Source organism: Rousettus aegyptiacus, unplaced genomic scaffold, assembly GCF_014176215.1.
Source record: "Rousettus aegyptiacus isolate mRouAeg1 unplaced genomic scaffold, mRouAeg1.p scaffold_m13_p_12, whole genome shotgun sequence".
In the NCBI taxonomy this organism is placed as follows: domain Eukaryota; kingdom Metazoa; phylum Chordata; class Mammalia; order Chiroptera; family Pteropodidae; genus Rousettus; species Rousettus aegyptiacus.
Window position 1 is genome coordinate 43,382,301 of NW_023416287.1, and position 68,673 is coordinate 43,450,973.

At 42.9% G+C, this 68,673-nt stretch overlaps 2 protein-coding genes across 4 annotated transcripts in view; one reads left to right on the plus strand and one right to left on the minus strand.

Annotated features, from left to right (window-relative positions):
• The window catches only part of SEC61A1 (SEC61 translocon subunit alpha 1), a 15,468-nt gene extending 1,194 nt beyond the window's left edge, over positions 1-14,274 (plus strand). The window contains exons 3-12 of the mRNA XM_016132254.2: positions 2,012-2,077; positions 2,171-2,249; positions 3,177-3,308; positions 5,056-5,165; positions 5,448-5,601; positions 9,059-9,219; positions 10,453-10,650; positions 10,925-11,116; positions 11,477-11,553; positions 12,212-14,274. Of these exons, the coding sequence (XP_015987740.1) occupies positions 2,012-2,077; positions 2,171-2,249; positions 3,177-3,308; positions 5,056-5,165; positions 5,448-5,601; positions 9,059-9,219; positions 10,453-10,650; positions 10,925-11,116; positions 11,477-11,553; positions 12,212-12,398 (1,356 nt within the window). The 3' untranslated portion in view covers positions 12,399-14,274. The remainder of the gene's footprint in view (positions 1-2,011; positions 2,078-2,170; positions 2,250-3,176; positions 3,309-5,055; positions 5,166-5,447; positions 5,602-9,058; positions 9,220-10,452; positions 10,651-10,924; positions 11,117-11,476; positions 11,554-12,211) is intronic.
• An 8,750-nt stretch (positions 14,275-23,024) lies between these two features.
• Positions 23,025-60,692, minus strand: RUVBL1 (RuvB like AAA ATPase 1). 3 transcript variants are annotated; one of them, XM_016132250.2, is made up of 11 exons: positions 60,454-60,692; positions 57,229-57,315; positions 50,525-50,657; positions 42,797-42,948; positions 40,595-40,684; positions 39,708-39,857; positions 37,914-37,977; positions 36,278-36,476; positions 28,930-29,032; positions 24,506-24,597; positions 23,025-23,469 (listed from the first exon to the last, which is right to left on the minus strand). In XM_016132250.2, exons 1-11 carry the CDS (start codon positions 60,592-60,594, stop codon positions 23,310-23,312), a joined length of 1,371 nt encoding a protein of 456 aa, XP_015987736.1. In that variant the 5' UTR covers positions 60,595-60,692; the 3' UTR covers positions 23,025-23,309. The 3 variants fall into 3 exon arrangements, with proteins under 3 accessions (XP_015987736.1, XP_036085683.1, XP_015987737.1); XM_036229790.1 differs by having other exon boundaries at positions 23,272-23,469; positions 60,580-60,648; XM_016132251.2 differs by lacking the exon at positions 60,454-60,692 and adding an exon at positions 58,575-60,407 and having other exon boundaries at positions 23,272-23,469.
• Positions 60,693-68,673: the final 7,981 nt, after the last annotated feature.

The following is a 68,673-nucleotide window of genomic DNA, read 5'->3' on the forward strand; positions in this document are numbered from 1 at the left end:
GCATTCACATATGTGTATATGTGTACTTGACATCAACACAGACACTTAGGTTCTTGGAGTCTCTCTTTTTTTTTTTTTTTTACTTCAAATGGATTTGTATACATTCCCTACATATGTACCACCTTCTATGGGCTAATACGCAAAGTTCTTCCCACTCCCTACCCCCACCTCCAGCATAGTAGAAAGGTTCTGGAGGCAGGCAAACCTGGGACCCACTCTTCACAGGAGTTCTTAATAACTGTGTGATTTTGGCCTACCTAATGTGTGATGGAGCAGTGAAAATATGTGCAGTGGCTTCAACAGGGAGTAACTGGAAGATGTGATGTCCGATGATGGTTTTGAAAGAAGAATAGAAGTTTTCTTGAAGTAAGAGAAAGGAGTCCCAGGCATAAGGAATATATAATGTGCAAAAGCAAAGAAGACAAGCAGGTTGGAGAGTGTTTGATATAGTTCATTATTAATAATGAACATAAAGGGTAAGTGGGGACCAATAGGAGCCACACAGATTAAACAGTTGCTTTGAAAGTAGGGTTGAGGATTAGAGTGGTTTAGAGGCTTTTGCAGTAGAAGGTGAACTATGAAAGTGGGCTAGGAGATGAGGATAGATTTAGGAGCTGTGTAAGGGGAAGAGCAGACAAGGCTGGATAAACAGCTTTTGATGTTTTCACTGTTGAATTTGACTGCATCCAGGAGAGACTTAGTTATTAACAAAGTAAGAATCCTGTAAAAATTGTCCATTCTTTTTTCCTCTAAAGAATCACTTCAATACAAGTTTGTTGTGTTACTTCTTAGCCTGAAGTGGCGTCACCTTCCCATGGGCCTCCTAATTCCTTGGTGTGGTGCGATGACAGGTGGGGAGGGGAAGCATTCTCAAGAGAAAGAAGTTCTGTGAATTCACTCAACTTCACGTGGAGCATCTACACGTGGAATTCACACTGTCTTTGGTCGTGTTACTGTGGCCTAAAGTGGTAGACAGGGGACTACTACTTCTATTCCGACCAAAAAGCCAGGACTCTGGCTCAGTTCTTCCTTAGACATCTGTTCCCCTGAAATAAAAAGGTATTTTAAGAACACAGTTTTGTTCACTTAATACTGTCACTTAAAAGGCATTTCCACATCAAAATCTCCAGTCCACACAATAATTACTGTTTTTTAAGCCCCTTCAAGCCTTTGTTGCAGTGTAGGCAGCAAACTAAAGATACTCAGTTTTAGAGGCAGAAGACCCGGAAGAATTTCTACTCTACTGCTTAGTACCAGAGGGGCCTTGGACAGGGCTTCTAAACTTTCCCAATGATTCTTATTAGTCATCTGTAAAATGATTCTAAATTGTAACCTATCCTGCTTAGATTCCTGAGGAAATGCAGAAAGTCTTAAATAACGTTATACAGATGTTACTAGTAGTTAGTGAATAGGTTAAACTTGTAACTCTCCCTGCCCACCCCCCAGTATTGTTTTTACGTTATTTTACCCTTAATTCATAGAAAATACATTATGTATTAAACAATCACAAGTTCCAAATTAGTTGACTCCAGAATAACAAGATTTGTCAGTTACAAAACCCTTTCAAAGGAATGGTAATGGCTCATACATTGTAAGGGCTTGTCTGGGTTAGGAATCCCTTTCTATTGCAACATTCTTTGCTCTTAGGTGTAATCTTAAACTTACTGCTAATGGTTGAAGAGTACACATTTTGAACTCAAACTCACTTCAGCTGTGGCATTTGGGACAAATTACTTAGCCTTTCTAAGACTCAGTTTTCTCACTGTAAAATAAAGATGATAATGCTATGTAGTGCAAGGATCAAATGAGAGATGAATATGAAGGTCTTTGCAAATGTGCTTTGTAATAGAAGCATGCCATGCATGTACTGTGTTTTGGTACTGTTTGGTGCATGGTTTGGAGTGTTCAAGGCTACTTTTCTGGTGAACAGAGAAAGGGGTCTGATCTGAGTCTATTTCTGTTAATTTGTTTATGAAAGTAAGTTGCCTTAATTCATTCTCCTTTTCTATAGATTCAGTTTAAGGAGAAAGTGCTGTGGACTGCTATCACCCTCTTTATTTTCTTGGTATGCTGCCAGGTAAGCCCAGCTTTTCTATTCTAGTATTGATGTTGGGTTCAGAGAAGGCTGGAGATAAGTGCACTGACTCCTTTTTTCTCTGCTTGTTTCCAGATCCCCTTGTTTGGTATTATGTCTTCAGATTCTGCCGATCCTTTCTATTGGATAAGAGTGATTCTAGCCTCTAACAGAGGTAGAACTCTGGCTCTCTGCACCTCTTTCTGTACAATGTGGGCTTGACTGACCTCCTTTAAATTACAGGCTTTGGCTTTACATGGAGTTCAGAGTGTTTGGGAAGAGTGTTAGTGTGCTGTGCTGAATAGCCCTAGTAAACGCCATATTCAGCACCAAGGCATATCATACTCAGAATTGCATATGAATGCAGTACAAAACCTGTAATAACAAAATAAGTCTATGTTATAGAGAATAAAAAAACTAGAATGCTTTTTAAATGACTGAAATGATATTTCTACCTATCTTTTTTGTGTTTTGATAATCTTTAGAATATGTAATTTGTTTCTCAGCTGTATCTTTTTCATATCTATCAGTTCCATATACTATGTCAAAAAATGTGTAACTGTTTTGTATACTCTAAGCAGTTGCCTGGGGAGGGGGGTGGATTTTGAATATTTATGTAAGTACTGCTTTTGATTAATTCATTTTTAAAAATATAGTTCAAATTAAGTTCCAAATCAGTTGGAAGTACAGCTCATTTTATCATAAAGGAAGTAGAAGTTTATTCACAAATACATACAATCGTACAGACTTCTTTTTCAGACTTGCAATTTTTTAATGTTATCTTTTTTTATCAACTGATGGAGTGACAAATTCTTATCTTTGTGAAACCAGAATGAAACTGTTTATGGTGAATTTAAATGCAGCAGTCTGTTTAAATGCAGTGTGACTTCCGAAACAGAATAAGATGTTGCCTAGCAGACTGAAAAGAATGAATTATACTCTAATTATTGATATTTTGGGGTTATTCTCTAAATTAAATGCTGTTAGGACACTGAAGCACACTGGATTTATATAAGGGGTCAAATTTGGCTCGTTCGTTTTCTTATTAATGTGTTGTTATTCCAAGCTAATACAGACTGTGTTCTGCCTCCCCTGTCCTCAGGCACATTAATGGAACTCGGTATCTCTCCCATTGTCACCTCCGGCCTAATCATGCAGCTCTTGGCTGGCGCCAAAATAATTGAAGTTGGTGATACCCCAAAAGACCGAGCCCTTTTCAATGGAGCCCAAAAGTGTAAGTGAGATTTTGCATGATGTTCAAATGTCTATAATTGAGAATTTGAATTTGCCGTGAAGTTCGGGGGATCAAAATAGTTTTTTCTTTGTTACATGTAATCTCTTTGGACCACCAGCCCTGCTAGTGCTCCATGGCCTGTGTTAACAGGAAAGCACTAGGAGAGCCATGGTGCAAGGCACTTGGATGGGCTGAACAGGGCAGGGGAAAGGATGTTAAGTGTCCTGGAGGCTGTATGATCAAGTGGAAGGAGCAGGGCTTGAAGGTTTCCCCTCCACCAGCCACATATCCTTACCACTTAGGAAGAGATGATGGTGTACCTCAGAGCTGTCATAAGAATTCAGTGGAATAATGTTTGTAAAACATCTCTTCGTGCCTGGCACATTTTAGATATTTGACAAGTGTTTTTCCTCTGGGAGTTTAAAAGGATTCAGCTTAGGGGAAACGTGATCATCTCAGCCCAGCTCTACTATTTACTAGTTCTGTGACTTTGGACAAAGTTAGATGACAGCTCTTATATCTTAGATCCTTCATCTATAAAAATGGGGATAATAATATTTGCCTCATAGCAAGTAGTGTCACTGGTAACAATGACCAGTCATCAAAATGACCCATGTTCAGCCTCTGACTCAACTGAAATATATTAATTAGAAAATATTTTACAATTTTTTATTTACAATTTACAATTTTCTATCCAGCCATATTTTCTTTAACACTGGCTCCTGTCAGAAATCTTATTAAGTAGGTTAAATAATTGAGTGGAAAAAGCTAATTCAATTTAAACTTGTCAGTTTCAGACTCAAATCAGGATTTCAAAATATTTACATGAATTACTTTTCAAAATCACAAATCAGCTGTTTTTTCTTTGGTCTTGACAATTTTTAAAATTTCTTCTGCCTTAAGAATTCATTGTTTTTGACTAGTTTTTTAAAAGTCAGTTAGGGACTACATTTGATGGGCACTTTAAAGTGAAATTTTATTTGACTAACCAGGTTTGACAAGCTAACCAGAAAAGCTGAACTTGAAGCCCAAACCCCTACTTAGAGATTCATCTAGTATTGTGGAACCAGTAAAAATGCGTCAATTCTGTTGTGCCTAACAATGAGGGTACAAGAAACCAAAGACAGTCTAAAAAATGGAAAGCTTCTCTTAGGCCAAAAGAGCTTTGTGGCAGAAGAAATGGGACAAGTGACTAAACTTGTGGCATTGTGAAGTTTTCACGTAAAGAAAACACATTACATGCCAATTGGAAAAGGATCACTTTATGCCAGTTAATCATCTGTGTTCTGGACTCAGACCTGGATGATGGTCCAAGCACGTAGTTCAACTCAGGAGCTCTCTAGAGCCCAAGCAGCCTGACCCAAATTTAAGTGCTATGGATTGGTGACATCCCCAAATTGTGTACCTCAGGGTACTGTCTTTAGTAGGTTTTGCTTCCTGATTTGCCTTCCACCAGAACCAGATTTGTCATGTTCCAGTGCTTTTCCTCCTCCTGTCATTATAAGGAAAGTGAATTTAGAAGAAGAAGAAATTAAGGCATTCCCCTGCTTCTGTTAACAGGCATTTAAGTTTTTGTGTACTTTGATGATGTAACTGTTGGGTGTTTCTTGGACCAAGCTCCTTGGAGGCAGTGTCAGTATTCTTCATCTTTGTTCTTCCTGGTTCCTGGCACAGCGTAGGTGTTAATACTGTTTCTTCTATGACTGTCTAATGTCCTACTTTGAGAAAGTTTTCTTTTGATTTCTAGTATTTGGAATGATCATTACTATTGGCCAGTCTATTGTGTATGTGATGACGGGAATGTATGGGGACCCTTCTGAAATGGGTGCTGGAATCTGCCTGTTAATCACCATTCAGGTAATTGTTATGCTAACATCCCCCCTCCCTTATACTTCCCAAATAACAAACCTGAACATGCAAAAAGGAAACTGAGAAGGAGCCAAAGAGCTTGTGTTGGCCCTTCTGAGCTTACCACAGGAAGGCTGTGCTGTCCACTTCCTAGTCAGCCTTCAGCATTTATACCAGAGAAGCCCCTTACTGAGGGAGGATAGAGCTATGCAAGAATGTAGTATGTTTGAGTTTCTCCACTTTTTTAAAGTAGTAGTATCTTGATGTCAGTTATTTTTTAAATTTTCACAGCTCTTTGTTGCTGGCTTAATTGTCCTACTTTTGGATGAACTTCTGCAAAAAGGGTATGGCCTGGGCTCTGGTATCTCCCTCTTCATTGCCACTAATATCTGTGAGACCATTGTATGGAAGGCATTCAGCCCCACCACTGTCAACACTGGCCGAGGTATGTCATATGTAACTGGCTGAGGTATGTCATATGTAAAGGAAAAGATACAATATCCCTGTTCCAAGAAAGAATCACCTCCATTTTAGGTACATTACTTCTGATTTTTCTGTGTATATCTGCAAAAATTTTTTAAACCCAGGCAGGCTTCTGCTTATATTGAGACATAACTTGGAATTTTCCACATCAGAGTATTTCATGGATATTTGCCAATGCCAGAATACAGAATCCTGCTTCATTTTTCCTAGCACAGCATGGACTTCATGGCAAGGATGAAGCAGCTAACCAGTCTTCTGATGGACATTTAATTTGTTTCCAGTTTTGGTTCTTATTACAACAGAGAAACAGTGAACAGCCTCATAAGTTCATATTTTATGTATTTTGGCAGTTGCTTTCGGTGAATATGTTTCTAAAAATAAAATAACTGAACCAACGCAGTTGGTCGTGCAAGAGGCAACTTTATGAAAGAGGCCTAAACTTGTAGTTCACCTCTTGGCTGCTTCTATTAGTACATAAGTGGCTTTGAGCAATCCATCTACCTCTGGGCCTTGGTTGCCAGGATGAAATGAGAAATTACATGAAATGGCATGATGTCAGGCCCATAGTAGCTGCCCATTAGTATTCTATACCCACAATGAGTGCCAACGACATCTTGTTACTGCGGATGTTTTTAATAATTTCTAAACAAAAGGAAATATGACTTATTAGGAAAGGTAATCAGCATTCATCACTAAATATGTTATTTACTTGTAAGAGTCCTGTGAAAAATAAATATTCATATAGAATTGAATGCTGGAAACTAGATCCCTGGGCACATGAAGGTTCCATGTGCTCACATGGAACCTTGATTCCACATGGAGGAATCATAAGATTTGATTCCTCCCTGGGTACTCCTTGGAATTTTAGGGAATCCAAGGCAAATAAGGACACATGGCAGCAGAAAGTAGGGCTTTTCAGGCATGGGTATGAAAGGCAGGAGGATGAAGGATAGAAGTTCAGGGTATGGCAAAACCATACTGTAACTGGCCTGGGTGACATCCTGATTATGAGGAAGTGATACCAGAGTAGAGCAAAGCAGCCACCTTTCATTCAGGGGCAGGCCAGTGAGGCGATAGGAAGCCAAGTCTAGAGGGGAAGGATTCACCCCGGGCTGGAATAGAAGATTGTGAATGCAACTTGGTAGCTATTCAGTCTTCCACCTTTTTTAACAAGCCAGCCTGTCACAAGGAAAGCATTGAGGGAGGGCATTAGGAGAAAAGAATGTAAGAGACAAGCAAAAGGGGGTACTTTGAAGGGTGATGAAATTTGACAGCAAAGGTAGGTTTGTTTCTGGCTTTAAAGTAAAAGTGTCTTAATGTCAACTGGCAGTGTTTGAGAACTGGCTTGAGAGAAGATGCTGCCAGGAAGGGTGATTCCACAGCCACATGCATATGGGCTAGTGAGTGAGGCTGCAAGACCACCATGCTTGCTGGGGAGTGAAGGGAAAAGGAGAAGAGTAGGGTCACAAGGCCCTGGAGAAGGGCAGAAGTCACAAAAGTCACAAGGCTGAGGCAGAATGACAGCTGCGTCTAGAACTCTGCTGCGGCTTGGCTTGGCGACATGGAAATGTGCTGTTGACTGAGACCCCTCAGGTCTGGGAGATTAAGCATTGCTGCTTCCCTGGGCAAGTGGGAACAGCGCAAAACAGGATTAGCAGGGACAGCTTATAGCTACAAAATAGCCTTCCCCCCTTAAGTAACATTAACACTTAAAAACCTCATTTGTTCCCAGAGATTAGGCAGGTAGTGAATTTTAAAGATTAATTATGTTAAAAATTAGAAGAACTAAAGCCTAACCCTGGCCCTGGCTTTCATTTAGTAAATATCAAGTGCCTGTTAAGAGTCAGCCATTGTTGAAGGCATTAGAAATATAAAGTAAGTAAACTGTGTTATGTGTATATTAGGTGTTACTGCAGGTATGAAGGCGAATAACAGGGCAGAGAAAGAAGATGGGAATGCCAGGAGTGTTGCCACGGGATTAGTGTAGGTAATTGAAGTCCTGAAAAGGGGAAGGAGCCCTATGAGAATTTAGGGGAACCAGGAGGTACAGAGAGCCCTGAGGTTGGAAGGTACCTGGTGTGTGTGTGTGGATGCAACAGAATGAACAAAAGGGAGAGTGGTCAACACTGAGATCACAGATAATGTGGTGTTGAGAGTAGGCAGAGTGTGAACAAGTTCCTTCTTCCCTGGTCACCCAGATGTCATCCTCTATGAAATAGCTCTAAGGTCCCTGAATTCTGCACATTGGTTTGACAACCAGTGTTGTTACCTGACCAAAAAGAGGAAAGAATGGGAACTGAGGAAGCACTGGTAGGACAGAGCACTTCCACAGAAGCCCCATCCCAGAGACTTGAAAAGAAATCAGTGATGCTGATATCCGAATGGTCCAGAAAGAGTCAGAGGGAGAAGAAACAGGTGGTTCCACCATCAAGTGTTAGAAACTTGAGCAAAGTACCATCCCAGGGCAGTACATAGTGCACTTCATGGTACTGATATAATAAGGACCCCATACCTGCCTGCAGACCACAGCTCTAAATGCAGTGCTGGCTTCCTCCATGAGGTCAGACTTTCTTTGTGGGATAGTCACACTGTCCTGGAACAGCAATGATTGCACAGTAGTATAGTGCTCCTATTTCTTACTTTAGCTGGGAATTTGGTGGGGGTGGGGGAGGGGCAGAGTGTAGAGGTGGGGTTTTAACTTCAGTAAATTTCTGGAAACTTAACAAGACTTCTACGCCTTACTAATGCTCCCATGCTCCCTAGCTTCCTCTCACTTGTCCCTCTGCTGCCTAATCCTCAAGTACCTGTTCTTAATCTTAAGTCCTTCAGACCCCCTGTAAACTGCTCTGCTTCCTGGTTGTACTTTTCTGGCTCTCTTTAGCACCCTCTCATGGTGGGGTGTATACTCTGACTAGATTGGGATGTGTGGTGAATATTCACGTTATCCATTCTGCTTGATCATCATTGTAAGAAGCAGAGAAGTCAAGCCCCGCCTTGTCAGAGGCAGCCTGAACTTCAGAGCTAGGGTGCTCTGCTGCCTGGGGTTTACCTGGGAAGTGGCCTGGGCAGCTCTTGGCTCGCTCTCCAGTGGCAGACCCCTCTAGCTGGAGTACAGCAGATCTTGCTTTTATAATTTTATAATTGATCATCATTCCACACATCTGGTAGCTATTGACTCACATGCCAGCGAAATGAGATAATTAAATCAAAAAGGTCGAACGAATAGCCCATTTCTGCAGGTTGAAATTTCTACGGAAGAAATAGAAATGAGGGACAAGAAAATGCCACTGTACTTTTATGGTTATAGGAAGAGTAGGCACTGTGAATTTTAAATTCAAAAAATTTAATTCTATTTTCCTCTCTCTTTTGGCCTCTAAAACTGTTTGTTTTTTTACCACATGTGTTTCCTTTACCAACAGGTATGGAATTTGAAGGTGCCATTATTGCACTGTTTCATCTGCTGGCCACACGCACTGACAAAGTCCGAGCCCTTCGAGAGGCCTTCTACCGCCAGAACCTCCCCAACCTCATGAATCTGATTGCCACCATCTTTGTTTTTGCAGTGGTCATTTATTTCCAGGTGCGTCCAGCCCCACCACCGGGAGCCCTGATGGGTCTGCATTTAAGTTTCAGAATGCCTTGGTGTGTGTGCCCCCACTCACACTCCAGGAGTGGTATATGTCATCGTATCGTATTGAAGTGGTGGGATGGCATTTGAAAGGAGCAAGTTTCTGTGTGAACTGGACAAGCGTGTTCCATTGAATCATGGGGACTTGCCTGAAATAAACAAAACTGAGGTAGATGTAACATTTCTGAAAGTATGCTCCTTCGGGTTGGGCCTATCATCAGATAAAGAAGATAGTTTTTTAAGTTCTTAGTTCAAGAGAAATGAAAAGTTGTTACCCAAAGTTTATAGAGTACTTTTAGGTAGTATCATCATCTTGGAAAAAGCCCTTCCTCTTGAGCTCTTACCTTTCAAATTATTAGTCTGTGTCACTTCTGAATAAGAGACCTGAGCCCCAAGTTGCTTTTCCATAGCCGGATTAATCTTTGTGTTTTTTCTTCGGCCACTTTGTATTCTGATATTTATTAAAATGGAACAGCAGTGGAGAAAACAGTTTAGTGCTTGTGAAAAGGTATTTTTACCAGCCAAATGCTTTTTCTGAGGACCAGACAGGTCTCTTCCTTCAGCTAAGACTTAGATGGCTGAGTAATAATAAGCTAACTTTTTAGGGGCTTGCAGGTATTTGTGGTTAGATCATTAAAAAATTATTTTAAATTCTTTATATTCTGAGTTCTGTTCTAGGTACTGGGAGTTTGTAGAAGTAGTATAAAAGAAAACCTTCCTATTTTCCAAGAGTTTCAGAGGGAGAGGCTTTATTCATAAAAAGCTTAGCTTTTCTGTTTGTGATTTAAAACATTGTTCAAGGCTGCTCTGGGGTGTGAGGTAGAAGCCATGATGGCTTTGCCTTGGGGTGACTAAAAGCACAGGAGAGGTCACCACCAAAGAGAACCACTATTAGGACTTAACTCATGTATGTGTCCTTCAGGATCTTCTGTATATTCCACATTGATACAAATATAATGTGGTGGACTTTTTTTTTTTTTTTTTTTTTTTTTGACAAAAACAGGACTGTTGCACTGTGCTGGGTTTTGGTGCATTTTTAAGCCCGTCTTTCTGGGAACCCTCTGTTCATGTCCTCCTGAGTGCAGTGGTGGGTCATAAAGGAGCATGAGAGTCCCCTGCTGGGCTGTGTCCATGCAGAGGCTGGAATGAGGCAGTGAGCATACTCTGCTCTGTTTGGCTTCTCAGGGCTTCCGAGTGGACCTGCCCATCAAGTCGGCCCGTTACCGAGGCCAGTATAACACCTACCCTATCAAGCTCTTCTACACCTCCAACATCCCCATCATCCTGCAGTCTGCCCTGGTGTCCAACCTGTATGTCATCTCTCAGATGTTGTCAGCCCGCTTCAGTGGCAACCTGCTGGTCAGTCTGCTGGGCACCTGGTCTGTAAGTATGGCTGCTTAAATCAGTTTTAATGTTGCGACTAGTTGCAGTGGTGTGCACCCATGTGTCTTGTTCGTGACCAAACATTTTACCCAAAGATATTTTCTAATTGTGCCTTTTACAAATTCAGCATGTTAAATTTTCTTTTCATCAAGAACACTGCACTGTGTACACTTGAACAAAATTGTATTACTTTTCATCTACTCAGAACTACTTTTGTCCTGATGCTAAGGTGTAATGAAACAGCACTCACAAGCTCTCTGTGTATTCGTCCCAGGATACGTCTTCCGGTGGTCCAGCACGTGCTTATCCAGTTGGTGGCCTTTGCTATTACCTGTCTCCCCCAGAATCATTTGGCTCCGTGTTAGAAGACCCTGTCCATGCTGTCGTGTATATAGTGTTTATGCTGGGCTCATGCGCATTCTTCTCCAAAACGTGGATTGAGGTCTCAGGCTCCTCTGCCAAAGATGTAAGTATAAGTTATAATTTAATTAAACCAGGAAATAGTAGCTGTCACGTGTCACCAGTATAAGGGATCTCGACTGTCACTTCTTCCTAAGAAAGTGGTCACACACAACTGCTTCTTCATTAGGGGCTTTTCTGTTGATGGAGCCCAACCATAAATTTGCTCACCTGGGGAGCTGGAGCCAAACTAAAATGAGACTTTCCATATGACTTCTTTGCAGCAGTTTTAAAATTATCTATACAAATATTGGTAGAGCAGTAAAGAAGGAAACCTGTGAGTATTCAGTGCCACTATGAAATGTCTACTTGGTTTTCAGTATCAAGCTTAAAAGTGAACATTGTCTTCTCTTTGGGCATCACATAGGTTGCAAAGCAGTTGAAGGAGCAGCAGATGGTAATGAGGGGCCACCGAGAGACATCCATGGTCCATGAGCTCAATCGGTGAGTGCTGGTCCCAGGTCCCAGAGGTTTCCTTACATTTGTGGTTTTCTTACACATCAAGCATCTTGATAGGGCTTAGAGATTTCCAGTTCATTAAATCTTATTCTTAGTTACAAGATAGAAAAGGTTCCTATATACACAAGAAAATGAGCATTACAAATTTCAGATTGTTTTCCAATCCCTAGAAGGGCAGTAGGCAGTTTTGTTCATTCTCTTAATAAGAATTCTTTGAAGCCTCTATGTTTACAGTACACTATTCAGGAGAAATATAATGCAAGCCACATATGAAATTTTAAATTTTCTTATAGTCACATTAAAAAAGTAAAAATTGATAATGTAAGAAAAATCTTGAGATATTTTATAATCTTGTCTCCAAAATCTCCTGTGCCATCTTTAATATCTCAACTTGGACTGATCACATTTTACTAGCCATGTGTGGCTTGTGCAGCCACTTGCTGGATAGGAGCCCTAGTCTAGACCATTAAGGTGTGTAAGTAAGTGAAGTTTCAAGAAGATAGTGGAGTGACCTCTAAAAGAGTTAGTTTCCTAAATCAGAGGTAAGCATGTCAGACTGCCTTGCCCTGCAGTTAGGGGCGGGCCAGGCTAGCTAGAACAAGCTACGTGGTGGCATGTTGCTGACCCATCTCCCCATCCCCAGGTACATCCCCACTGCTGCTGCCTTCGGGGGACTATGCATCGGGGCCCTCTCCGTTCTGGCTGACTTCCTGGGTGCCATTGGGTCTGGAACCGGGATCCTGCTTGCAGTCACAATTATCTACCAGTACTTTGAAATCTTTGTAAAGGAGCAGAGTGAGGTTGGCAGCATGGGGGCCCTTCTGTTCTGAGCCATGTCTCTCTTGGACCAGGAAGAGGAGGCGTGCTCTGGAATTGCTGAGGAAGGGGAAACAACAAATCCATCATGGGGTGCTGCTGCGGCATATGGACCTTTGTTTAATTTTTTTTTTTTTTTTTAATTTCATATTCTTTCATTCCACTTTGTCAAGTGCTAGAAATTTCCAATTTGAAATTTTGCTTTTTTATTCTGGAATTGGCAAAAGAACTGTAGAAGTGAGGTTTTGTCCAGCTGATGGCCAGAGCTTGGGAGGATAAATGACTTCTCATGTGTCCATGTAACTTTTGTTTTAACCTTTGCACCTTCTCAGTGCCATAGGCAGCTGCAGTGGTCCCAGCTGTTCACCTACAAGGGAACGTCTTGTTGGTTAGAAGCACAAACGTTGTTGAAAGGACTTTGTTTCAATGTGCCAACAGGACGTGAGGTTAGGAAGCAAGACTGTGTGTTTTCTGATGGATGTGGGTGACTTACTAGCACCCACATGGTCAGGGGTAGGAACATCTGCTTAAAACTTGTTCTCTGGAAGACAGTTTAAAACTACTTTTAAAAGTAGTTTTTTAGGACAGAGCTGCTTTCAAAAGAGAGGGATGAATTTCCTAGCAAACATTTTTGGGCCATCCCTTCCTTCTCCTGCATGTGAGGTTGGGATTTGTCAGTTTTACAAAGTTGCACCTGGCCGAGCTAGATTAATGTTGTGCAGAGGACCCCTGAAATGATGACTGTCCAGTTCTTCCAGTTGTCATTGGACTTGGCCCCCCATGGTCTTCTTACTCCCCACTCAGCCCTACCAAGGGGAGGCACTGTGGCAGGCACTCAGACGTGGAAAGACAGCAACTTACTTGGTGTTCACAGGTCACCGTCACCCTTTAGATGGAACACTTTGCACTTGTGTTTTTATAACTTTCATTGTGCTTAGGACCAAATGCAAGTAAGGTAAATGACTAGATGCATCGATCTCCCAGCTTTACCAGAAGAGAAGGGCAGAGGCCCAAGATCTGTGATGCTGTCAGGGTCAGAGAGCTTGTGTTATTGGTAAGTTGCTCCAATGTTTGCTATAGAAAGACTCATAATTATGTGTAAAGTAAGTTCTATTCACAGTTACAGGTGATCTAGATCTTAGGAATTGGAACCTTTTCTAAGGCCTCTAGGAAGGTCCCTCTCAGGGGACAGGCACCCAGCATTGCTTGGCAGCAGGAACAATAGGCACTGCAAGCCTAAGGGCTTCTTGCTGGAGAACACCCCAGTTCTAAGAAGGGTGCACTAGGGGTAAGTGCAGCCATGTGGAGAGACATCCCACCAGCAGCAGGCACACAGTTGCCTCTGAAACACAGAGCCATGGTCAAAATTCAGTAGAGGTGGCAAGCTTGACACCTGAGTCAGGAGGACTTCTAGGAGTCTTCACTAGCAGTGCTAACAGAAAACAAACTGACCAAGAGACAAGAAGCAACTTGCTTAAAACCACCAGCAAGTCAGCCACAGAACCAAGAGGGGCTGGTGGGTCTTCAGCCCCCAGTCCAGGGTGTACCACCATACCACACGTGGCCTTGTCAGACCCAGTCCTGAGCAGAGACCTAATGCCTCCCCCCAACCTGGTCTGCTTGGCTGCACCAGTAGGAACGCTGCAGCCTCTGGCAGGCAGGGTAACAGTCCCCAGGCTCAGGGGCTGTGCATTTGGAGAGTGCTGGGCCCTGCCTGCAACCTGTAACCAACAGTGGGGCCCCACAAGGCTCTGGCTCCTGCTCTGTGGTTAATGACCATGGTGGGGAGGGGCTAACCCCAGCTTCCAGGGACTGTCACTGTGGACGCCAAAATGGCATAACTGAGATAAGGTGAAAAAGTGACGAATAAAGCCAACTTTTTACAAACCATTTGGTCATGCTCTTTTGATTTTAAATTTCCTTTCGTTCCCAAGAAGCCCAGTGAGAGAGGATTCCTGAGGCTGGTCAGGTCCTGATTTTTCACAGGGTGCCTGAGGTCTCCCCTAGGTAGAAGTTCCTCAGGCATTTTGCCTGGAAAACTTCAATGGTGGTAGTGCAACCACATGCTCGGGTTTTTGGTAATTTGAAACACAGGTGAGTGAGCAGAAGGCCCAGTGCTAGGCTGGTGTGCAGGCTGCTTGAACCCCTCCCAGGATTATGGGAGTAGACTTAACCGCCTGTCCTGCAAGGTAGTGTATTCCTCGCAGGAGTCCACACCTCCTGGCCCTTCCATTCCAGGTCAAGGGGTTGCTGTTGCCCTTGACTATAACAACAGACATTAGTACACATCCAGTCACTGATCATGAGGCTGGCCTTAGCCAAACCTATAAGTAAGCCAGAAAGGTCTCCACCCTGGACCACAGGATCATGTGGATGGCAGTGGTAGGTATGGTGGCTGCTCCCTAGAATGTGCCATGCAAAAGTCTTCCAACACTTTCCACTTGGAAACAATTGACAGACTATATTTCCAGGGTAAAGTAAGAAGAAAAACCTCACACTCAGATTTCAAAGCTGATATGCCCGTCCTAGGCAAGACCTCATCCCAAGCCCTCCACTACTACTGCTGCCTAGTGTTTCCTCAGTGACCCACAAAGGAGGCACTGAGGCTGGAAATGAGCTAATGACCCACCTGTCATTGTGGGTCACCGAGGTGGTGGTGGGCAGGGCAGGATATCCATCTGAAACCACTTGGACAGGTGTTGGGGCCTGGCCCTACAGGAGCCACACATCAGCAATGTGCTCTGAGGCTGCACCAGGACTATGCAGCTAGTCTGCCCTATGCGTCCTCCACACTGGCCAGCCACAGGAGTGGGCGCAGTCAGATGCAGGGCAGGAGCCAGCAAGCAAGCACTGCTGAGACAGGCAGGGTGCTCTGTTTGGACCTCCAGAAACTCAGAGAACCTCCTGCCCCCAGGGAAACACTACACCTTCTCTTGTTCTCTGTGCCTGTGGCCAAGCCAACAGAGCCCACATTCAAGCAGCTATGTGTGTTGTTTGGATACCAGCCTCTGCCTTGGCTCACTATGATGCCAGGCAGCCTTCTGTACCTCACTTCTCACTATAATGGGGGTAATGCTCTTTTTCCATGGGACAGGCACTGTGATAGCCACTTCCTACACATGATCTCATCCACCATCCCCACTCCCCAGCTGCTAAAGGCCTGGGGAAGAAACCATTTGTCCTGGTTTTATAGGTACAGAAATAGAGTGTTGCCAGAGGTCACAGGACCACTTAGTGGCAGAGCTGGACCACAAAGCTCAAGGACCTCTTTCTACTCCAAGGTCTTGTTTGGCTGCTGGGCCTGCCTACAAATACCTTTGCTAGGCGCCTAGTTGAGGAAGGAATGAGGGGCTCAGGGAAACATGACCCACTACCAGGAGCCTCCCCATGCTACCCATAGCTGGGTCTCTGCAGGGAACCTGCCCTGGCTTGGGGGCAGCCCCCCCTCAGCTGACACCCCTACTCCAGTCTCACCACCTTCCTCTACCTGCTAATACCCATGCCCCATGCCCCATGACCCTCCACAAGTCTGCTCCTGCTGAATGAACTTCCTGGGTGTGATTCACTGGGAAAAAGTCCTTAGGAAGCTCAAGTGCAATAGGAAAGATGCGTGACCCTCCCATCTATACCCTGAAGGTCAGCCCATGAAAGAACATGGCTTCCTGATATGAGAGCCAAGGGGTAGGTATGTGATACCATCTGAGAGGGGCAGCAAAAGCTCCAGTGTGAAGGACTTCAACACCCACCACCACTGTCTGGTTCTGGAGAGTCCCAGGGTACCCCTTAGTGGCAGTACCCACTTCCCTCCCCTGCCCCAAATCCTGAGACTCCCCATCATCACCCTGCTCCAGAGCCTTTTGCCAGCACAACTCCACAATCGCCCATTACTTTACATTCAACACATATTACTGAGTCCCTGGGGATAAATGGGTCAGAAGCTGCTTCTACCCTTAGAAGCAGTTGCAATAGGGGTTCTGGAGCATCTGCCAAGCCTCTGGACCTTTCCTGTTTCCTTCTGTCTACCTGACAAACTTCTTTCATCCTGCAAAGCCCAGCTCAGTAAGGCTAGATACATCTAAATGCCCATCAGAAAGAGACTGGCTAAATGACAGCTCCTCCCTCCTGTGGAAAGGAACTAGTAAGACATTCTTTATATGCTGAGTTAGAAGAATCTCCAAGGTGTGCTGTTGAGGAAAAAAATTAAAAGCCAAGAAGTAGAACAGTGTATGCTACTATTTGTGTTTTAAAATGGGGGAGATAAAAAATAGACTGCATCAGAAGATCTAACAATCTAACATATACCTACCCAAGCGAAATAAAAATATATGTCTAAACAATGACTTGTACAGGAATGGTCTCACAACCTATTGATAATAGCTGAGAAGTGGAACTAGACCAAATGGCCATTGGCATGTGAATGGATGAGTAAATGGTAGGCACCCATACAGTATATAGCCTTATACCTAGCAAACAAGAACAAACTTATGAAATACACCAGCATGCATGAGTCTCAAGAGCCTGAATCTTACTATCTGAGGTGGAGTGAATGAAACCGATCACAACAGAGTACATATACATCATATGATTCCATTTTTATGAAGTTCAGAGCAAACAAAGCTAACCTATGGTGAGAAAAACCAGAACAGTGTTGCCTCTAGTGTGTTAAGAGATTTAAGAGGCACAAGGGAACTTTCTGGGGTAACAGTAACATCCTTGATAAGGTTTGGGTTTCACTTGTCAAAACTCGTGGAATTGTCTGCTTATGATTAGTGCAATTCACTGTGTAAAAGTTTAACCTTTAAAAAATATATTAAACTCTAGATACCTGTATGTATCCTAAAGTATTTAGGGGCAGATGTAGTATACTGATGTCTGCAACTAAGTTTGAAATTAACAAAAGAAGATAGGATCAAAATGAACTGATAGAGGGAATAAAAAGTGTCTAGGCGATAGATATGCAGATGGTCACCATATAATTCCTGCAACTTCTTTTGTTTGAAAATTTTCATATATGTTGGGAATGTATGTGTGCTGGATTGTATATGCACAGGATATACCTGGAGAGGTACATTGGCAGTATAAGGCAATTTGCTTCTGGAGAAGGGAATAGGATGGCTGAGGGCAGGGAGAGAGAGATTCTTCATTATACTTTTGAAACATGATTAATTTTATCCATTAAAATTTTTTAAATTAAAAGCTCAGCTCAGGAAGCTTTCCCTGATTGCTTTTTTCCCACAGGTGCACTGGGACACACGCTCCCTCCATGCCCACCCAGGCCTCTGCCTCCATTGCAGGGAAGAGAGCTGGGACTGTGTGGTGTGGTCTCCTCTCAGATCTCACTCCAGGAGTCACTCGAGGCTTGGCCACACCACGGAACAGGAAGGCGGGACGTAGGGCAGAGTCAAGGCAGGGCAGGCGCTATGTGCGTCTGTCCGTAAGGGGGCGCTGTGACCTCGCGATCACCAGAGTCGCGCAGCTTCAGGGCAGTGGGGAGTGGCTGCCAAGACCTCCGCGGCTGGAGGAGAGGAATTGGCCCGGGTCCTGCTTTGGATCGCCCGGGACCCAGCCGCCCACCCGATTGGCCCCAGTAGGGTCTCTCACCCTTCCTCTCGCCTCGTCTGCGACACCTCGACCACTCCGGCCACACGCACTCCCTGCCAGCCCTTCCCGCCTGCTGGACCTCCTGCCCCGGCCTGCAGCGGCAGGCCTCTGCACTCCCGTCACCTCCTCTGGGAAGCCCTCCTGGGCCCTCCCTTACTTAGCACCTAGTACATGGCTTCTCCCCGTCTGTCGGTGATGGAGCCGACGGCTGGCTCTTTTCCAGAAGAGAGGCCTGGTTGGTGGGGCAGTGGTCATCTCAGTGGGCATTAGTGGGCTTTGGCGCAGGCTAGGTCGCACCGGCGCCTCTCAGTCGCTTGCTGTGGTGCAAGCTGGGCAGGTGGGTGAGCGAGAGTGCCCGGGCGACGGCGACTGCGAGCTGAAGGCGGGCGTCGCCTAGGGGCGCTGTGAGGTGCACCCTTCAGGGCCTGTCCTTTGGGCCATGGGGACCTAGGAATTGGTTTTGAGCAGGGAACTGGGTCAAATCGGTTTTCAAAGATGGCCGGGACAGTGGGGAGGAGCCTGGTGGTGGAGCCTGGGCCAAGCAGGGCTCGGGGTGGGGAGGTCTCATTAGCTGTCCCCCCACCCACACAGCCGACTTGTGTGCCCTCAGCTGGAGTCACGCAGGCCCATGATAACTGTGCACGTGGGCCCGCGCACGCCCTGGTAACACATCTGTGCACACCGACCATACACATACCCCCAGCCCTTGCGCTTCTGTACCACACACAAGTGTCCTGGGTACTGTAGGGCCCCGTGCACACCTGCTGCAAGCGTGTGCCCCCAGACCTGCAACCACTGCCCACTCGGTGTCCACTGTGACCCACGCGTAGGTCCGCCCCCCTTGGCCAGCACAAACCCTGCAGCCCGACGCCGCCCCACTTCCCTTCCGTGCGCGGTCCGCGCGCTGGCGCCCTCCCCGCGACTGCCCGCAGCCCCATTAATCACGCAGCGCTGACGGTGCTGATCTGCGCGCAGGCAGCGGGACAGTGATGGTGACGGCAGGTGACGGAGCGGGCAATCGGCGGGCGCCCATCGGCCCATCTTATCGCTTGGGCCCAGCTGCGGCCCTACTCGTGCCGCCCATTGATCGCGCGGGGCCGAGGCTGGGGGGTCAGTGCAGGCCGTGCCGGCCTGACAGCCGCATCCATTGGCGCCCAGACACACGCCGATGGCGGCACAGACTGCGTGGACTGGCCATTAATCACTGAGCCTGCCGCTGTGTGACGGGGAGGGGCGACAGGGCCAGCCGGCCGTCAGCCAGTTGACGCGGTTGGCCTACCCTTCATCACTCCTGGCTACTGCTACTCAGCTCTGTGCCCCAAGCATCACAGTCACCCTGCCGGGGCCTATTATCCCTGGTCCCCACAGGCCTGCTGTGCCAGAAGTAAATGGAAGGGAAGAGTGGCTCCATACTGTAGGAAAGGACAATAACCATCTGTAAGGAGGGTAGTAAGGATGGGGAATTGGACAGAGAACTGAGGTGGACACTGTCCCACCTCTCAGTGGGCATGTTTTCTGGAGGCAAAAGCTACTACTTGGCTGGGCCTCACTGGGGATGAGGTCCGAGGGGCCCAATAAGGGGCAATCTCCTCTCCTTGAAAGTTGGGCCTATATACTGTAAATAAAGACCTAGGCCTTTGCAGGTTCTCTCCTCTCTGCTCCAGAGTGTGTGTGTTGTGTGGCCCTGAGCCTCTGCTCCTTCCTTGGCCTACTGAGGAAGCATCCAGCCAAGCAAGATCTCTCTAGGCCTTTTCTAGGCATTTCCAAGGGCCGACTGTCAGGGAAAGAGCCAGCCTCTGGCTCTTGTTATGTACACTGACTTTCTCTTCTCCCAAGAGGGACAGGGATTGGGAACTCTTCACTGAATTTTAGTATCGTGAGTGCCCAATGCAGCCGCCTATCACCTCACCATGTCCTCACATTGATCCATAGAATATGATCCACAGCATGGATGAGAAAACTAAAGCGCAGGACCCAAATGGACTAGCCTCATCAGGACCATGGGCCAAATGCAATCAAAACCACATCCCTGTCTGCCATCCTTCCATCCTGCTGCCTCTGTTCTCGGCCCCTCAAGAGCAGGAGCTGCTCAGGCCAGTCCTGGCTAGCCTGGGGAAGGAAGGAGGAATGCTGGGTGACCACTGAATGTCTGCTGCTTTCCTGGCAGAAAGAAGCCTGCTGGGCCCTGGGGTCTAAAACCTGGAGGCCAACAGGTAGTTTGACTCTCACCATTGGGCAGCTCTGTTTTATTAGAAAAATGGTTGAGAAAGGCTTGCTAAGCAAGAAGTCACTTTCTAGCATGACACCACCTTCTGTTTAATTCTAAAAAAATCCCAAAATATCCTATGAACCAATGGGGAGGGGGCAACCTAAGGGGTGTGGTGGTGAGAAGGTATTTGAGCTGAGAAAATAAAGGGGGACAAGGTGGCTTCTTGGCAAGGGTCAGGGATGCTGTCTTTCAAGTGCCCTTCCCACTCTCACCGGGGACCACTGACATAGCAACAGGGAGCTGAGATATATATACAAACTCTCTCCTGCCCACCCAATTGGTTTGCTGGGAGGCACCTAAGAGAGCCTGGACCCAGAGCTTGGAATATCAACCACTTCCTATGACCAACCCCCACCCTGCTTCACTTTTAATATTACAACAATTTTTCATGCCAAAGCTGAAATAGTGCAAAAAATGGGGTTGCTGTAATTGTTGGTAGATTGTGTGTCAGCCTGATAAGATGTAACAAATATTTTCCTCCCCAGGAATGTCTGTTTCCCTCTTGGTAACAGATGGAGAAACTTCTCATAGTTAGGGAGGGATTGGTCATAAAAACTTCGCCTGGAAGATTAATAATCACAGGCCTTGGTGGAAAAAAAATGGGAGGAAAATTAAAATAGCCCAACCTTCCCACTAATCCAAAACCATCTCCCTCACTTTGGAGGCCAGACGAGTGAGACCACAGCCCTAAGTACCAAAGAGCAGGATTCCTAAGGAGCAGGAATGGGGTTTGTGATCACACACTACCCCCTCACCAGGACAGCTCTGGACAATAGGGTTTCCTGAGCAGCTGGGACTCTATCCCAACCTGTGCTTGAGAGGTTTGCTGTCACCGCTGTTTCTCTACTGCTCCTCCAACACTGTGAAAGGTTTGGGGGCTGGAGGAAGAGGTCCATATGGGCAAAGCCTGATTCTTGTCCTCTGGGGTATGACCTTAGGCAAGTCACCTTCCTCACACTTGCCACTGCTTGCCTTACATGTGTGGGATGAAGGTCAGATCTTGAAAAGTCCTCTAACAACTCAGCACCTGAGGAAAGTGGTATAGCCTTAGGATATAGGAGCACAGACTCCAACCACTCTGATTCCAAATCCTCCTGATTTTGTCTCTTACCATCTAGCTGGGCAAGTGACATAAATGGCACCAATATCATACAGCTGCTATGAGAATGTAAAAGGAAATGTGAAGCATTAACACAGGCCCTAGTCTACAATCAGCTTTTGCTATATCTGCTGGTATCTGAGGTATGACTATTCTGTTTTTCTAATGTGGCTTAAGTTAGGAGACACAAGATATGGGCAGCCAGGACAGGCCACGGACTGAGCCCTGACCTCAGGAAGTGTCCCACCATCCACCATTCGGCCCCGTTTCCTCAACACCCCACCACCACCACCACCACCACCACCATCACCAAGAACCCCCATGCTGGGATCCTTCAGAGGCCAGGCTGGAAGATCCATTCTGGCAGCAGGGACTAGCTGGGCCCTTCTCAGGGTCTGAGCATGGCCTGAGGGCTCTCAGAGAGCTGGATGGACTCCCACAGAATTATCTTAGCCCTCCTGCCCGCAGTCTCCTGGACAGGCTCAGGTGATCATCATTAATTGGGAGGACAGTTGTGCCTGCCCTACGAGAACCTCATGGTCAACTTGGATTAGAACAATGACTGGATCGAGACAACCATCTTGGTTAATCTCTTCTCTCCTGCACATGTAACAGCACGGAGATCTGCCTATGAGGGCAGAGAACCAAAACAACCAGCCTGTACCAAGGCACGGTTTCTGTGGCTAAGCCCTATCTCAGGCAGCACAGAGCTGGCAGACAGGAACTTACCTGGCAGAGAGTGAGAAAATGTGGTGCTCATCCTACCAGGTAAGAATGTGTTGGTATGGTATCTGTCAGATATTGCCATTTCCCCTTCCTCTCGAGGGGCTGAAAGGCCCACTTCAGTGGACTAACGAAGAGATGTAGTACCAGTGATGGGGACATGTCGAAGGGATACAGGAACCAACTGACTTTCAATGGTCAAAGCTGGACCAATTTGAGCAACAAAATAAATGTAATATTGGGTTATAATCCAAAATACATAATAAATATCCATGAATCCACACTGAGAAAAATGAATGAAAAATAGGAAGACAATCTCTTGTGGAGAATTCTAAATAGTTTATGTAGATGCTCATTCCTCAAGGAAGTGGAGCAAAACTACCCACCCCTTAAGTGAAGGGCTGTGCTCAGTGACTCCCAAAGAGGACTGTGTGGGAAGGGGGTTAAAGAGTAACTTTACTGTGGACAAAACTGACAAACACTTCAGCCAGGTGATCAAAGTCAACATTAACAGTGATAAGTTTTGTTGATAGTATATGATAAAAATTGCACTTTACCTATATGGTCTTCCTCCCAATCACAAGAAATCCGGGTTTAAAGAGAAAAACATCAAACAAACCCCACAGAGGGGTATCTCAGAGAACACACTGCTCAGAACTATCAAGGCCATCACAAACAAGCAATGTGTGAGGAACTGTCACAGCTATGAGGAGTCTAAGGAGAAATGACAACTAACGTAATGTGGGTCCTGAATGGGATCCTGGAATAGGAAAAGGCCATTAGCTAACTCAGGAAATGTGAATAAAGTATAATAATGTAAATGAATGTTCATTAGCTGTGACAAAAATACAAATAGTAACTGTAAGATGTTAACAGTAAAGGAAACTGAGTGTGAGGTATGTGAGAACACCCTGTACTATCTTCACAACAACTCTGTACATCTAAAACTGTTCTAAAATATAATTTTTTTAATTAAAAGAAGAGAGAGATGTAATTAAAATAACCTGTAAACATTTATCAGAAAACAGGCCAGGTGGGGCAGGTTCCTTCAAAACAACCATGAAAAAAATTATGATAATTTAAAAAGAAATACTTTCCACACTAAACTGACAATGCTGCTAATCACACTGGGATGGGAAGAGAGCCAAGCCCAGGGGCGAGCCTTGTGTCCACAGGCTGGACCTGGGCCCAGGAATGCCCGGGAGTCTCTCCCTGCACAAAACCTTGGCTGGCTCACTTCATGTACTTGTCCTGCTGGTCAGCCAGGATTTTGGCTGATGACTTGGCGTCATAGAAGAGCTCACTGATCTCCTCAACGTGCTCTTTCTCGATGCTGTCTTTCCCGTTGATCTTAGCAAGCAAGTTGGCTGGGGTCAGCAGCTGTACCGAGTACCTAGAGTAAACAGGGGCCGGGACAGGAGTGAAATGGTGGCCAGAGTTTCCTCCCAGATCAGCAGAAGCACTGACACTAGGGGCTTAGTCCAATGCTAAGCTTGTGGCAAATGAAGCAGACACAGAAAATATGAGAGCTGTCCTTGCTCAAAGAGCTGTAGTCATGACCCCATTGGAGGGGTCAGAAGACACCAACATGACAAATTTCTGTCAAGTCTAAAAGTTCTCTGACCGCTCCTTGAAAGGGGTATGAACTTAGGAAAAACCTAGATGTATATAGATACCAGGCTGGTAATGCCAAGGTCCAGATTGGGACACTGAACATGGCAGGAAAATGAACACATAGCCACTTGAGATCACATGCCCTATCCAAAGGCATGAAAATAAAGTTTTTTAAAGCACCACTCCACCCAAACAAAAGTTTGCAATTCTGCTTCAACCTTAGGAGCAAGGTAAATAGAGACAGGCTGAGGACTGTAAAGTCATGATTTCACAAGGAGTCAGGACACCGAGGAGGGACATCCTGCACAGGCAACAGCTTCAAGCCACTGGTGAAGAGTCAGGAAAGCAGTCTATGTATGTACTCATGCTGGCCTACATCCACCATCCCAAACCAAGACACACCTACAGAACAGATCCAGCAAGAGCAAGGCAGCGAGACAGGGCGCACCCATTGAGCTCCCTACCCCAGACCCTGGGCTCTGGTTCTGTCCATCTATTCTACCAAGGGGACTGGCCTGGGGTCAGAGTCAGCGCTCTACTATAGGGGTGCATTCTGCTATAGGACAAGGGGACTTCAACCATTATTCTAGCTTTTTAAACACCATTATCTAAATATTCTGCACTTGGAACTGCAGTGTCCTGGGACAAGACCCATCACACCAGGAAGAGCAGACACGGTCCTATGCCTTGTGAAGGAAGCCTGCATTTATGTCCCAGAATGAACCCCATCCAGGTCTCATAGGCCTTCTGAGAAGGCACTGGCAGAGTCTGGTGCAGCTCCAGGCAGATATAGGTCCAGGGGACAACCAGCTCACCTTAAAGTGGTCTTGGTACCGATCTCCCCCAAGTGGTTCAGCGCTTCCTCACTGATGTTGATTCCCTCTGTCTGGGCTCGGATTTTAATGATCTTTTAGAGGAGAAAAACCATGATCGATAAAGACTGAATTCAAGTGTCCTGTTTATAAAGTACTTTAAAAACAACCTTGTTCAGTTTTCCATTCCACATCATTAGAGAAGCAGAAAATCAAGGTCTGGTGGGGCAGTGAGCCACCCCCTACCCAGGACTGCTGGCCTCAAATACCTCTGGGGCACTAGCCACATGGTGAATGGCTTTACAGCCAGGGTGTGATGGTCATACTGACTAGAAAAGTGGCTAGTACCCATGGAGGTGTGCACAGGGTATGGCTCAGCTCCTGCCTCTCAGCTCCTCCCACTCAATCCCAGACCCAGAAAACTGAGGCCTCTCCAAAACCTGCACAGGCTCTGACCTTCCTACCACCTATAAGCACTCAGGCAAGAAAAGACATTTTTTATTTGCTTAATAAATACGATGGTTAAATAAATCAAAAAGTTACTTTTAAAGATTTACCAACCCTCGTAATATCACCAGGAGATACCTAGTCTATCAAGAAGAGGCTGATGCTTATTGCAATTTAAAGATCCTGGTAATGCTAGATGAGAGGCAAGCTGATGGTGGGGATATGTAACAAAAGTGGCACTGGGAGCCTACAGGCGCACCAGCACTGAGTGATAAGGGGCAGCTGGGATAATAATGCTGAGTATTGTGGAGCAGAGATAACTCGAGGACTTGAGCCTCATATAATACAGGAATTTTTCACTTTGGCAGCTTCGTAAACAAGATATCAAGAAGCCCTTGTTTAAATTAAAGCCATAAAAACACACCCGGGTAGAGGTAGAGGAGTAGGAAATGAGAAAGACAGAGCCCCAGCTAAAGCCTTACAAGGGGAAGAGAGGGACCAGAAGTTTAGGAGATGGACACTTCAAACTGGCCTTTCAACTCTCAGGCAGAGACCCTGAGGATAGGAGCTGCAAGCAGACAAAATTTAGTGTATGGTGACTCTGATAAGGGCCCCACTAAGTCAGCTGCTATGAACAGGAAAGGTCCTGCTCAGTAAGAAAGCCAGGTCTTACAGAAGTGGGATAGGGCCCGGGGCTGAGGTGGCCAGGCCAGCATGCACTCAGGGAGGTAGCTATGGCTGGAAGGCCAGGTGCTGGAAAATCTTTCATTCTGTCAAGGGACTCAAACTCAGGGATTTATATGAAATGTCCTGATGTCTAAATATTGGCAACTTGTTCAAATATTTCATGCTGCACCAGCCCCATAAAACCTATCTGTTCAGCCAATGCTACCAGGGTGTAACCTCTGTCAAAAGAATCTTAACTTGTGTGTGAGGGGCTCCACCATCTGGGGTCCAAAGCTAAATCAGCTGAGCACTGAAGTTATTGAATGGGCATGAGGAGGAAGGCAGGAAGGGCGTGGGGAGAGATCCTCATTGCCGGCTCTAGATGCATGACTCCCCTCTGACTGCAACAATCTGAGCTAGACAGTTTGCGCTCCAATATAAAACAGTCTTCTCACTGACTGCTGGGAACTGAGGAAACCTCCAAGTCCTGCCGAGAAAAATGTCCCCTGGGGCCTTCAGAAACTCTGGGGAGATGCAAATATTTAATCCTAGAGCCTGGTCAATGGGGAAGGCTTCAATCCTGAGCATCTCATCTTCAGTGAGCTGCACAGAATTGGAAGCTGGGCTTCAGGAATGTCAGGGACACTGCTCTCACTCTCCCTACAGTAAGTGAGAGCAATCCCAAGAGTTCCTGCCTCAGACTGCTCAGAAATGGACAGTTCGTAAATTAGATCTTTAATCATTTAATAACCTGCAGGGATGGTTTATGAGAGTGTCGGCAATGATGGCAGAGTAAACAAATTACAGTTACTTTGTTTTTCAAAAAACCTACCCCGGGCTCCAGTGAAAATACTAAAATCACAAGAACAAAGCAATGTGAGTGCTGGCAGTTAGTCTGTCCTCTGCTAACCCAAGAGGAAGCCTGGCTGAGCCAAGACAGGAACCAGCCCAGGAGCCAGCCAGCAGTCACTACTCTGGAGGCACAGTGATGAACAACACTTCACGGGGCTCAGACTGCATGCTCCAGGTTCGAATGGAAGCAACAAATGTGAACTGGCTCTGAGTGGGGCCCTAGCTCTGCAGCTTATTCTCTGTGATCATGAGGTCCTTGTTGCCCCTGAGCTGCAAATCCTGGTTATTAAAAGCTGTTGTGAGGATCACAGTGGATGTCTGTGAAGCACCTGTAAACTGTTAATAACAGTATTAATTACTGCAATAAGAAGGGATGTCCAGCCCTATTCCTTCCCTAAGTTACTGTCATTATCTCACTCAGTCCCACAACAATCTTAAAAGGGGAGAGCAAATCCTCCAGTAAACTATGAAGGCCGAGGCTCACAGAGGTACACCAATTGCTTAAGTTACTCAGCCACAAAGTGTTCCATGTGTGCACGGCTGCTTCTCACAGCAGGAAACTTGGGACTCTTGCTTTTGCTTCTGATTCTATTCAGTGACTACCTTGGCTTCAACCTAGCATTCATCCAAGAGCAAGAGACCATTATCTGGTGACAAGGCCCCTAGTCATGGACACTATCTCCCAAAAAACACACATAGTTGCTGCTATGAACTATACCTGTTTTGGTATTCTGTCAATGCTGGTTATGAAGGGAGATCTCTGGTTGCATGTTAACCCTGATACTTCTCGGCACTGAATCAACATGAAATGCTGTCAGGGCCAGGCAGGACGGGCCACACGTGAGCAAGGGGGTAACTGGGGAATACTCAGGAGAGGCCTTCTTCAGATCTCCAAAAGAAAAGGCCCTGCCAACAAACTGCCAAAGGGATGCCACACCGAATTTAAGGATTTCTAGTGCAAAGGAGACTGGTGGTATAGCACTAAGGACATGGCGTCAGGATCAGACAGCCTAGACGCCAGTTAGTCAGTCAGTCATCTATTAGCCACTAACAAACTTTATGAACTTAGGCACCGAGTTCACTTGAGTCTTGGCATCCTCATCTTTATGAATGACAATGATAATAGTTCACCCTACCGCACGGTTACTGAAGATCAAACAGAATCATGCTGGCTAACTATGTCTATGGGCTTAGCATGATGTCCAATAAACAGTGCTTTTGCTCTGGTAAGAGGAGAGAGTCCAGGCAGAGCCCATCAAGACATCAGTGCAGCCCTCTGGTCCACTCCACGTTTTCAGCCTTGGCTACACACAGACTCCACAGTGAGAGACCTACATGTGAGCAGTGAGATCATCTGGGGCACAGGTGGGCAGAGCAGGAAAAAGAGCTCAGCCCATGTTCCCGCCGTGGGACAGCAACCTAAGGCACAACCCACCACTGAGCAAATGGCCTGAGCTGTACAACGCACAGCCTGGCTTTGCATCCTGGACTTGCCACTCTGTAGCTCACCCATCAAAAGAAAAAGACATTATGACCGTAACAACTGCTAAAGTACCAGTAACAGTACCAGAAATTCTACGTGTGCAGTGCCTGGGCACTGTTGGGCACACAGCTGGTGCTCCTGGCTCCAGATCAAGCAAGAGACAATTCACTCGGAAAGAACTGGGACTGAGCCTCTTGGGATAAGACCCAGTCTCATACATCCATGTCACTTCCAGCCCCAGCATAACCCAAATTCAGCTCACATGGAATTTTAACCATGCACTCTGTCAGGGACTGAGGTAGATGTTTCCATATATACCTCCTTCAAGCCTTTCATTGTCAGGTTAGTTTTATGACCTCTATTCCAGGTGCCCCTCTAAACTGTGTGACCCTACTTCACTATGATCTCTATTGCCAAGGCAGCAATCCCAGGCACAGCTTCCAAAGACCACAAGAAACTAGTCATGTTGTTTACAGCACCCAGGCTCTGCTAGGACCCAAACGTTTGCCTCATCCAGGTTCTGTGCCCTGCTAGAGCCAGCCTGCTATGGGTTTTGGTGGGACAGAGTGCCTGACTTGGCCCACTGAGCAGAAAAGACCCCGGACAAGGCCTAGCCTGGGCACCAAGCTATTGCTAAATCATATTTTACTGCCTCTTTCCTAGAGCCAGTGGCTTCCCTAATTAATGGCTGTGATCTAGTCAATATCTTTCACTATTTCTTTCTTAAAGTTTTTAAGAAGGGATACAGGCACCTGAGGTTTTCTGACACGTCAGGCAATGTCTAGTTGGCCCACACATCTCTCAGATTGGAGGACTGAGGCTCCAGAGTATTGTGACTTCCTCAAGGCAGAGGCTAAGTGGTGGGACGGTGGTGGGAGCCAGGCCTGCTCTGTGGATACCTTCCTGCACGGCCTCAGGGAACACTGGGAGCAAATGAGGGGAGAAAGGAAAATGAGGGGGTAGGGGGAGGTATGCTTACCTGTTTCATTTCCTGTGGAGTGTACAGCATGGTCCGGATGATCATCACCCGGTCTAGAAGGTCAAGAGGGATGCCATGAGGGGAGGTGATATCCTCAGTGCCCCTGCAAGAGCCAGAATGATCACATCACCCCCGCCCCTCTGAAACCAGAAACTGAATACTGGACATGGCCGAGGCACCCACAGTGACAAAACAGCTAGTTCATATCCTGAGAGTCAAGAGCCAGGACCACAGGGTAAACAGACTAACATTCAGGTGTCATCAAAAACGACTTCATTATTTTAGCAAATATCAATATCACAGGAAATTTGGGGAAAAGAAAAAAAGGCCACAATCATATTACACATATTTGCCAAATTTGCATATTCACATTTTTATAAATTTCAACTATGCACTTTTTTTTCTTTTGTCCATGTTGCTTCAGTCTTAATAACCCATTAAGTATTTTACAAAACCCAAATTGTTGGGTATTTAGGGAGTTTACAATTGTTGGTATTTTTATTAATGATGCTTTGATAAATAATTTTATGCATACAGCCATGAACATTTCCTGAGCAACTCTTGTAGTGCCTGACATAATCCTGATACCTATTCAAGTGAATGAATGGGTGAATGAATATCCTAATTTACACAGCTACGTAAGTGATCTGATCTCATTGTATAGGTAACACTAGGTATTCTAATTCTTAAACTCTGCTGCTTTGATGGTTGAGAAAAAAGAAGGGTAACATCTTGTTTGAATATGCATTTTCTTGATTCATTTGAATGCTTTCCCTTATATCTAATAGTTACTTTAGTTCTTTTAGGGAACTGTCTAATCATGTCCTTTGCCTATATTCCTCTTGAATCCTTAGCCAAGCCACAGGAAGAATGGCCCAGGAGAGGAACCCTGTTAAACTGCTAGTCCCTGAGGCACCAGCTGCCTGGCTTCAGCCACAATGTCTGGAAGCCCACGTGCTACAGGATTCTGCCTCAGCCTTTGGGAGTCACAGCATCAGCCGGTCTACATCAGCACCATTTCTGATGTAGAGAACTACAGAGTCTATGGTCATAACTTAGCAACAAAACAAATAGAAACAGGTCACTTGGATCTAATTGTTGATATCAGAATATTCGGTTTAAATATAAGTAAGCATTGTAGATACAGAACCTCAGTAAAAAAATCTCTCTGTTGAAATTCCATCCAGTCAGTTGAACTGTAAATGTATATTTATTATTGCAAGAATAAAAAGTTCTGATACATGCTAAAACAGGATGAACCTTGAAAACATGCTAAGTGAAAAAAGCCAGCTACAAAGGGCAGATATGATTCCATGTATAGGAAAGATCTAGGAAAGGCAAGTTCATGAAGACAGTAGAAGAGAGGTCACCAGGGGCAAGGGAAGGGAAAATGGGACTTGCTCCCTAAGGGAGAGTTTCTGTTTGGACAAACAGAAAAGTTTTGGAAATGGATGGTGGTGATGGTTGTAAAACACTGTGAATGCAATTAATGCCATTGAATTGCATATCTAAAAGGCAAATTCCATGTTATATACATTTTACCACAAAAACAATTTTAAACAAGAATAAAATTCTACATTAATGAATAATTGTTAAATGTAACTAAAAATATAATTAAGACCTTACAAAATAAATGGGAAAACAGAACAATAGCAAACACCAATATTAAGATAACTTTAGAGAAAGCAAATCTCTTCCACCAAGTAATCATTCTAAATAACAAGGAAGATTATAAAGATTAAATTCTATTATGATTCAAATCTTGATATTTGGTTTATCTGCAATCTTCTCATTGAACAAAATAACCTTTAAAAACTACATTTAATCTTAGTTATTTAATTCTAGTTTAGGCAATAAGTTTGGGGTTTCTTAAGTCCTATTTGGGAATTCTCTTGAAAATTCTTGGGAAATCTTTACAAGATCTCACCTTTACCATGTTAAAATACACCAAATTCTGTAACATTCATGATAAATCATCTTCAATTCAGACATAACAACAAATGTAAATCTACAGAAGAAATGGTTAGGGAAAAATAAAGTACTCCCTAATCAAACTTCAAAATAACAGAATTTATAGGAATGCCTTAAGAAAGTTTCTTATAGTTTTGAGTCCACAAAATTAAAAATTTTAACAAGAAAATCTTCTTAAAGACTGCTAAGCATTTTTCAGGAATTAAAGACAAAATATTTTTGAAATTTGTCCAAGCTATGAACCTTAGGTACAGTTTCTTTTAGAAAACATATTAGTGAAATATGGTTTCTGGAACTCTATTCTGCTAGGCATGAAAGGGCTTGTGACATTGCTAAGCCGGCCAGAGAACAGAGCCCCTACTTACCAGGGCTCCTACACAGGGCAGTGACCCCAGATGGCACTCTCTGTACAGGGCAATCACTGTTTGACAAGGTGGCCATAATTGCCATATTACAACATAAAATTGCTAACAATAAACTACAATGATAATTATATTTTGGCTAAAACTGCAAATGTTTCCTTGCACCTGTAAGTTCGTTTCTGGCTTTGGCCTCAGACTAACATTGATTTCACCGTTATGCTATTCAACCACTGTTCAAACTGTGTTAATGGTGTGCCCCTTCCAGATGTAGAGTTTGGGGTTGTGAGGCCACAGGCGCAATCCTCCTTAAATTCCAATATGGTGTATCTGTAGGAACAAGGTAATTATGCTTCTAGAAATTTATCCTATAGATATACTTACATGTGTGTAAAATGATTGACTCATTTGTGAATACTTTTACTTTACACAGGGTTCCTCCACCATAACACTGAATTTTGGACCAAATAATTTTTTGTAGGGGATTGTCCGGAGCATTTTAAGATGATCAGCAGCATCCCTGGCTTCTACCCTCTAGATGCCAGCAATACCTCTAATCACAACAAGTGAAAATGGCCCTGGCTGAGACGCACTGCCTGACTGATTCTTTATGTAACCCCCTATAACTGCAGGGACACCGATAACACAAAGTTTCTATGGTAACAGAAGTGCACTAAAGAATACTTCTCTGGGTAAAACAAAGTGTAACTCCCAAAAGTCCACTGAGCCCTGGCTCAGTAGACATAGGAAGAGTGCTAAGAGGAAAGCCATTGATTTTTTGATGAAGCGGCCAAAACAATTCAATGAAGTAAGAACAACAAATGCTCCTGGGACAATTGGGTATCCACATGCAACAGAATGAAGTTGGACAGACTCCGTGCACCACACAAAAATCAACTCCTAAGTGATCAGAAAACTACATGTTAGAACTACAACTAGAACTCTTAGAAGAAATCATTGGTGTAATTCTTTGTGACCATAGATTATGTAATGAATAGTTTCTTAGATATGAGACTAAAAACATAGGCAACAAAAATTGAACTTCATCTAAAATAAACAATTGTGTGTCAAGACACTATCAAGAAACGGAAAAGACAGCCCATAGAATGAGAGAAAATACTGCAAATCATATATCTGGTAAGGGTTTAATATCCAGAACACATAAAGAATTCTTACAACTCAATAATAAAAAGACAAATAACCCGAATAAAAAATGGGCAAAGGATCATAAACAGATAATTCTCCCAAGAAAATATACAAATGGCCAATAGGCACATGAGAAGATGCTCAACATTACAAACCATCAGGAAAATGCAAATCGAACCACAGTGCGATAACACGTCACATCCATTAGGACGGCTAGACTCAAAAAGACAGACAATAACAAGTGTTGTTGAGTACGTGGAGAAGTTGGAACCCTCACATGCTGCTGGTTGGAATGGTGCAGACACTATGGAAAAGAGTCTGACAGTTCCCAAAAGGTTAAGCAGAGTTACCATTTGACCCAGCAATTCCATTCCTAGGCATCCCAATGTCCATCAACTGATGAATGAAAAAATGTGCTATTTAATATTCCATACTTTGGAATACTATTCAACCTTAAAAACAAATAAGTATTGATACAAGCTATAAAATGGATGAACCTTCACAACATTACACTGAGTGAAAAAAGCCAGACATGAAAATATACTGATTGTATAGTGCCATTTATATGAAAGGCCCATGAAGGCAAATGCATAGGGACAGAAAGTAGATTAATGGTTGATAGGGGCTGTAGGGAGGGGCTGGGGAAAAACTACATGGGAGGGGAGATGTGGGTAAAGGTGGCATGATAGCTATTGCTAAGTTTTCTTTTTGGTATGATGAAAATGTCCTAAAATAGACTGTGATGATGACTGTATAACTTTGTAACTATGTTTTCAAAAAAACCCCTGAAATTTATACTTTAGCTGCGTGAATTGTATTATGTGTGAATTATATCTCCATAAAGCTGTTTTTTTTTTTTTTAAGTGAACTCAGAGTGAATAGAGACCACACTGTTTCTTAAGTCTCCATGCAACAGTGACTTATAGAGAGGAACTCCTACAAAGATTTCTTAATCCCAGAAAACTATCTTCCACAGGATTAAAAGATGTCTCAGTTTTTAGAGCTAGAATCAGGGCCAGGCTCTCCTTTAACATTGAGGACCTTGCTGCCTGAAAGGGAAAGGACTTCTCAAGGTGAGGAGAGTGGAGCTAGTGCAACTTCACCTTCTACTGTGTCCACGGATGTATCTCTTTCCTGAAGGAGCGTGAGGTACCATGGAAGAAACCTAGGGCCTGATGCTCCTCTGGGAATGGCTTCCTTCATCTTCCTGTGCACAAGGAGAGGTGACCTAGAGGACTTAGGGGCTGTCTGCACTTTCACAACCACTCATCACCCTCAGTGCACATTCCCTTCACGGTGGCTCCCCGCACCACCATCAAAGCTCGACTCCCAGTCACTGATGAAGCAACTTGGGAAAGCAGTGCAAGAGAGCAGAGATGGTATGGGCTTTGGAGCCAGATGGCCCTCAGGCCTGTGGCCCATGCAGGTCACCACCTGTGTGAGTCTGGAGCTATCACCTACCCACAGGGTGGTCAGGGTGCCTTAAATTACATGAGATGACCCATGTAGAGTACTCTGGTCAATTTCTGGCACAGAGGAAGCCCTCAATTACCGTGAGTTCCCTTCCTCCACCTGGTCAGATGTGGATCTGAAGTTAAAGAAGCTCAATAACTCTCCTGCGTGCCAGGAACACACAGCCTCCAAGGCTCTGGTCCCCTCACTAGTCTGATGGGCAGCAAAACTGTACATAATGTCCCAGAAAGTCCATCATTTTGCATCTAAACCAAATCTTGTCAAGAGCACGAGCTCTGAGGTCCAACGCTCTGGTCAAATTCCAGCTTTGCTTCTGAGCTATGTAACGATGGCCAAATGCCCCATCCTGGTGTAGCCTTGGTGGCCTCCTCCAAATGAAAACAGCAGTCCCTTCCTAAGTTGAGGTGAGAACAGTGTGCCTGATACACAGATAGAGCTCCTCAATACATTGGCTATTATTTTTGTAATTGCTATTTTGACATTATTATCACTGCTAAACAAATTTCCCACTAGGGCTTGGTACCAAAATCCTCTTGGAGAGCACACACTACAATTTTAACAGCCTGAGTGGGCCTGCACAAGACCTACACTCTGAGCATCTTCTCACCACTTAGGTGACTACAGTCTGACAACAGCAAATAGCTACAGCCTCGAGCAGCACTTGATCGGGTCAATCAGAACAGGGTGGGGCCAGGGCCAAGTCTCCCAGGTTGCAGGCTGACCACAGCTCTGTCCACATTAGGTAGTTATGAGATACAGCCACCTTCCTATGCACTTTTTTCCTGGATAATATGTGACTGAGAGAAGGTACTTGAATCCTAAGAGATCTTGCTCCTGCAAGAAGCTGCCAGGCTCTACTGGCATCTGCTGGGCCGGATTATCTACTGTAAAGGAAAGGAGTCTGTTAGCAGAGCTCCCCAGTAGGGGGCACCATTTGTTCAGGGCTAAGCCCTTTCAACAGCTGTCCAACTGAAGCCAGGCCTGACTAAAACAAGGCAAGTCTAGCAAACCTATGGGGACTGTGTGGCAGGGACACCAGGCCACATATCTAGTTTCCAGATGCTTGCCAGGTAGCCAGGCTCCTCTCATCAATGGCTGGCCTGGACTAGGTACAAGCTGCCTTCTCTCCAAGACTACAGAAAACATCTGTGACAATGATGTCGTTAAAACAGCATTACGGGGATTCAAAGAGTGAATACAAATTGTTGCTACATGAACTTGAATCACACACACAAGTCCTAATTCCCAGTCAACTGAGAGGGGATCTAAGAGAGCCCCACCTCAGCACTAGCAGTACAGCTTCTGGATAGCCTCAAATGAGATAAAGCTGTTCCATTGAGAGTCAGCTAAACTGGATGCGACTCACCTCCATTCAAGAGTTAAATCTAAGTGAATCAGCAATATGGGTTCCTAACTCAGTGTGGCTCCAGCTCTGTGCTGATACTCATAGGCCTTGAAGTCTCTTTCTGGATTCCTAGCACTCGGGCTGCCAGGAGCATGCAGTCTTCAAATCTCTGTTTTCCTTACTACTCTGCTGCAGGCTTGAAAAGGCACACCTCACCATCCTACCTCACGTCCCTAGTCCTGCTGGAATAAGGCCCTGACTCTCAAACGGGAGCACAGAAAACAAAAGGAGCAAGAAAACTACCAAGTATGGGATACCGACACCTAGGCTTGTGAGCTGGGAAGATGGTATGTTCTCTGGGGTTCAAGGCCTACAGAATACTCAGGAGAAAAAAGAACTTCAACCAAGCCCCATCTCTGCCCTGGGCCCATCTTAGCAGGGTGAGCATCATACAAGCATTTGCCTTCCAGGTATCAACACCTCCCCTTTTCAAAGGCAGGCCTAATGGAGTAGGGGCAGGTGCCAGGGTGGTTCCAAGGTCTGAAATAGAGAGAAATTTTTGTTCTCGTTACCAGTTTCACTATCAGTAAGACCTGGGTTCTCATCTTATTTTTATGACCAGGGGTAAGTTATGCTGCCATTCTATTTCCTCATCTGAAAAATGAAGCCAAGAATACTTACCTCCCAGAACTAGTAAGAGGATAGAAGTTAACATATGTAGTGTCACCCAACGCTAGCATGTCTGACCTTACCTTTGCCTGCCCACTCCAGCTGAAGGACCAAAGCATACCCCGATGTAACCCCAGAGACCCTGTGGGAGACCTGCATATTTAGTAATGGTGGCTGTTGCCTTTGGTAACCCGGACACATTGAGGCTAACACATGGACTACCTCTGAAGGCAAGCCATTCTGGCATATTTCTCTAAAAGTGAACATGACCTCCCTTTATCCCCATCCTGACTCATGACATAATGGGTTTAAAGTAATCCAAGAGGAACAAATGAAGCCAAGGAGAAGGTGGAAAACCCTTGTGGCTGGTAGACAGCCACCCTACCTGATGACACAGTTGCCTCGGTTGGACGCAAAGATGACAATGGGGGCAATAGAAGATTCCAGGGCCCGGTGCAGGTAGGTGAAGCACTCGATGTCCAGCATGTGGACCTCATCAACAAAGAGCACACCTGGAACCAGCTCAGCAATGCCCTGATCAATGTACTTGTTCACTACCTTGTTAATTTCTCCTCGAAGTTTATCTAGGAGACAGGAAGGGTGGACAGGCAATGTCAGTACCAGGAAGCTGGGGAAAACTGTCACCTTCTTTCTTTCTTATTTTATTATTTTTTTGTCACCTTCTTTCTTCTTCCATCTGAATTCAGCCCAAACTAAAGTTTGGAGCACGGTTTTACTGCTAGCTATGTGACCCTATGCAAGTTATGTCCCCATTCCAGGCTTCAGTTTCATTGTCTGAAAGTAGGGATAATCATACTAGAAGTCACAAAATCAGCAGCTTCCCCCAAAGAAGTGCTTTCAGTCACACTCCCCACCAGGCCTTATTACTCACATGCACCCAAACTTAGCTCCCTGCCTAATCCCAGAGACACCGGTATTCGGGAGTCCTGGATAAAATAAGTTTCTATATGTAAATTTTCCTGTTCTGCATTGGCAAATGACCCTTTCTTTTAGCCCTGTATGACAAAGCTTAGGTTAATTAACTTTCAGTCAAGTGCCTGGACAAAGGAATGGAGGAATGAATAGAAGACATGTGTAGAATCCTTTCTGGAAAGAAACCCATGAGGATTGAAAGGTTCTGAGGAAAGGTTCAATTTCAGAGCTCTAAAACAGATGAGTCTCTCAAAAGTTAAAGAACCCATCTAAGGTCATAGTTCTCATTTTCCAAACCAGCTCCTGCACTATCATCAGGAGGAAACGGCTCACAAACAGAACATGAAGATTTGATACAGCATCTTCCAACAAAGCCCAACATGAGGCAGGAATGGTTAAATGGGGATACATGTCCAAAATCATGTTAAAATATAGTAACTGCTCTTGCTGACTCTAATAGAAAGGTCTCAGATCACTCTGTTGGCTAAAACTTAAATTAAAAAGATGCTTTAATATTTAATATTTTAAGGTGACAAAGCTATAGGTGGTAAATAGAAAAAAGAGGGATGCAACAGTTGGGAAGAGGAGTAGGCTAAACTAAAGGTCCACAAGGGAGCGGCAACATTCCTGCCAAGCTCTGGGAAGTGCCCAAGAGGCTGAGCAGGGTAGGCTGGGAAATCTTGGCAGCAGAGGGTGGTCCGGTACCTAGGCAAGAGAGTTTGCTATGTTCAGGTGCACTCTGGCAGAAGCTATCCTGAAGAGCTGGGGCAACACAATCCACATTTCTGGGACCTCAAAGGGACCACAGACTGTGATGGCCTCCATTTCCAAAGATGAGGGCAAGGATATTGAATGCAGTCAAAAGAGTATGCTAGCAGACCCGGCCAGAGAACACATAGTATGCTTTCGGCTGTCTAAACAGACTATTAAGGTGAAGTCAAGCTCTGAAGGAAGAGGAAGAAAGAACATGTTCCGAGACACTTCCTCAGCTTTGGGGAGTCACTCACAGCACCTCGCATAGGAAGGATATCAGAATCCAGGGCCCTCCAGCTCTATTTCTGGCTCACAGGACTTGCTGTTTCTCTTACCTGTGATTTCTGTCTTCTTGGGCTTCATTAACTGACCCATCATAGACAGGATGTCTTGTCCCCCCTGTGTAAGAAAAAAGTTACAGAGTCCTGCTTTCTAAGGCAGTGGCAAAAGCCTCACCATCACTCCCTATCCCGCCAATTCCCATTATACTCTACATGGCGTCCTGAGGTATGCAGACCCTGAACAGCTCCACTGGAAAGCTTGAGGAGCTTCTAAATACAGGAATTCTTAAGAGGTTCCCCTAGACCTGCAGGAGTCAAATAAAATCCCTTTGTGGGAGGTAAAGCTCTGTGGGAACTGCCCCAGCCTCCTCCAGCTGTATTTTTTTCTAATCCCGTATTCCTTGATTATCCGAACAGGACTCCTCACCCTTCCTTGAACACCCAAGTTCTTTTATGACTCAGTACTTTTGCATATTCTAGTGCATCTGCCAGGAACCGCATTCACTTTCATGGGAAACTCCCAGTTATACATTAAAGTTCAGGTCAAATGCCCACTGTGGGGTGTCTGACCCCTAACCCTTCTTGATGCTCCCGCTCCCTTAGTGACAGATGGACTATCAAAGTAGGTATAAAGACATATCTAATTATGTTCCCATGTCTCTACTCACTAGACTCGGCTACATAGTCACATCAAGCTACTCCTGACCTGGAGCTGCTCAGAGTCTTGTGAGCCTGTCCCTGCATGATAGCCGACTCCTAACAGGCTCACCCTCCCTGCCAGCTCCTTGCAGTGCAGTCAGCAAGAAGAGTCTGCTGTTTTGTCATTTATCTAGCATTTCGCGATCACCTATTGGTTACTAAGCCGTGGGACGTAGAAGTACTCACTAAATGTTCAATAGTAAACAGTAGCAAATGTCTTCCAAGTACTTACAACATCTGATCCTCAACACAGCCCTGCTTGCAGGAACTATTATGCCCTTTTCACAGAAGAGGAAACTCAAAATCAGAGCCCCAAGTCACAGAAAACCCCAAGACCCAAGGCAACTAATTAGCTGAGCTCATTAGTGTCAGAATGACTTCCAATTCTTAGCACAGCACTCTTTCCAAGTCAAAAGCTCCCAGGAGGTTGGTTTGGGAAAAGCCATTCCACAAGCAGATGGAACCTTTTGGTCCAAGATGATTCTTTAGCAATCTCTTAGGCAAGGCTCCATGGGATAAAACACCCAAGGATCCAATTTCAAATTAGAAAGCTAATTTTCTGCTAATGAAGAGGTGGCCTCTCTTAAGATGAAAACAAACTGAAATACTAACAGCATGGAAGAGTTGGGTTTTTAAAATCACACATTTTTCAAAGATGTCTCAAAGTCATACTGTATTTTCCTACATTTTATTAGTCAAGGTGCAAGTATCCATCTTCTACTTAGCATGGGGAGCAGATACAGTTCCCGGGATATTGCTAAGCAGGGGGAAAGACACAGCTTTGTCAGGCTCTCTTAAATCTGGTAAAGGGCTCAAAGAATACTCCTGCCCTCCTGACATTAACACCAAGAGAATCCCAGGTGTGAGCCCACTGCTGGAAAGAAGCCACAGAAGAAGCTGCCTAGCTCAAGACCAGAGGCTTAGCTGGGATAAGGAACAATATACATGAAATCATCTGTGACTAGAGCATTTGAATTGGAACAAAGAAGTCCCTCCTAGCTCATGTTGCTGTTAATTGCTGAACATTACAGATTGAAAAGGACTGGCTGCTCTAAGAAACGGCAGCAAGATTCTGACAATTTCCTCCCAGAGCTCCCATGCACATCCAGAGGGCTCATGTGCCTGGCAGTGCTGGCATCAAAGCAGTACCTGGGGCCGGGCGTTGGCCACATCCAAGTCATGCAAGGTCACATCCTGGATGATTTCTTTCTTCTTGTGCACATCCCCCTTTGGCAAGGGGACATACTCTTCAGCTTCAAGGTCAAATTCTGTGGCATAGGTATCACATCTGCCCTGTCTCTGCAAAAGGAGAGAAACCTGAGTGCCTGGTAAGTTTTCACTGCCAAGTCCCCAAATGGCACATTGCTAAGTGAGATAAAAGTCTCCATTTCCAAGTGTGGGCCTGATAGCCTACTTGACAAATTCCAATATGTCCCACTCTCCTGCTGCCAAGAGAAGGGAATCTGCTCATCATTTGGACTCCAAAAACCCAATTGAAAAACACCTGATACGTTCTCCAAGAATCTTTTTCTTCCTCTCTTTTACCTGTATGCAATTCTCGATAAAGGGCAATTCCAGAAGATTAACTGAAGACGGAGGGAGCTGTTAAGATGCTTTTGTAGGTGGGTGATTTATTGTGTGATATGAAGTATTATGCTCATCTATTAAACAGTGAGGAACACTGTACAAGATGCTGAAAATCAGATAGAGAAAGAATGCCAACTAACGCAGCATTCCTTTCCACATGCATATATCTTGGAAAGAAAACGCCTAAGAGATAAAAGGAAGATTAAATACACTGCACATTTCAATTTGAAAATGACTATAGTTGTTTGCTTTCTTACCCTGTAGTCTCCCTCTACACAGGTTTTAGAATTTTTTTAACAAACTATTTTAGAGTAAAGATAAAGGGAAAGCAAACTTTATTAAATAGAAAGGGGTAACTACTGACCTTCTGTCAGCATCATACCAGACACCCTGTTCCCCTGGTCACCTGGGAACTGGGTCTCCTCATGGCAAACAAATCACAGCATTACCTTCACGGCTCCACTGTTGGCTTCAATGTAAATCACATCTCCAGCCTCCACTCGTTCTTTTTGCAAACTTTCAAAAATGCTGGGATCCAGCTTAAAATTAAAAAAAAAAAAAAAAAAAGTAAATCAGAGAACTATAATACACATTATATTTATTTCTGACATACTGTAAGGTATCTTTCCATAAGAGATTTGAGGTAGCTAATGACTGCTAGAGAGTATATGTGCGTGTTTACATGAGAGAGAGAGAGAGAGAGAGAGAGAGAGAGAGAGAGAGAGAGTGTGTGTGTGTGTGTGTGTGTGTGTGTGTGTGTGTGTTAGGATGTGTGAGACTGGCTTTGGGGGGTTGAGCATCTTAGAGAGAAAGCAGGAGAGTGAGCGTACCTACGTGCCAGGCAGTGAGGAACTTCTTCCCTCTACTCCTAAGGTTACAAACTGGCAAAAATGGTTCTGACTGCTTTTAGGTGGCCAACACTGTCCATGGGACCATGGGCCCCAACACCCCTTTAGAGACTGCTGTCCCTCCTTCAACGCTTCATATTCCTCACCTCGGAATTTTCTATGATTAAAGCCACAGTCTGCTTACTCTTTGTGGCTGGCATGTTGTGGGCCTATAACTTTGGACAGGCTCTCTACACCTGTTTCTTCATCAAAATAACAGCACCCAGGTGTGATCACTGATGTGTAAATTTCAAAGAAAACAAAAACTAGGATCTTTCCTAAGCCTTTTGATCTAAATCCCACTGTTTGCTCCCTTGGGTCCCCCTGTTCACATCTCCAGGAAAAGTAGCATATTTTGGGAACTGTTGCTTTTCTCCAGATCATCCAAATTCAGGATACCTGTGGTGATCAATATTCTAGGACAGCACTTTTGTAAGAAATTAATATTTAGATATAAATTACTTTCAGTTAAACTTCACATTTTATAATGTGAAATAAACCTTGGGCTTTGTCTCAAAAAAAAAAAAAAATTAAAGAGTAACCCAAGACTCAATAAAAGAAACCAGATACAAGAGAACACATATTATATGATCCCATTTGTATGAAATATTCAGAAAAGGCATACAGAAACAGAGAGTAGATTACTGATTGCCAGGAGCTATGGGCGGGAATGGGAAGCTAGCTGTAAAGAGGCAGGAGGTTTCTTTTAGGGCAACAGAAATGTTCTAAAACTGGATGGCAGTGATGGTTGTATAACTCTGTAATTAGATTTAAATTATTTAAGTTGCACACTTAAACTGGTGAGTTTTTAAAAAAATTATATCTCAGTAAAGCTGTTGCTACCACAGAAACAAAGCCTGAGCTCTGCTTCACTGGCTGGGTGGCACCTGACAACCTGCTGAAGCACTGCCATGAGCAGGAGGGACAGTGATGATAAGTAAGCCCCTGGCACAGGGTCCAGGATGAGGGAGGCACTCAATACTGGTGGCAAATACGGCATTCTCTTTCACACTTAAATACTCGCCTAGTATTTGAGCTCTATCTACCCAAACATCTTGTACATATGCTCAAAGTAGCTAGAAATACTCATTTAGGGGGAAAAAAAATTCACCTCTCCCTTATGTTATTTTCTTAAAGAAACCATTCATTCCCCTCTCCCTCACCGCTTCTTTGATTCCTCCCTCCCACTTCCACTCCTGACCTATGGATGTTGCTGTCTCCATTTTTTTTTTTTTAAGAGCTGCATCTCTGAAGGCGGGGTGTCTCCCCCCACATGCTTGTGGTGCACACCTGGGCCTGAAGTACTCGGGGGGCCTGACACACCCTGGGCCAGGTACGCCCAGGGTATGATCCATGGCTCCACCTGGGGCATGAACCCAGGACCTTCTGTATGTAAAGCAGATGTGCTAACCATTACACTATGGGGCCACCCCTTAAAGAAACCATTTAAAGCAACCTTATGGCTTATGACATGGGGTTAGGATGGCAGAAGGCAGACTTCACTAACCACATGGGTGACCTTTAACATACACAATTTCCTAAAAATAAATAAGAAAAGCTATCTTTTTGATCCTTCTGTGTACTGGCCCTGTACCTGGTACTGCTTTATGTATATAACATCCTCAAATGGCCTTGTGATGATCATCAACTACAGCGCACAGGCAAAATAAACTGGGACAAAGGGTAGTTACACCACCTGCCCAAGGCCACATAGTGCTGAGAAATCCTGAGGCAAGAGAAAAGAGTCCACAGACATGTACTCACTTTCAATTGTTTGGTTCCTTTGGCTGTTTTGAGTCCTATGATTACATGGCTAATGGTTTTGCCATACCCCCCCATAGGGTTCTCTGTCTCACATGGAGTTAGCTCTGTGACTTCGCCTTCATAAACCTCCTTGGTCTCCTTTATCCGCAGCCCTGGAAGAAATGGCAGATGAGCTCTGGTGAGAAACAGAATTATTCTTCTTACTCTTTAACAGCCTTTTTAGCTATAAAACTTATATGTCACAAGAATTGACAGAAGTCAACCTTACTGATCATTCAAGGGCATCATCCTGAGTAGAAAAGCACTACAAACACAAATGTAAACTGGAGGAGCTATTCATAATGCAGAAAAACAGTCTTATTTCAGTTTTTCAAAAGGACTTCCTGGGTTCAAATCTAGAACTAGACAGACAAGCAATATTCTCAAAGTTGTTTCAGATATCTGCTATACCTTCAAGGGGGTGAAACTTAGCTTTAGCCTCTCATCCAGCCTCTGAACCCAAATCATCCTACTCCACAAAAGCAGCAACTACATATGCCTCACTTATACTACTTCCAACGCTATCATGCCTGAGCAAGGTAACTATGTTAATCAGAGGTCCATGCCAACAGTAGGTGACACCTGACCTTGCCAGGTATTCTGGGCCTCTGGCCAACCCTCACCACACACCCCAAGAAGAAATATCCAGTGTCATTCACTATTTTCACGTTGTTCCCTATAAATTTTCCAAGTCAACGACAATTAATTTTCAAAGCAATCCTCCCAAAGTAAAGCATTTATAGATTTTAGATTAGAATATTGTAAATAAAGGTAAATGTCTCTCCTCGTTCTAAACATCACCCACATTGGCTGCTCAATAAACGTTTGATGCCAAATTAATATTTAGAACATGATCTCAGTGCCTTTTTATACAATGCTTTTGCTGCCTGAAGCACCTTTCCCTCCTTTTCGGCCTCGCCAGCTCTTCCTTGCAGACTCATAGTTCAAGACTCAACTCCTCTAGAAAGCTTACCTGACACACCCTCCAGATCACTCCACAGCCACCTGTACCTCCCACTTGACAACTGCACATGAAATCACAGGGGCTTCTAGACCTCACTACCCCTCTTATAGACTATCAACACCTGGGCTAAGGGCCTAGAACATTGTTTACAGAAATGGATGAAGAAAGGAAATCACTCAAGGTTGAGGGAGTATCATCAAGCAGACAGACCATCCAATACCCAAGAATTCTGCCAACAGATACTTCAACACATTCTGTGTAAAGCCTAAGATCTCTAAGCAGGTTGCCATGTGATGCAATAGCCAAAGTCATCATTAACACCTCCAACCTCAACACCCAAACCCAGGTCTAGTCTAGATCCAACTTTTTTTCCCCTCCAAAGTCAATATGGGCATATTTCTGCCCACTGGTTCAGGGGGACAGGGAGGGGTGACTAGAGGAGGCATAAGGAGCTTCTAGAGTTCTAACAAGGTCTGGTTATATAAGTGTGCTAACTTTACAAATATAAATATTTATGCTCTTTTCTGTAGGTACATATATTATGCCTAAATCATATTTACATTAAAAAGAAAAAATTTGGATTTTTCTAACAATTATAATCATTAGTGTATATTAGTGAAGGTTTTCTTAAAATTGGAAAACAAATACACATGAATGAACACAGCTTCACTGAAAGTACAATTACGGACACACTGACTGACACTCACACACACACACACACACACACACACACACACACACACACACGTGCACACAAACCTCTGCTTCCAATTCCCAAAGTCTGGGTCAAGGGATACAAATGACTTTCTCTGAATCCACAGCTACACCACAGGTAAGTCAACAGCTATTAAATCCATTCTCAGAGGATTCTAGAAACATCCACAAGAAAGTCATTCTAAGTCACTGTGCCTACCATCAATTAAAAGGTGTGGAAGGAAACATTCTTGATTTCTACTAGTTAAGATGTGTATTATAGAGGGGTTCCTAAATTGAAGGGGAAGCTGACAACCCACGCCCAACTCACACCAACAGGAATAAACTATAAAACTAGGACTGCAGGGCCTCTTTACCTATAGAAGCAGCCCTTCCACATAGTCTGTGCCTTGTATGTCACTGCCTACACTGGAATAGTGAGGACAATTGGAGGTGCCATCACATCTCATTTCGACCTAGCCCTACAAAACAGCCAGGGAAAGTACTCTTTATCTCCATTTTACAGAGGGGAAATCAGCTCCACAAGTGAAGCAGAGTCCTTTCCTCCTTCATGGTAGACTCAGGACTGAAATCCAGTCTTCAGGCCCTGGGACCAGTTTCTTCCCACCATATTACAGGATCCCAGCTCATCAACAGCTATTTCTACAATACCTGCTCTGTCCTTTTCCCTCTCCAGTTAACATGTGCCACTAACCTGATCCTTCCCTTTCTGCCTGCCCTAGTATCTATGGGTGTGATCCTAATCTCCATCTAATTTATATTTTGCTCAAAGCAAAAAACAAATATAAGGGAAACCGATAAATAAAAAAGATATGACACATATCAACCAATCTATTACAGAGAACCTTATTTGTATCCTGATCCAAATGTATGTAATACTATAAAAAACACATTATGGTACGTATGAGACAACTGGATATTTGAACATAAACTAGATATTGGATGATATTAAGGAATTTACTGTTCATTTTTTTCTAGGTATGCTAATGGCATTGTGGGTTTTTTTTTAAGGCTTTATTTTTCAGAGGTACATACTAAAATATTTAGGGATAAAAAAAGCAGGTCTGCAATTAACTTCTAAGTAATCTGGGAGGGACTAATGGGGCTATAAATCAATTAAGATTAGTTATGAGTTGAAGCCTGGTGATAGGACCATAAGGTAGGGTCATCATACCAACTGACTACTTTTGAATATTTGAAAATTTCCAAAATAAAATTTTTTTAAAGGAAAAAGAAAAAACAATGAAATACTACTCTATAACAGTAGAATTGCTAAAATTAAAAAGACTGATAATACCAAGAGTTGGTGAGGATGCAGAAAAACAGGAAGGTTACACTGCTGGTGGGAGTGTAAACTGGTATAAATACTCTCAAAAGTTGAACACATGAAGGCCCTATGATCCTGCAATTCAACTCCTAGGTACATACCCAATAGGCATGGGTGCATGTGTGCACCAAGGGACACAATCCAGTAATGGTCAAAGCAGCATTGTTCTTAATTGCCAAACACTGAGAAACAGTGGAAGAGACAACTGAATTGTGGTTTACTTATACAACAATATCACAGAACAATGAAAAAGAATTATGGCCACATGCAACAATATGGATAACTCTCAAAACATAACTTTGTAGGAAAGAAGTCAAACACGGAAAAATATATATTGCAAAATTGCATTTATTCGAGGTTCAAAAACAGGCACAAATACACTATAATGTTAGAATCGGGGAGTCATTAATTTGGAGAAAGATGGAAGGAAACTGGGGGTAGACACAAAGGATACTTTGGAGTACTGGCAATATTCTTTTAATTGACTGGGTGCTTGTTTCATGGGTTTTCAATTTATGATAATCCACTGAGCTATATATTTATGATCCATGCACTTTTCTGTAAGTATGCACATTAATTACTAAGTCACTCTAAAAAGAAACACTTAAGTAAATCATACTAGTGGGACCTGGTAAAGGAAGAACACGGATGGCTTTTTAGGAAACACTACTCTAAGCCTCAGCTAGAGTCTACAGTCATGATTCTCACCTTTTAGAATCACCTGACCAACTTATACAATTTCCTAGCCACACTACTAACCTTCAAATCTCAGGGGTTTGAAGCCTGCCATCATTATTAGTTTAAAGTTCCCTAGATAATCCCAGTATACAGCCACATCTGAGACTCACTCACCTAAAGAATAATGAAGAACTCTGTTCCATTCACAATGTGGAAACATAAATTACTTCTGATGGCAGGAAGCCCTGATATGGTTTGAGCGTCCTCACCCTCAAACCACCTCTGTTTTGATTTGGAAGTACCCCAGTGGGGAAGGGAGGAGGGGGGAGCTGCCAATGGTGTCAATTACTTCTCACTTTTAAATATGATCATTAACTTATTTAGGTTGGCTGATTTCTTTCTCCAGAAACCCAGTCAGGACAAAGACTCTCTCAGATATGAAAGGTTAGGGAAAGTTTTACTCTGTCTTCATTCAATCTGATAGCCCACAAATGGAAGTTTTGGAATAGCCCCCAAATAGTGGTTGCATTTCATTTTTGCCTTACCAAATTCTTAGTTCCTGAACATCAAGACAAAAATTTTCTAAACAACACAAATGTATCGGAAGATTATGATAAACTTGGAAAATTCTGAACTTTTTAGATGAACTTTCATTTTTTTAAATCAAAACTTTTACATCCACAGATAAATTCCTTCGACTGGAATGCTTCCTTATATTTACTGTTACATGACCATGACAAGAAATTCATCAAGCAGGGGAAGAAAAGCATTCCCATCTCTCACTAGTCCCCACATTTGTTTAGAAGCTGTTCTGTGCTGACATGCAGGCAGGGGATGTGGTTGATGGACAATGAAATAAGCTGTTAGCCAGGAAAGGGACTGAGCTGGCGCTATCTCTGGCAATGACAACGCAAATGACACAGGTTTCATCTACTGGCTCGGGTTTCTAAATCCCTGACAGGGACCTTCATCACATCAAGGAAATAGCACAGACTTCTTGCTTTTTATTTCTGGTCAGCTTACCGTTTTCTCCTCAACCCCTCTGCCAACTTCGCAGGAATTTAAAGGCAGAGGAAGATGGGCAGGGTTCCTTTTTGAAGGAAGTCAATGGCCTGCCTTCTTATGCTGTAGCAGGATCAAGAATTTCTCTTTACCTGGCTGCCATCAAAAGAACTGCACTGCCCCCCGCCTCCCCCTGACCCCACCCAAATCCCAAAATGGCAAATCACAAAATTTATCTCTATTTTTCCAAATTTGAAAGCATAAAATTTACTTTTAAGCAACCTAAACACATGCACTCATGTAAAGGTCAGCTCTGCCAGATTTTATCAATGTCAGAAAAATATTTTTTAAGTAAATAAAAGTGTATTTAAAAAAGTACTCAGATATCGGAAACAGTTGTAACATCTTACTGTTTATCTCATTAATTAATAAGTTAAATAAAATTTTGGCACATGTTCATTACATATTTGTATGGTTTGAGTGTCCTCACCATCAAGCCACCTCTGTTCTGATATGGAAATACTCCAATGGCAAAAAAAGATCTGAAACCCCAAAGAGGGTCCTGTGAGCCATTTCCACAGTTTTACCAGATAATGATATAAAGTCCAAGGAGAGCACTTCATGTGATAACATGGGCCGAACCTTACAAAATAAATATTGCTAAAGAAGCAAGACACAACGACTAGTATAGATTCCATTTAGATAAAGTTTAAAAGGGCAAAATTCAGTCACACTGCCTAGGAATACACACAAGGGTGTACAGGGTTATAATGACCACAGAAGCCACTGACATGCAACTCTCACACTCTGTGGTTCATGTGGGAGGGGTGAGGGGCTGTGACCACAGAGGATGTGAATGACATCTGCGGAGCTGGCCATGTATCTTGAGCTGAGTGGTAACTACATAAGTGTTTACTTCATGATTAATTGTTAAAGTATAGGTATGTTTTATATGCTTTTCTACGTATGTTATATTTCAGTTTAAGATAGGCACCAAAAAATCCAATTTCCAGTAAGAAATATTTTGCAGTTTAAAAAAATCCATATTCAAAGTTACACAAAATAGCCAACAGACACATTTCACAGTGTCTCTGGTTTAGAACAAAAGTCCCAAACCCCAGAGCTTACCAGGACCCGGCTGGGAACATCAAGAAGCAGAACGAGTCTTACAAAGACAGGGGCAAGCTGGAGCGCAAGCCTGCTCTGAAAAGGAGGGTACCCGTTTAGCTTCGGCTGACCGCTGCTGGTAAGAATGAAAGCCTCTTTCAAAAAGCCAAAACAAAAAACGGTTTTATATGACATCTCTCAATCTCTACATACTGGCAACTACATAATTCAAATCTTATTTTTAAAAATACTGTGTAAATCAAACAAAATATATCTATTGCTAGACACAGACTAAGGACTATCTTACTTTAGCTAAAGCTTCTGTTTTCTCTCTGCTTTAAAGTCCACCCCGTTCTCTCATTCAGAAAAACTTCACTTAACACCCACTATGTGCCAACAACTGGGGAAACAAATATAAACACTGTCCACTATATCCACAGGAGACATTTAATGAACACCCAATCCGTTCCTTTTCATACCTTCCTATCTCCCAAAATGACAAAACCTGGGAGAGGAGGCTAGCATCCTTGCCTCTGCTCTTTCAGCCCCAACATCTAATCCTTCCAGAAATCCCATCAGCTCTAACTATATCTGGAATCCAACCACATATCACATCTAGCCACCACCATCTCTTGCTGAGACTCCTCATTGGATCTCCCTACCTGTACCCTCGCTCTCCTTACTGTCCACTCTCCATACCCCAGCCAGAGAGATTCTTATAAAACCAAAACCATTCTCTTATTACTCCTCCTTTTACTCAGCAAAAAAGCCAAAGTCTTAACCGTAGCCTAAAGGCCCTACAGGATCTTACCCCTAAATTAGACTTTAGCTGCATTGAGGCAAAGATTCTTGGCTAGACAAATCTATTCTTTCTTAAACTTTCATAATTTCCTTGAAGTTTTGGAGTAAATTTCCTTCTTCAGAATTCTTAGTTTTGACAACCAAAGGGACTGGAAAATGGTACACTCTGACAAGTGTTCATAACCTATGATTCGGCAACTATATATCCTAGAGATAGATTCCCACATGAGCAGAAACACATTAAATATTTCTTGAAAGCTTAAAAGGAATAAGCTATTTCTGCAAGTAGATGTGAGGGAACCTGAGATTTTCCCAGAGCTAGGCAAGTAGAAATGGGGTTAGAAGCCTGACCCACAAGTCCTGACTGGCAAGAGGAAAACATTTGGGAGAAGTCATTTTCTCCTAACAGATCTGAAGATCTTCAGAGCATAAGCTCTAAAGTCAGATCAGGTTCAAACTAGAGTTCTGCTACTTACTAGCTGGATCAGTGTTGGCAAGTTATTGAACTTTCTAAACTGTTTTATAAGATGTTAAATGAAGACTGAGGGCTTCTTCTTGGGGAAGGAAAAGGTGGACAATCAATACATGGGTCTGGCACATAACAAACATACAATATGACAGTTCTGAGCCCTATAAGGTTGGCACCACTGACCTCGAAGCTCTGCCAGTGATCAAACAGGATTTTCACTCTCTGACAGGCCACAGTTCTTCTGGCTCAACATCCAGGAGGGGCAGCATGACACATAATGCTTTTGTGTTAGTATAAAATTTGTTCATAGTGGACATTCATTTCTAAAAGCATAATAAGGCTGCCAGGAAAATCTGATCTGACTTGTTTTTAAAAAATCACTTATAGCCACATCTACTTTGTCAGGTGAAGAACCCCAGACTCACAGCTGGGGCCCACATCTGCTAATTGCTAAAGCACTTGAATTAAAAAAGCTGCGTTTTTGTTTTGTTTGCAAAGATGACACTATTGGTGCGAAAAGAAAAAGAGCAGTGCAATAGATACAAGTCATCAAGGCATTTTTGAAACCGTAAGACTTCAGCGCACCATGCAAGTGAGAACTCCTCCTCCCACAAATGTGACACTCACCAATGGCCCTGCGGAAATTCTCCATCAGCACTTCTGTCTTCTTGATCTCTGTAGAATAAACTTCACTCCCCACCATGGGGCAGAAAGGCACCTTACTACCCAGCTCCTGAGCAATAGCCAGAGCTAGAGCTGTCTACAGAAAAAAATAGAAACATACTTGTTTTACATTCTTGAAAGTATGATCATTCAGAAACATATGCTATAAAAAAATTATTAGCCAGGAACAACTAAAAATCTGGTCCTTTTAGTTTCGACATCAGTTGGGATGTTTTACATAATAAACATTTGTTGACTCTTGTGGGTAGTCGATGATAATCTAAATGGCATTTTTAATCATCCCTGTAATTACAGCAGTTACCATTCATTGAGATCCAGTCCAGGCCCAGCTCTTAAGTGCTTCACATGACCCTCCCTCCCACATACCCTCTGGGAAACTGAGACATGGAGATTAGATAACATGTCTAGGTATCATAATCTAGGAATGACAGACTGGGTACTTAAACTCTGGCAGCAAGGATAGAGAGATCATGTTCCCATCATAATTAGTATAGTCCTCTAAAACTGTTCCCTCAATATCAAAACTGGGTCCTGACCTAATCACTCAGAATACCAATACTTCCTATAACCCATCAGAAATCAATAATCAAGAAATGAATTATGTGGTGTTCACTTTATGTTGAGTGGCCTGCAAATAACGAAGTAGGATTCTGAAGCTATGAGCTGGTCTTAAATTACACTTGAACACATCCTAGTAAAACTACAAGTTGATTTGTGGTAAGAAAACCACACTTGGCAGAAGATATACAGATGTACAGTCAAATATCAAGTACGAAAAGTTAGTCCTTCAAAGCTGGTACAGGACTGGTAAATGCTATGACCTTTTAATGCTGTTTTCATCTTTCCTCAGCTTTGAAGCAAGAGCCTGAAAAAGATCAGTTCCCAAGGTGTATGGGCTAAGGAAGAAAACAAGCTTACTACTAAAAACAACAAAGTGGCTCTCTGTGACAGTGCTTTAAGATTGGCCTGGTAAGGCTCCACTTAAGATTGTCTTTCTGACATTGCTTTGGTGATAGTGTTGAGGCAGTACAATCCTCCAGAGAATCAGCATATAGCATAGTGCAAACAGCACTAGCCCAAGGGGCAGAAACAGGGTTTTAATCCTAGTTCTGCCACTGATTTTTAGTGCAACCCTGGGCACAGGGCAAATATCTGGTGCCTGATTTCCTCATCTGCCAAATACAAGTCTTGGGTTAGAACACAGGTGAAAAACTGGTTGCCCACAGACTGCTCTGTTTTGCCTGGTACAGTCTCATATGTGTTTTAAAACTCAATCTGTGGCATGCTTTTTTAACACTGGCAACTTTCACATAAAAATCCAGCTATTTACAAGCATACGTCGGAGATATCGTGGGTTCTATTCCAGACCCCCAACGCAGCTGCCTCCTTTAGTGAGGGGGTGCCACTCCAACCACCACAGCTGCACTGCTCCCTGGAGCTTGCATCTAGGTGCTTTACTCATCTCCACTGCCTGTATGAGTAAGCATCTGACTTTATAATTGCTGGACATCTAAAACTTATTTTCTAGTATTCTAAGAGTGAAGGGAAAATCTCTGGAGCACAACATGGCACAGTGAGAGGAGTGGCACTCCAACACCAGGCCTCTCAATGGGAGCCAATGGGCTGGCCACATCCACCTCCTATCTAAACTCTGCAACCTTCCCAGTCACTCCTCTTTCTCATCCAGGTATCTCTAAAGGCCCAATTCTCTATCCTTGGATGCAAACTTCAAAGATAGTAACTGTATCTGATTCTGTGGCATCCCTCCATCTCTGCCGAATATAGAAGAGATGACCAATATACTTCCATGAAAATATGATAATTACTCAGTTAAGAAATGCATCAGATGTGCCTAGTTTCCTCTGTTTAAAGGCTCTCAGAAGGCAGGTATACAATATGGCTACTATGCCTAAACCTACTATATATGCTCGTAGGTCACTTGCATGAGAGATCACATTGAATCCTTCCAATTAGCCCATGAATTTGGTAGTCTAGTTGGCATTTGATAAATTTAGAAACTGAAACTCAGAAGTTAGCAAGTCACCCAAGGTCAAACAGTTATCAAGCAGAAGAACCAGGATGCAAACCTTGATCTCCAAGACATTATTTCATTGTGCCCACACCCCTCCATGCAAGATTGAAGATAGAAGAAATTAACTTAATTTTCAATCTCATCTCAACAGCTCCTTTTCTAAAACCCAAACACACAACCCTGTTATTAACAGTGTGGGGTCGTCTAGAATAGAAAGTCCGTATGACCATGTATTTGCATCTCTACATAAGCACCATATTCCTGCCTGTCAGTCAGTTTAGTTACCTAAACTTTGGGGCCCGTCAGCATACTATAAAGCAAGAGTTACCACATTTTTTTTCATACACATCAAAAGAGATTAGACAAACCCATAAGTTCTGACAACTTCTCACATTTCCTGGGAGAAAAATGGTATATTACAAAAGGAATGAAGGACTTGTGCTTCCAGCAGTACAGCAGACCAGAACCAATGAAAATCTTCCCTATTATAAAATACCTAAAAATAAATAGATAAGAATAATAAACTCAGAGTAGGAGACTTCCACTGCCTTAAAAGTTCAAAGGGTATTGGAAAGATACCAGAAACCCAGCAAGGGGTAGTGTTAAGGCAGAAATCCCTGAAAAAAAAAAGGACCATTCAAAGGCCCCACGTAAGCAGAAAAGGTGGGCCATTAAAAAAAAAAAAAAAAAAAAAAAAGCCTCATTGAGGTGCAAGGTATAAAACCTGTCAGTCTTGCCTTGACTCTGGGTGAGGAAAAAATGCCTCCCTATCATGCTCTCAAACAGATTTAGGATTGATCTTTACACTAACTGATGGCTAGAAGACTCAAGCCCCAAAGTTCACATTAGATGCCCTGGATTGGCAGCATAGCAGGGCCCCTCGCAAGTCCTCTTAGGAGGCATTCAGTCCTAACTTTAGGAGATCAGAGAAGCCTCACAGATTTGATCAAACATGATTTCATAAGCAGATGAAGAAGAGGAAAGAAGAAAGAAGGGGGAAGAGATGGAGGCGGAGGAGGAGGAGGAGGAGAGAAGGATGAGGAAGAGGAGGAAGAGGAAGAGAGGAGGGGGAGAAAGAGGGGGGAGGAAGAGGAAGAATAGAAGAAGAAATTGGGTGACATTGGTTAAATTGTTTCATGGACAAGGAACAAGAGGCTATCAAAAATAGCTAGATTTTGAAGAAGAAAAAAATATCGAACTTTATGTGTGTGTGTGTGCGTAACCTTACAAAAACAAAGCAAGTTAATATATGTAGAAGAAATTACATTTAGAAAATTATCATTTTTCTATTATCAATAAGAACTACCAAGGTTTGAAGAGGACGTGGAGAAAAGAGAATTCTCGTACACTGCTGGTAGGAATGTAAATTGGTGCAGCCGCTATGGAAAATAATATGGAGATTCCTCAAAAATTAAAAATATAGCTACCGTATGACCTAGCAATCTCTCTTCTGGTTGCCTATCCAAAAAATTGAAAACATTTATTCATAAAAACATATGTGCCTCTATGTTTACTGCAGCATTATTCATAATAACTAAGACATGGAAATAACCTAAGTGTCCTTCAACAGATAACTAGATAAAGAAGATGTGGTACATATACACAATGGAATACTACTTGGCCATAAAAAAGATGAAACATTGCCATTTGTGACAACATGCTTAAGTAAAATAAGACAGATGGAAAAGGACTTCACTCATACATGCAATGTAAAACAAGCAACAAATAAAACAAATAGATATGGACAAGAGAATGGTGGTTACCAAAGGGGAAAGGGAGTAGGGAGAAGACAAAAATGATAAAGGGAGTCAAATATATGGTGACAGAAGGAGACTACACTTTGGGTGATGACCACACAATAGAGTATACAGAAGTCATATTACAAAGTTGTACACCCAAACCTTACATAATATTATTTTTAATCAACGTCATCCAATAAGTTTAATAATTAAAAAAATCACCATTTTGCAACCACTAATATGATAACTGATAAGCAATGACCATCGAAACATGCCATACCCACAGGGCGAAAAGATATTTGCAACATGTCAATATACCACTTTACAGATTACGCATTAATTACAAAGGGAACTGCAAACCTCACAGTGGCACTTGGCATCAGCCTCCTACTGTGAAGCAACGAAAGAATACAACATCACCTGTGTGGTGTTGTCCCAAAGTGTTTAACATTTTATACAGAAACAATCAAAAAATCACTGTAGGACAGTTGCAGAACATTCTACAAAACAACTGTCCTGGACTCTTCAAAAATATCAATATTATAAAAAAAAACAAAAAAATGCTGGAAAGGATAACTTCTAGATAAAAAGAGATATAACAATGAATGCAATCTTTGATTACATTCTGAATTTAAAAATATAAAAAAATTAAACAGCCAAAAACTGGAATAACTTGAAGAAATTTTAACATAAATTAGACATCTGCTAATACTCTTAACACCATTACATTTCTTTGGTATGATAATAGTATCCTGGTAATGTAGGAAAATGTTCTTGTACTTAGTTTCAAATGGTTCAAAAACAGAGAAAAAGCCAATGCCACAAAATGTTTACAATTAGTCATCTATGTGTAGAGTATAGAGAAAGTCATCATACTATTCATTCAACTCTTTTGTAGGTTTCAAAATTTTCAAAATGAAAGGAAAAAATATTCAATGAGCTGAATTAAACAGCAGCTTAGTCATAGCTTATAAGACAATTAGACTGGAACAGAGGTCTAAAGAAATCACCCAGAATGCAGCAAAGTCAAAGAGATAGAAAATAGGAAAAAGAGGTTGAAAGACAAAGAAGAAAAAACAAGTTTTAGCCCGGGTTTCCCAGTCTCGGCACTCCTGACATTGGGGGTGGACAATTCCTTGTTGGAGGAACTACCCTGTGCACACTGTATGATGTTTCTACTCAGGAGATGCATGTAGCATTCCTCACCCAGGTTGTGACAACCAAAAATGTCTCTAGATGTTGCCAAATGTCCTGGGGGTGGGGAATTGCCGCAGGTTGAGAACTTTTGCAATCAAACTTAGCATCTAACTGAATTTCCAGGAGAGGATACAGAGAATGAGAAAGGCAATATCTGAAGAGATAAAGGCTGACAATTTCCCAGAACACATTAGAATGATAATATTCAGATTCAGAAAGCACAATTAATATCAAGCCACATAAATAAAAAAAAAAAGTATCATAGTGAAATATCAAAATCAAAAAGAAAAGCCAAAGTCCTCAAAATCAGACTCAAAAGCAAAAAGAGAAGTCACCAGGTAGCAGATATTATTGAAATAGTACTAAGAGAAAATAGCTGTCAACTGAACTACATATCCAATGTAACTATCTTTCAAAACAAGGGCAATATAATAAATACAAACTTGACTTTGCCACCAACGAACTTCTAAAAGGAACTTCTAAATAACGTACTTTAGGAAGAAAAATGGAAGGTAAATGAGGGTCTCAGATGTAAGAACAAACAGTTAAACAAATAAATTGTAAATAGATACATTTGGACAAGCCAATATTGCCTATCCAGGTAATGTGCTACACTTATAGGGCCTGTTAAAGTTTTAAAAAACTTTTTCACAAACATAGCACTTCTTCTGTTGTAAGACATCAATATAAGATACATCATCAATTCAATTTATGATTTCAAATGGCAATTAAAGGCATTATCTTACAACTGACCACTTTAATAACTACCTGAAATAGCAAGGCATGTGTTATGACTTCAGAAAGGCTAAGGGACCTGCCCTGGGTCTCACAATAAGTCAATACAGAGCTGGAATTTAAAGCTTATTTCTTTACAAACACAATTCCAAGTTCCTACTCTCCTGTACCAAGTGGCCCTTTAAAGAACAAGGACTCAAACTGGGGACACTGGGGCATTTCAAGTATCTAGCCAGTCCTTCATGGATCCCAACAAACCATAATGCCTCCTCTACCTGGAAGGCCCTTTTCCTCCCTGCAAAGCCAAATCCTCTCCCAACTCTACAGGGCAAATGTCAAGACTCAACCCTTCCAGCTTAACCAGCCCTCAGCGCTGCCTCCTGCTCAACTTCTGGTGGCATTTAAGATCAGTCGTACCTCACAGCTCAGTATTCAACGGAAGCATTTTGCAGTGTCACAGCTTCCTCTCTCTGCCCTGTAAGCCACATGAAGTTCAAAACCATGTTTCTGATTCCTTTCTTCTTTCCTTTTTTTCTCCAGCTCTCACACAGCCAGAATAGTGCTGGGTAAAGTTAGCATTCAGAAAAATGCTTGCTGAATGATTTTTCTCCCCCTTAAGTAAGATGTCACTCTGAAAATTTTATGAAGCCCTAGGCCAAAAGAAATGTAATTCCAAAGTAAAGGAAACTTGAAAGACATATAAGCAAATTCTAGAAACAATGAAACCCCTCTGAGGCCTTCATTCTCTTCTCTGGAGGTCAGCCAGGATAATCTGAATTTTGGAAGCATAGATTTTAGCTATTCGATTGTATTATTACACATTTAAAAAACATACATATAACCAATTTAGCTAAACAAAGACTAGTTAAGACACAAATTCAATTTGGCTTAGACATTAAGATCATTCTCTTGGGTAGATTAAAAGAAATAGAAAAAATGAGTACCTTGCCAGTTCCAGGAGGTCCTGCCAACAAGACAGCTCTTCCGGCCATTTTTTTGCTTTTGATTAATTCTACTATCACGCCACATGCCTAGACACCACAATGGAAATAATAAATCAATATTAAAATGTTTCATAAGGGGAAAAAGTCCAGTCTCTGGTCAAAACTATTCACATACACATTCACTAACACAGAGTGCTAATCAATACACTGCAGGCACTCTTCTAGGTGCTGAATGCAGTGGAGGGCAAGAAAGAAAAGCCTTGTGGTCATGGAGCTCCTGTTCCAGTGGAGGAGACAATCACAAAGACATTGTGCAAGATCACTAGCATGAAGAAAAAAAAGGGTAATGACAGGGCTAGTGGCTGGGGCAGAAGTTATTCTAGAAAGATCTGTCTGGGAAGCCCTCTCTGAAGACATTATCATTTGATACGTGAAGCTCTGGGCAGTGTAGGAGTCAGTGCTGCAGTCAAAGAAAACAGCAAATTCAAAGTACAGGAACGAGTCTGACATGTCCAAGGGACAAAAAGGTTATAATGACCAAAGTACAGTGATCAAGGAGAACGGGAAGATGACACTGAAGATGCAGGCAGAGGCCAAAACTCAGAACAGAATTTTAAGAGTCCATAATAAAGTTCAGATTTTCTTCTACATGCAACTGGAAGTCATTGAAAAGGTCCTAGGCTACATGTTATGTTATAATGATTTGTTTTTAAAAGATCTTGATAGCCGCTGTGTAGGGAATGGACAGGTGGGGTACAAATGGGAGTAGGGAGTTTTACCCTGGGGACCACAGACAGACTCCAGGAGCCCACAGATATTCTGAAATTGGAAATGAAATTATAAATGAAGTTGTGCATATATGTTCATATGTATATTTTTCCAGGAAGAAGATTCACAGCTTTCACCAGATTCCCAAATTAACTCATTAAAGGTTAAGAATCACTGACAGACACTACTAGTTGGTCATCAGTTAACTATCCCAGAATGCTGCATGCACATAGTTCTTCTCTCCAGGCAGTGATGACACTATACTCTATTGATAGGGTCTTGTGACTACAACTTATCTCATCTGCCACGATTCCCCATGGACTGTGGAGAAATATCTTGGTCCCACAAAAACTGTGGGTTCAAGGAATGCATGTAGATGTACTACATTCCATTTCTGGCTCAGGTAGAAAAGCACAGTGCCCTTAAAAGAGCCTGGAAGCTATTCTTTAAGTGCTGCATTTCTTAAAACAACAACAACAACAAAATAGTGCCCCTATAATCTTTCCATAGAACTCTAATACAATCCTCAGCATTGAAAGTCTTTGAGAAACACAAGAGAGAGAAGAGAATTTCCAAACCTTGGACATGTACTCTTATTCACACACTAGGGCCTCTTCCATTTAATCTTCCTCAGTTTAGGCTCCAACTTCTCTCCAGTGAGGTATGTTCAGTGACTACTAAAAAGTATAAAACTGGAAGGGCCTTTAAAAGATCACCTATCTTTTAAACTAGCTCATTTTCAAACTATCTCATTTTTTAGATGAGGATATTAAGCAACAGCAAGACTGCTGATGTGACCACTCATATAAGGACCTGGGAGCTGAAGTGGGATGCCTATTAATTTGATAAATAAATATTGAATCTCTATAATGAGGCCGGTTCTGGGTAATTATCCAGTCTCTATTCTCAGGAAGTTCTTAGTCATACAGAGCTATATAGCATCACAGTTAAAAACAAGGATTCTGAAGTCAATAGACTTGGGTTTAAATCCTGGCTGTACAACTAACTACCAGCTGAGTGACCTTGGTCCTACCTATTTAAACTGAGTAAACTACAATTTCCTTATTGGAAACCAGAGCTCATAATAGTAGCACTAAAGGGTTTAAGGGTAAAGTGTACTATTGTCTGCATCTTACTTTGAAATGCAAAAGTGGGTTTGTGGCTGAGTAAATCAACAAATATATGATAAAAACAACAGTAAAATGTTAAATGTAGAATTTAGGTGCACAGGTATTCATTATACAACTTTTTTGTATATCTTAAAAGTATCATAGTAAAGCTAGGGAGGCACAATCAGTAGGGTGGTGAAAAGACAATGAAAATAAAGCTGTTTGGGCACAAAGAAAGCACTCAACCAATGTTAGCTATTTGTAGTAACAGTTCCTCAGTAAGCAGAAGCTGCATAAAGAGAAATTTGAAGCCACCTAGACCATGCCAGTATTTCCTCTTTGGAAAGATGATGTTCAAAATGGAAGCCAGAGGCTCTTCTTTGGCCCTTTCTATTAGCACATTAGGCTAGGAAGAAAGAGTCTTAACCTCATATTAAGGTTTCTGTCAAACCATGGCAAGATCAAGGAGCATGGATCTGAGAGCACTGCAAACCGAGAGGTGGCTCTAATATCATAGATAGCACTAATTTGGGAGTCAGAAATACACATAGGTACAAATCCTAGCAACACCATTACTAAACTGAGTAGCAGTAAGTGGATAAGTGAAGTGACCTCTCCTATCCTCGATTTTTTAATTTGCAAAAAAAAAAATAATAATAATACAAAGAGCTTAAATAGTTGTATGATTATAATGTAAGTGAAAGGACTTGGAATCACTACCACTTAATAAAAAATAAAAGCAGATTGAATTGGAACGATCAAAAAGATGCTGAGAGTGTGCGTGAAGCAGATTGTTCCCCTCTGTAACCCCCACTTCCCTTCTTCAGCTCCCATACCCTGGGTATCAAAGTGAGCTTTTACAGGTTGATTACTCCTCGACATTAAACCCCCCATCGCCTCTCACTGCGTTCACAAAAAATCCAAATTCCTTACCATGGCCGGCAAAGCCCCGCAGGAAGTGGCCTATAACCATACATAATTATTATTTTGTTTACTGGTTTAAACGTTTATCGTCTGCCTCGCACCACACTAAAATGTCAGCTCCATGAGATTAAGGACCTTATCTATCTTGTTTACCGCTGGACCCCAGCGTCGCGAACAGAGAATAGCAAGGAATGGGGGGCTCACTCAAGACTTGTCAATGAGGTGAAGTAAGCAGTCAACCATCCCCGTGGGGCCGTCACCTGCTCACCTGAAACGGCCCTATTCCTAGTCCCAGTGAGGAGCCCTCTCGCCGCTCCCCATAGCCAATTTTCACTGCCATGAAGAAATTTTGGCTGTACACCCCAGCTCACATCTCGCTCTGAGCTCCTGCTCAGCGCCCCAACCCCTGGCCCGCCCGCCACACCTCTCGCGCGTTCTCCTGGCCCACGAGCCCCGAGGCTGCCTGCTTGGCCAGACCGCTCTCGTCCAGCCCTAGCCCCTTCACGTGGCTATGGGAGGCGATGCGCTGTGTCTTCGTCGTGCTCTTCACCTCCTCAATCTTCATCTTGCAGACGTCGGGAGCCAAGACCTGCGTGGAAAAGTAGGAGCGACTACCGCACGCACGGAACCTGGGTTACCATGCGGCTGTTACTAAGGCGGTTTGTCAGGGCCCTCCTTGATCGGCGCTACATTGGCGAAGGCGAAAACGCATCCGCTTTCCATTGGCTCTTGGCTGTGCCCATCGCGGCAGCTGCGGGGCTCCGCCCACCATTTTCCGGCTGTGTCTCAAGGTTAGCATTCCCAGCAGCCTGCACTTCCTGTCCCGGCGTAGGGCGGTCACAGAAAGCAGTTACGCCGCGGGTTTTGATCTGGGGTTGGGCCCTGGCAATGTGGTGTAATTAGTAATCGGACCATTACACGCATTTCGCATTGGAACGTCATATCCTTTCGGTGAAGCTCAATTTATTACCTCCGTTTTGGAGATAGATAAACAGGTTTAAAGCTTAAGCTTTGACTTTTCTTACTAAGTTTTCTGACTTCCAAGCATTTGCTTTCCCTAGGGAGGCCCAGCTTAGCCACCCACTCCCAGCGCTGCACTGCTCGGTATCCTTCACGGAACTGGCTTCCTCTCCTCCTCGCCTCCACTCTCTCCCTTTATGTAAATTAAGTGGGCTGTAAATAGCATTTTATGTTTACAAAACTCTACAACTCAATAAAGTAATATAATTCCTAATACAAATAAGGACCCAGACTAAAAGAGGGCCCCCAAACTACCTAAGAACACAGGAAATAATCAGCAGAATTGGAACTCCAGCTGAGGACTTAAAGCTTCACAGCTCATATAATCCTCATCTCATCCATGACCTCAGATGAGACTATCAACCAGCAAACATGTTCTGTCTGGTTCCTGACAGGTTCTGTAATGATATTAACACCCCTTGTACCAAAGTGTCCTCTTCCCATCCATCCAGTCATTCAGCGAATATTTGTCAGCACCTGCTATGAACCAGACACAACGCACTAAGAATACAGAGATAAAATACAAAATCTCCAGCCTTGACGAGCTTAGTCCTTAGTTGGGAAATTTGCAACATGAGATGTGCAAGAACAGGTACATCCACCTGGTGTGCAAGCCCACAGCAAGGCCACCTGGATCAGCCTGGAATACTAGGAAAGGCATCATGAGGTGATAATGTGTGGGTCAAATCCTAATGAATGGATAAGACTTTATCATCTGATATGTCACCATTTTATAGATGAGTAAACTGAGATCCAAAGAAAGGGAGGGACTTGTCCAGAGGTTAGGACAGCTTGCATTAGGGTTGAGACAGACTTGAAGTCAAATTCAGCTGCAGTAGTTCCTAATTCACATCTCCTTGTACTTCTCCATTATAATTTTTGAATCTAGATTTCTAAGTATTTGCAAGGTTATTGGGTCAATGTTTGTCTCTCCCAATCAGCTACAGGCATTATGAGAGTATAAACAACATTTGTGCTGTTTATCATTTTAACCCCAGGGCCTGGAAGACAGCCTGGCTCACAGTTAAGACTTCTTATAAATTCAAACAAGATTCTAGACCCCTCACATACATACTTGAAGTCCTGCAGTTTTGCTGCATGTATTTTATACACTTGGTTTTATGGGACTTGGTAATGGTTTCTGTCAGTGAATGAAACCTTTTGGCATTTTCAGAGCCCAAAAAAGCCTTGTGCCTTGGAAGGCTGAGGTTGTTACTGGTGGCCTGTGATTCATCAGCCCTAAAGATATCACTTTTCAGACACCCCAGAAGGTCACTTAGCATTTCATTGACTTATTCTTGGTCATTACCCATAGGTGAGGAGCAATTCTTTTCACCCGGTAGAGGAGGAAGACTTTCTCCCAACTAGTTGTCAAAGTGAGGCACTCTGTGGAATTAATTTCTTCATGTATTTTCCAGTTAAAAGAGAAGATTATTTTCACATTTATTGTTTTAAGTCCCAAACTTTGGCATAAAGTAAAGAGAAAGATTTCCTTCCAGCCAAATATGGGGATGGAGGATAAGTACTTTAGAGCTTGGAGGAATTCCTCCGAGGAGCACTTGGTTCAGTGGTTTTCAAACTACATTCCCTGGAATTGTAGAATTCTTTTGTGGATAGTATGAAGGGGCAAAGGGAAGCCTCAGAGTGCAGAATACCAATTCCATGCCCCTACCTCCCCTTCCACCAGAGCTTTTCCATTTTTTCATTGCTAAAGAATGGTTCATAAATCACTTATCTGGCTTAGCATTTTCATTTTACAGGTAAGGAAGTTAAAGGGGGATGGAATTTGAACAGTGTCACAAATCAAGCTATTGCCTGACATAGTCCCAGCCCCAAGATCCAATGTGCAAGGAAACTGAACCCAGTTGCAGAGCCAGACAGTTCTATTTCATTTCCACAGAAGTCTATGTGGTGGGCATGTTTCTGGGATATATAAGGTGAATGAAGGGCAGGTGAGGCCCACAGTAGTGGCCATGGGTTATTTTGCCTACCTAGCATCCATCTGACTTCTTTTGGCTACAACCACTCTAATTTTCTTTAGAGAACCACTCTTCCCTCACTCTAAGTCCAAGTGGTTTGGATGGGTTGACCCCACCCCTCAGTATTGTTTCAGGAATGGACACAGAACTCTGACCTATCAAAGTATCCCATCCTCCTGGACATGGAGATTGATGTAAGAATGTGAGTGGACAGGCCAATGACAGTCCTGGCACTTTTACTGGAAATATCAGGAAAGAAAACTTGGATCATGGGTTTCCAGGTCATCTTTGCCACTTTATGGGAAGACTCACAGGAAATGAAGCCAACACATAGGAAAGGAAAGCTGAAGAGATTCTTGATGAAACTCTTTACACTCCCAGATCCAGCCTCGCCCTACTTTCAGTGTAATAGGGCACTGACGTTGGGCTTCAATAGTTTGAGTCAGGTTTATACCTGTGGGTACTGAAAATCCATACCGATGCAATGATAGATATGCAAGTAATTGTGTGAACCACTACATTCCAGAATTGCCAACCCTCTTACTCTCTCTCACTCTCTCACTCTCATGACTCTTGCTTTTTCACCTCCAATCCCTCGATTCATCTTTTCCCCACCCCGGGTTCGCTCATCTCAGCCACTTGGTTTCCAACCCTTGCCTTTCCTTGATTCCTTTCACACCTGACTTTGGACCCACAAGCCCAGGTCAAGCCTGACTTTGCCTTCTCCACGGCCTCATGAAGGCTGTTGTGTATGGCAGCAGGCAATCATTCAGTGGCCTCTGAGCACTCAGAGATGCCTAACTAATGATTAAATGTCATATTAGTTAAGATATTAATTCAGCTACAGTAACAGAAAGATACTGTTAATGAACTAAACAAGATAGAAATTACTTTTTCTCACATAAAGTCCAAGCAGGCATTACACCTGGTGAGGTCTATAATCATTAAGAACCTGTCATCCTCTGTCTTATTACTCTGCCATTTCCCATGCACACCATCTATCTCATGGTCCAAGATGGCAGCTTGAGCTTCTCCTGAAAGGCTGTATTTGAACCAGCAAGAAAGAGAAAAGGGGAAAGGGAAGATATTCTCCTTCTCTTAAGCTTGACTTCAAGTTGCATTATCATTTCTACTCATGTCACAGTGGTCAGACTTAATCAAAGGCTACAAATAGCTGTAAAGGAGGCTGGGAAATGTAGTCTTGTCCACACGAAAACTTCCATTCCCATGTGAATAAGGGGAGAAGATAGATTGGTAAACAACTTTTACTCTCCCTCCAAAGCTTCTACCTGCCAAACACTGCTGGGTTATCCTTGTGCTCTGACTAAAAGATATGATGTTCCTCCTAGTCAATCTGGGCTCCACTCCATCTCTCAGAGGCGCCACTCTCTATTTGTTATCCTCCCTCTTCTGTATTTCCATCTACTCTCCCTGATCATTCCCCACAGGATGTAAACATACTCAATCTTTCCCATCTTAAAATACACATCATAATTCAATGATGAAAGATCAGGAACAAGACAAGGATACCTGCTTTAGCCACTTCTATTCAACATAGTATTGGAAGTTCTAGCCAGAGAAATCAGGCAAGAAAAATAAATAAATAAAAGGCACCCAAATTGGAAAGGAAGAAGTCAAATTACCTCTATTCTCAGATGACATAATCCTATATATAGGAAACTCTAAAGAATACACACACACACACACACACACACACACACACACACATGCACAGTTAGGACTAACAAATTCAGCCGTGTTGTAGAATACAAAATCAATACACAAAAATTAGGATATAAACATAATCTTTCTCCATTTTAAAATACACGCTGATGGTTTTTGCAGAAATAAACAAACCCAACCTAAAATTCATATGAAATTTCAAGGGACATCAAATAACCAAACAATCGTGTAAAAGAAAAACACAGTTGGCAGTCTCTTACTTTCTGATTTCAAAACTTACTACAAACCTATAGTAATCAAAACAGTGTGATACTGAAGAGAGAAAAAAAAAAGGCATAGACGATAGAGGCTTTGCACATCCCTTTTGCAACCAAATCAAAGTTATGAGAGAATCACGGAACAAACAGCAAGGAAGTCACCTGGGATCTAGATAAACAAGCCCTACAACTAAAGAGAGAAAAAAGAAATCACCCTGCAACAGGAGGAGGTAGGACAGGGTGAGGACGCAAGGCTGTGCAATCCTGAGCAGCTGAGTGGGACAGAGGCTGCAGCAGTGGCAGCCAGCAGCTGCAGACACCTCTTAAAGGGGCCGTGTCTGAGAGCAGACTTCCATGGTGACAGACTTGCTTGCTATGAGCACCAGTATCAGGTCGGCTGCGATGATGGCACGAGGGACATACAGGGGCACACTGAGTTGTTGGAGTGAGGGCCGGAGGCTATGGTCTCTCCTGGACAGAAGTGCTGGCACCGTCCATTGTTTCTCTGTTGAGCCCTCCCCCTCCCAGTGTGCTGACGCAACACTGCCATAGCTGAGACATCATCATTGAACTGGATAACAGAGGTCGCTCTGCCCAGAGGATTCCCTGAAACTCTGCCTCCCCCAACTCGAAGCCCCATCCAAGCCACATCCAGGCATGTCCTCGCTTAGTCAGTTGTCCCTTATCAAGCAGTAACTAGATACATACAAGTGGTAGCTGGCCTCAGTTTCTGGTGTGGCCTTTTGAGGCAACTATAAGCACAGCATCTGTGGATTGCTCGCTAAATCGTAACTGGTGGCCCTGGAGGAACACAGGCTGGGGCTAAACTTGCCCTGCAGCTGACCCCATCTCAGGACTGTGCCACTGAACACCAACCACACAAAGCTGCACTAATAAGACCAGGAGATTTAGGAGCTTTGCTTAGTACATAAAAACAGACACTGAAACGCAGGTTATAAAGCTAGTCAATGAACTTAGGGGAAGAGCAGACGAACTCAGTGAGAACTTTAACAAAGAGATAAAAAACATAAAAATGGGAATGGAAATTATAAAAGGAACCAGTCAGAAATGAAGAACACATTATCTGAGATGAAGAGTATTTTAGATGGAAAAAACAGAGTGGATAAAAAAGAGGATCGAACCACCGATACAGAGGATGGGAAAGCCAAGGACAATCAATCAGAATGGCAAGAAAAAAGAAGCCAAGACTATAATAATAGTTTAAGGAGCCTATGGACACTATTAAATATAAATATATTCATGTCATAGGGGTACTGGAAGGAAAACAAGACGTTGAAATGCTATTTGAAGAAATAATGATGGAAAACTTCCCTCTCCTGGTGAAGGAAATAGACAGAAAACCCCAGAAAGCTCAGAAAGTCCCAAGAAAGAGGAATCCAAAGAGGCTCACACCAAGACACATTACAATTAAAATGCCAAAGGTTAAATACAAAGAGAGACTCTTAAAAGTAGCAAGAGAAAGCAGTTAGTTACCTACAAGGGAGCACCCATAAGACTGGCAGCTGATTTCTCAAAAGAAACCACGCAGGACAGAAGGCCTTGGCACAAAATATTCAACTTGATGAAAACCCAGGATCTACAATCAAGAATACTTTATCCAGCAAAGCTATCATTTAGAGTCGAAGGACAGAGAAAGAGCTTCCCAGACAAAAATAAGCTAAAGGATTTTATCAACACCAAGCTAGTATTACAGAAAATGTAGGAAGAAGAAACATGTATCAGAAACAGTAATAAAAATGGTAATAACTACATTCCTATCGATAAGTACCTCACGTGGAAAAGAATTAAATGCTCCAACTATAATTTTAAAAACTCATTGAATTGTACAATGTAAATACAAGCAACTAATTATCTATTATATTTTAATAAATCCTGGAATAAAAAATAAAAAAAGAAAAAAACAATGTGATACTGGCATAAGTACAGACATACAGATCAGTGGATTAGAATAGAGACCAGAAATTCATAAACAAGATTGCCAAGACCATTCAAGGAGGAAAGGATAGTCTCTTCAACCAATCGTTGGGAAAACTGAATCTTCATATGCAAAAGAAAGAAGGTGGACTTATATAATTCACAAAAATTAACTCAAAATGGATCAAAAACCTCCATCTAAGAGCTTAATGTATAAAACTTTTAAGAGAAAACACAGAGGCAAGTTTTCATAACCTTGGATTGGTGGTGGTTGTTAAATATGACACCAAAGGCATAGGCAACAAAGAAAAAAAAGATAAGTTGGACTTCATTAAAATTAAAATTTTTAACATGAAAGGACAATATTTCTCAAGAGAGTATAAAGACAACCCACAGAATGGGAGAAAATATTTGCAAATCATACATCTGATGAGGGTTTATTTTCTATGATATATAAAGAACTCCTACAACTTAAAAAAATGAACAATCCAGTTAAAAATGAGCAAAGGATTTGATAGACATTTTTCCAAAGAAGGTATGCAAATGACCAATAAGCACATGAAAAGGTGCTCAACATCATCAGTTATTAGAGAAATGTAAATCAAAACTGTAATGAGATACTACTTCATACCTACTCACATGACTTATAATAATTTAAAAAAAACAGAAAATAATAAATGCTGCCAAGGATGTGGAAATATTGGAACCCTAGTGAATTGCTGGTGGGAATGTATAATAGTGCAGCTGCTGTGGAAAACAGATTGTCGGTTCCTCAACAAGTTAAGCACAGATCCACTATACGACTCAGCAATTCCAGTCCTAGGTATATACTCCAAAGAAGTGAAAACAGGGACTCAGATTCTTGTACACCAATGTTCCTAGCAGCATTATTTACAGTAGCTGTAATAGCAATATAATAAATATATACTTGGTCTTTGTCCCTGTTTCTGGCATCAAGCTCCTAAAACCCTTGGAATTTTCTAAGTGATGAGAGCTTTAAAGGTGTCTCATGTTATATTAATGAAGTGACTTTTGAACCTGCACAAAAGGATTGGGGCTAATTGCCCAGAGAAACAACTAAGTAATTAAAGAGTTGGAACTTTCAGTCCCAAACCCACCTGACCTCTAGGGAAGGGAGAGAGACTGGAGGTTGGATTAATGGCCAATGGCCAATCATTTAATCAATCATGCCTGTGTAATAAAGCCTCCATAAACACTCAAAAGGAAGGGGTTCAAAGAGCTTTCCAGGTAGGTGGAGATTTGAGGAGAGTCACATGCTTAGAAAGCATGGAAGTTTCAAGCTCTTTCCCCATACCTTGTGCTATGTAGCTCTTCATCTGGCCGTTGATTCATACCCTTTAATATCCTTTGTAATGTTAAAAAATAAAATTCAACTCGGTAAATTTTAAAGAAGATCTTTTTGGTTTTATTCAATGATTCATTAATTGGGCATCACCAAATTAGCAAATAGAAAGGAACTCTGAGGAGCTGTACAAAATAAAAAAAATTTATAAGCAGAAGAGAGACAAAACCAGAACTTTATACTAGGCAAAAAAATTAAAAAAAAAAGCTAGTTGGTTATTACAAAGTCACTTTCCTTTCAGAGATTGCAGGGGTCTAGATGAATCTCTGGTATTCACAGGTCAGGACAGAGGGTCACATTCTTTGTTAGTTATTGTCTTCATTCCTTTTCTGATGTTCCAGTCTTAGGGAGATCATTTGCTTGGTAGTTAGTGGCTGTGAACATGTATTTAAAGCTTTTGAGAGAAT

Coding starts and splice junctions, on each gene's coding strand:
- RUVBL1 (XM_016132250.2), bottom strand. CDS start 60,594: ATGAAGATTGAGGAGGTGAAGAGCACGACGAAGACACAGCGCATCGCC. Junction 40,685..42,796: donor AAGGAACCAAACAATTGAAA/GTGAGTACATGT, acceptor TTTAATTTTAAG/CTGGATCCCAGCATTTTTGA. Junction 24,598..28,929: donor CTCCACAGGAAATGAAACAG/GTAAGCATACCT, acceptor CTCCTCTAAAAG/ATCATTAAAATCCGAGCCCA.